At 34.8% G+C, this 72089-nt stretch overlaps 1 protein-coding gene across 1 annotated transcript; it reads right to left on the reverse strand.

Annotated features, from left to right (window-relative positions):
• Positions 1 to 6338: 6338 nt before the first annotated feature.
• On the reverse strand, positions 6339 to 45672 carry LOC110463640 (mucin-3A-like). The gene is made up of 15 exons (XM_021518423.1): positions 45507 to 45672; positions 31323 to 31543; positions 29857 to 30070; positions 24613 to 24630; positions 24200 to 24303; positions 23933 to 24006; positions 22507 to 22960; positions 21987 to 22281; positions 21195 to 21521; positions 19929 to 20261; positions 19482 to 19585; positions 19145 to 19212; positions 15414 to 15625; positions 13683 to 13700; positions 6339 to 6919 (listed from the first exon to the last, which is right to left on the reverse strand). Exons 1-15 carry the CDS (start codon positions 45529 to 45531, stop codon positions 6339 to 6341), a joined length of 3048 nt encoding a protein of 1015 aa, XP_021374098.1. The 5' UTR covers positions 45532 to 45672.
• Between the last annotated feature and the right edge of the window lie 26417 nt (positions 45673 to 72089).

The raw sequence follows: 72089 nt of genomic DNA on the forward strand, positions 1-72089 counted from the left end.
CTGGATTAAGCTATTAAATACTAAACAAACTGTTTTCTTAAAGCTGCTTTTGAGGAACTCATGGATATGACTAAACGGAATAGTGTTTTTAATGTGGTAACATTTGTGAAAGATAAACCTTTTTCACTCGGTTTTTGGTGAAATGTGGTTAAATCAAAACTAGCTAAATATATCTGTGGCCCTGCAACTTAGTAGGCAACGAGATTTTGGCACGACAAGAGATGTTTGAGTTATTAGAGAACTCCTCGAAATGTCATTTCAAGCGAAAAATAATTGCTTTGACTAGGATACATTTATCAACACATTCGCTGCATATTGAAACCGGACGTTATCGAAATGTTGTTAGAAATGAACATCTTTGCGGAGTTTGTGACTCTGAAGATACAGTATAGAAGATGAAAACCTTTTTTGTCAATTTGTCCTATTCATTAAGTCGAGACGTATACAAATGTACTACGGGAAAAACAGTAAGTTTTTTAAGTTGATCCAACTATTATACACAACTAACAAAAGAATTAACTATGTTAAATAAATATATATACGATATTAAGTAAATATATATACGATGTTAAGTAAATATATAAAGTATGTCAAGTAAATATATATGCGATGTTAAGTAAATATATATACGATGTTAAATGAATATGTATACGATGTTAAGTAAATATATATACGATGTTATAATAAATATATATACGATACTAAATAAATATATATACGATGTTAAGTAAATATATAAACGATGTTAAGTAAATATATATACAATGTTAAGTAAATATATATACGATGTTAAGTAAATATATATACGATGTTAAATAAATATATATATAATGTAAAGTAAATATATATACGATGTTAAGTAAATATATATACGATGTTAAATGTTAAATAAAGATATATACGATGTTAAGTAAATGGATATTCGATGTTAAATGAATATATTTACGATGTTAGGTAAATATATATACGATGTTAAGTAAATATATATACGATGTTAAGTAAATATATATTCGATGTTAAATGAATATACATACGATATATATACGGTGTTAAGTAAATGGATATTCGATATTAAATGAATATATTTACGATGTTAGGTAAATATATATACGATGTTAAGTAAAGATATATACGATGTTAAGAAAAGATATATAAGATGTTAAGTAAATATATATGCGATGTTAAGTAAATATATATTCGATGTTAAATGAATATATTTACGATGTTAAGTAAATACATATACGATGTTAAGTAAATATATATACGATGTTAAGTAAATATATATACGATGTTAAATGTTAAATAAATATATATACGATGTTAAGTACATATATATACGATGTTAAGTAAATATATATACGATGTTAAGTAAAGATATATACGATGTTAAGTAAAGATATATACGATGTTAAGTAAATATATATACGATGTTAAGTAAATATATATACGATGTTAAGTAAAGATATATACGATGTTAAGTAAAGATATATACGATGTTAAGTAAATATATATACGATGTTAAGTAAATATATATACGATGTTAAGTAAATATATATACGATGTTAAGTAAATATATATACGATGTTAAGTAAATATATATACGATGTTAAGTAAATATATATACGATGTTAAGTAAATATATATACGATGTTAAGTAAATATATATACGATGTTAAGTAAATATATATACGATGTTAAGTAAATATATATACGATGTTAAGTAAATATATATACGATGTTAAGTAAATATATATACGATGTTAAGTAAATATATATACGATGTTAAGTAAATATATATACGATGTTAAGTAAATATATATACGATGTTAAGTAAATATATATACGATGTTAAGTAAATATATATACGATGTTAAGTAAATATATATACGATGTTAAGTAAATATATATACGATGTTAAGTAAATATATATGCGATGTTAAGTAAATATATATTCGATGTTAAATGAATATACATACGATGTTAAGTAAACATATATACGATGTTAAGTAAATATATATACGATGTTAAGTAAATGGATATACGATGTTAAGTTAATGTTTATACGATGTTAAGTAAATATATATACGATGTTAAGTAAATATATATACGATGTTAAGTAAAGATATATACGATGTTAAGTAAATGGATATACGATGTTAAGTAAATATGTATACGATGTTAAGTAAATATATATACGATGTTAAGTTAATGTTTATACGATGTTAAGTAAATATATGTACGATGTTAAGTAAATAAATGTACGATGTTACAAACATAGAATTTACTTAACATCGTAACATATAACTTTATTCTGTTCATTCTGTATGAGACTATATTCTGTCCATTTGGTATGTAATATATTCTGTCCATTTTCTATGTAACTTTATTCTGTCTATTCTCTATTTAACTATATTATGTCCGTTCTCTATGTAACTTTATTCTGTCCATTCTCTGTGTAACTTTATTCTGTCCATTCTCTGTGTAACTTTATTTTGTTCATTTTCTATGTAACTTTATTCTGTCCATTCTCTATGTCACTTTATTCTGTCCATTCTCTATGCAACTTTATTCTGTCCATTCTCTTTGTACCTTTATATTGTCCATTCTCTATGTAACTTTATTCGCCCAATCTCTATTTAACTATATTCTGTCTATTCTCTATGTAACTTTATTCTGTCCATTCTCTGTGTAACTTTATTCTGTCCATTCTCTATGCAACTTTATTCTGTCCATTCTCTTTGTCCCTTTATATTGTCCATTCTCTATGTAACTTTATCCGCCCAATCTCTATTTAACTATATTCTGTCTATTCTCTATGTATCTTTATTCTGTCCATTCTCTATGTAACTTTCCATTCTCTATGTAACTTTATTCTGTCAATTCTCTATGTAACTTTATTCTGTCCGTTCTCTATGTAACTATATTCTGTCCATTATCTGTGTAACTATATTCTGTCCATTCTCTATGTAACTTTATTCTGTCTATTCTCTGTGTAACTTTATTCTGTCTATTATCTGTGTAACTTTATTCTGTCCATTATCTGTATTACTTTATTCTGTTCATTCTCTATGTAACTTTATTCTGTCCATTCTCTATGTCACTTTATTCTGTCCATTCTCTATTCAACTTTATTCTGTCCATTCTCTTTGTGCCTTTATATTGTCCATTCTCTATGTAACTTTATTCGTCCAATCTCTATTTAACTATATTCTGTCTATTCTCTATGTAACTTTATTCTGTCCATTCTCTATGTAACTTTATTCTGTCCATTCTCTATGTAACTTTATTCTGTCCATTCTCTATGTAACTTTATTCTGTCCGTTCTCTATGTAACTTTATTCTGTCCATTCTCTATGTAACTTTATTCTGTCCATTCTCTATGTAACTTTATTCTGTCCATTCTCTATGTAACTTTATTCTGTCCATTCTCTATGTAACTTTATTCTGTCCATTCTCTATGTAACTTTATTCTGTCCATTCTCTATGTAACTTTATTCTGTCCATTCTCTATGTAACTTTATTCTGTCCATTCTCTATGTAACTTTATTCTGTCCATTCTCTATGTAACTTTATTCTGTCCATTCTCTATGTAACTTTATTCTGTCCATTCTCTATGTAACTTTATTCTGTCCATTCTCTATGTAACTTTATTCTGTCCATTCTCTATGTAACTTTATTCTGTCCATTCTCTATGTAACTTTATTCTGTCCATTCTCTATGTAACTTTATTCTGTCCATTCTCTATGTAACTTTATTCTGTCCATTCTCTATGTAACTTTATTCTGTCCATTCTCTATGTAACTTTATTCTGTCCATTCTCTATGTAACTTTATTCTGTCCATTCTCTATGTAACTTTATTCTGTCCATTCTCTATGTAACTTTATTCTGTCCATTCTCTATGTAACTTTATTCTGTCCATTCTCTATGTAACTTTATTCTGTCCATTCTCTATGTAACTTTATTCTGTCCATTCTCTATGTAACTTTATTCTGTCCATTCTCTATGTAACTTTATTCTGTCCATTCTCTATGTAACTTTATTCTGTCCATTCTCTATGTAACTTTATTCTGTCCATTCTCTATGTAACTTTATTCTGTCCATTCTCTATGTAACTTTATTCTGTCCATTCTCTATGTAACTTTATTCTGTCCATTCTCTATGTAACTTTATTCTGTCCATTCTCTATGTAACTTTATTCTGTCCATTCTCTATGTAACTTTATTCTGTCCATTCTCTATGTAACTTTATTCTGTCCATTCTCTATGTAACTTTATTCTGTCCATTCTCTATGTAACTTTATTCTGTCCATTCTCTATGTAACTTTATTCTGTCCATTCTCTATGTAACTTTATTCTGTCCATTCTCTATGTAACTTTATTCTGTCCATTCTCTATGTAACTTTATTCTGTCCATTCTCTATGTAACTTTATTCTGTCCATTCTCTATGTAACTTTATTCTGTCCATTCTCTATGTAACTTTATTCTGTCCATTCTCTATGTAACTTTATTCTGTCCATTCTCTATGTAACTTTATTCTGTCCATTCTCTATGTAACTTTATTCTGTCCATTCTCTATGTAACTTTATTCTGTCCATTCTCTATGTAACTTTATTCTGTCCATTCTCTATGTAACTTTATTCTGTCCATTCTCTATGTAACTTTATTCTGTCCATTCTCTATGTAACTTTATTCTGTCCATTCTCTATGTAACTTTATTCTGTCCATTCTCTATGTAACTTTATTCTGTCCATTCTCTATGTAACTTTATTCTGTCCATTCTCTATGTAACTTTATTCTGTCCATTCTCTATGTAACTTTATTCTGTCCAATCTCTATGTAACTTTATTCTGTCCATTCTCTATGTAACTTTATTCTGTCCGTTCTCTTTGTATCTTTATTCTGTCCATTCTCTATGTAACTATATTCTGTCCATTATCTAAGTAACTATATTCTGTCCATTCTCTATGTAACTATATTCTGTCTATTCTCTATGTAACTATATTCTGTCCATTCTCGTTTTAACTTTATTCTGTCCATTATCTAAGTAACTTTATTCTGTCCATTCTCTATGTTACTTTATTCTGTCCATTCTCTATATAACTATATTCTGTCCATTCTCTTTGTAACTATATTCTGTCCATTCTCTATGTAACTTTATTCTGTCCATTCTCTATGTAACTTTATTCTGTCCATTCTCTCTGTCCGTTCTCTATGTAACTTTATTCTGTTCATTATGCATTGCATTATTGCAGTGTCTGCCACTGTATTTGTGTATTGTTTAAGGCTACTGGTGTTTAATAACATCATTATTATTATTATTGTTTTATTTTTATTGATGAACTGAAAAGCTTAAAGTCAATAAATGAAATAAATGAATTGAATAAGGTAATCAAACATTGACTGTTGATGTTTTGGTACGATATAGAGATACTGAGAAACATCGTTCTTCACTCATATATTTTATTATTTTGCAACTGCTTTACACATTCTACAACTAAATTATTACTGTTTTGTTTTGGCACTTTTGGTAAAGATGATCGTTGTTTGATTATAGCACTAAACTGAAATCCGCATCCTTTTTTTCTTAAATATTTAAATTTACTGAATATGTTAACAGATCCACCGGCCAATTTAAGTTGGCTTCACACTTTCGCAATAAACCAGCAAAATTCGTTGAACTTGCATATAATGGTTATGCAACTATGTAGAGCTAATCGGAGACGTCTCCTGGCGTGTTATATACAAGGTTGGGATAGGAAGTGGAGGTACAAACGAGGCGCCTCTAGATTCGATCTATTTCGCTCTGCCAATTAAACATGAGCATAGTCAAAACAACTCACGATATTGTACAAAATAAAAAGTAACACTGTACACATGCAGTGTGTTTTATGTTATGCAATATTATAGCGTATAAAATACGTCGGTAAAGGACAACATGGAAAAAGATAAATGTGTTATTGTGAAATAATAAAGTGTATTACAGTAATAAAATCTAACATTAAGCAGAATGGTAGCGTATTATATTTCCATGATAAGATATAAGTTACTACGATATAAGTCATAAAGTACTACACTGTACAATGAAATAGCAATCACTGCCTTTTGATTTAAATGTCGTTTAATTAAATCTTGAATGATTTTCGTAAACGTACAATGCCATATACAGTATCAAATTGAAAAACACCAACGTGATTGCCTTTCCCTTAAAATTTATACATCCTTTGTTGTTGACGTTCGTTGCACTTCTTACAGAAAACAGATATCAAATGTTTTTTCTCTCTGGGATTATGTGATCCTGATAATTCCAAATATTTATAAATGAACTCTGTTAGAATTATCAATCAAAATTGTTGTCAATAGTCCCACAGGCCGACCCCTTCACAGTATCTCTTATTTGCGTCGTCAACGTGATAAAATCATCAGCAATAAATACGTAGGAGGTGTTGTAAGCGATTTCATCTAACTGATCCTTATAAATCCCGCGTCCTATTCCTACAGAGATCACCAGGACGCCATCATTCCTGAGTGTGCTGGCGATTGTTGTGGAACTATCGGCGGACACTCCATCAGTCATCAGAATTATAATCTTTTCCGAGTCAGCTCTTGCTCCATTCGCAGCGGTAAGTGTATTATCCCTAACGAACTGCAAGGCTCTTGATATGTATGTCCCTCCACCGGTGTATACGATTGAATCTATAGCATCACGGAGATCATATACTCCATGATGTTCATTGAGCCAAAATTCATTATTAGGATATGTCGAAAATTTTGCAATACTGATTTGAATGCCGTTTGGATCTAACAGAATGTTTCCTGTAATGTTGAGTATGAAAACTTTCATTAATACGAAATTACTTCGTCCGACACTTCCAGAGGCGTCCAGGAGGATTACAATGTCAGTCTTCGTATTGCTGCATTCTGGAAAACAACATTCATATATAGAATACCTGCTTTACAATAAAGTTTTTAAATGAAAGTTAAAAAACAATACCTCTTATGTATATACCAGAACATCTATAACTATAGAGATGTAACTTGCTACAATTATTTATGAAGTAAACGAATACGAAAGGTAAATAAAAAGGAACACCGTACACCGAGTGTTGTTCTATGCGTGGTATTCATTATGAGGTATTATATCGGTATTATGTTCAGGAATTTACAAACATCTTTTGTTGTGATAGTTACCAGAACATATTTATACAGAAAAGACAATCATAGAACATGGTTAATAGCAGCTAATCAACTATGACATTCAGTTCAGAACAAATTTAATAACTACACCATTCAGCTTGTAAAAAACATAAATAATCACCAACTTGTGTAAGGTGTAATTATATTGTGCTTCCGTCAAAATGTTAATTGTCGTATATATAACCATGTAAAACACGCGCTGGTGCATTGAAATAAAAATGGGTAATGTTTGAAGCTTCCATGAAAAAAATAATTTCATATATGACTTTGCAATGTGGAGAACATTACCTAAATAGGTTATGCTGAAACAGCCATACTCAAGTTTTAGCTAACAGATAAGTGTGTAAAAGATATGTTACATGCTAGATCAATGATAATAAATACTATAACTGAAACTGAAAGTAGATTAGGTAATGTTTCTCATTTGCATTCATCACAAGTCGAATAATGGACAAGCTACAACTTACAATTTGATACGGTTGAAGATACTAGCGAATACTGTTTAAATATTTCCATTTGTGTTGCAGTGCCTCTAGGTAAAAGTACCAACTAAAAATGTTGTTATGATTCCATAAAAGCAAGTGTGTAGTAATATGAACAGTACTACCTGTATTGCTATATGACCTCTGACCTCACTATGTAACCTCCCCCACCAGAAAACACCCGAAATGTTTGTTTTATCTAGTTTAAAAATATATATATAAATAATATGTATGAACAACGCAGACGTAATCAAACGTGATGCTACGGAAGCTGAATTCATCAGACTTATTAGACCCCGCTTGAACAGTGCTGTTTGAATATATTTTATAATGTTCTTACTTCACATATCGTTTAAGGTAGAGAGTACTTCTGTATTTGAAAGGATGTGCAGACACGTTTTTTCTTTGTCTACAGATGAGTTATAGTTGTAAATTTGCATTTGTGTATTCGATTCAATGTAGAGACATCGGTAGTGTGTTGGATCAGTAATGTGATGGTCCCGAGTTCGCTCCGCACAGAGATAAAAAAAATCCTCTAAATAATAGTATTAATAGTAATTCTAATTCCTAACAAATAGTACTCTTTACCTTAAGACCATAATTATGTATTTCTATTGCTGTGATATCGCTATGGCGGGTGCGCATATAGCGAACAATTATGTGACGTCATAGTTTATGACGTCACAATATCTACTTCGAATAAACAGTCTGAAGAATCTCCTTGTCGAGATGAAAGTATTAAAGACTCGTTGTTGAGATTTTTTTCTTTTTATATTATATATATATATATATTTATTTAATCTGTGTTAACAGAACTGATCAATGACAACAAGAAATCACACTATTCAATTACTAGGGAACTGAAAAAGATTACACGGCAGGTGATGAATGAATGTGGTTTTGAATCAGGGCACATCATGTTTATGTCGGGCCACTATAGTGAGTCTGCTATAAGATTCTATAACAGGGCCTTTTCAACAGAACAGAAAAACCCACTGTCCTCTACACTAGCGTCCGTTGCAAACTTGGCGAAGCAGGTCAAACTATCCCGTCAAGTCGGCCAGTCCCCTCACTCCTCAGCGAAAGTAACACATGCTGAATGCTCCAACAATGGCTGAATAAGCTAGTCCCATTGGCGCAGTCGGTCGACACAATAATTCAGTCAACAGTGTCTTTTAAATCGTCATCTGGTTTCATAGGGTACTCCACATTTCACGGATGCACTTTCAATGTTCGTTCACCCATCTCGGTGGCATTCCAACCGCATCGCTTAGACGCTGCACAACCGTTGTTTATCGGTCAGCTACCATCGCAAACACGGACTGACTCCTTGTAACTAAAGTATCTCACAGGGTATTTTTGTTTCGAATTAAGATCAACCGTCAATTTTTAAGATAATCAATGCATGTCAAACATGCTGGTAGATAAATCAAATGATTTAAAATAAGCAAATTGGAACTATTTGTTTATTGCGCAACTGTGTATTTCGTCACCATTGACAACGCATCATCCTTCCTGCGAAAAAGGCTGTTCAATTAATGTTGTTTTCAGGACGGTGTTTTGTTTTTTTACGTGAAAAAAACACATCATTTCCTTAAATAATGAAAGTGAGTGTAACAGAACGTAAATATAAGGTTTGAAATGCATCTTTTTTTTTTACATTTATGAGGGTATGCAACACAGTTCCGTTCAAACATGTTCTCCAAGATGCGCTATGCGCACCATGGAATATGTTTAAATGTGACTGTGTTGCATACCATTATAACTGTTAAAAATGTGCATTTCAAACCTTTAATAATCTCTATACAGTGTATGTAGTTGGTCTTCATGTTTAAAACAGACAAAAAATGTTATCAAAACTGTACTCAAACATACAGCGAAATGCTTGTGTTCCTGCTAGACTCTTTTAAACATATCAAGTTGATTTACTATGACTTTGTTGATTTATTATGATTTTAATGATTTACTATGACTTTGCTGATGTACTATGACTTTGTTGATGTACTATGACTTTGTTGATTTACTATGACATTGTTGATGTTCTATGACATTGTTGATTTACTATGACTTTGTTGATATACTATGACTTTGTTGATTTACTATGATTTTGTTGATGTACTATGACTTTGTTGATGTTCTATGACTTTGTTGATGTACTATGACTTTGTTGATTTACTATGACATTGTTGATGTATTATGATTTTGTTGATGTACTATGACTTTGTTGATTTACTATGACTTTGTTGATTTACTATGACATTGTTGATGTACTATGATTTTGTTGATGTACTATGTCTTTGTTGATGTACTATGACATTGCTGATGTACTATGACATTGTTGATGTACTATGATGTATTATGACATTGTTGATGTTCTATGACTTTGCTGATGTTCATGACTTTGTTGATGTACTATGACTTTGTTGATATACTATGACTTTGTTGATGTACATGAATTTGTTGATGTTCTATGACTTTGTTGATGTACTATGATGTATTATGACATTGTTGATGTTCTATGACTTTGCTGATGTTCTATGACTTTGTTGATGTACTATGACTTTGTTGATTTACTATGCTTTGTTGATGTACTATGACTTTGTTGATGTTCTATGACTTTGTTGATGTACTATGACTTTGTTGATTTACTATGACTTTGTTGATGTACTATGACTGTGTTGATGTACTATGATTTTGTTGATGTACTATGATTTTGTTGATTTACTATGACTTTGTTGATGTACAGTTGTGTAACCGCACAACGCTCCAAAAATAGCGTGCGCACACCGTGCATACATCGTTCACACACCGTCCGCACATCGTCCACACATGGTGCGCACAACTGTACGATTTAACAATCGTTCGCCCCCTTGTGCGCTTCTCTCCGCACAACTGTGCGATTAGGTACAATTTGTTGATCAATATTACGAAATGAAATAAATACGGAAGGATGTACATGTACAGCTGTATATATTACTGTGATTTCTCATCACAATAATTAAGATTATGTACAAGTTTACAATGCGTGTTACACAATATTCCAATGACCGTTAGACTGTCAAGAATGGGTTTGGCTCCTAGATAACAGAACAGGTAAATGACATTCTGATGAGTGGACGGAGTTTTACCTGGCCTGTGCCTGACACCTATAGCTGATGTGTGATGAAGTATGACCGTTATGAAAACACAACTGGACAATTAGTATTTGTTAATTGCATTCGGTTTGGCTTAAAGATCCCCTTCACCTGGATTAACACCCCGGTGAGTTACGTGCATCGTGTAAGGTCCCGGGGCGGAGACAAGTACGGTCCAGGTTCATGTACAAAGTAGCTACATGGTATGTTTACCTGTATACGGGAACTGTGTTATAATTTTACATGTCGATTAAGGTCGTTCAAAAAACACCGAAAACACAATTTCTAAATTCAGGGAAGCATAGACATAAAATTTAAAGATAAGCTTATAGATGCAGCTTGTATATATAAACACACTTAAAAATCAAGTGTATATGTTTAAACACGAAACCGTATATATTGTTAAGGCGTTCCTCAATTTACACCAACCACGATTGTTATCGCCCAACGTTCGTCCATTGCGCGCACAAATGTGCGTATGCAATGATCGTCCAATTTTTCAACGTTCGCATATCGTGCACACATCGTTCATACACCGTGCACACACCGTGCGCTCTCCGCACATCGTGTAACGTTGTGCGATCCCACAACTGTACTATGACTTTGTTGATGTACTATGACTATGTTGATGTACTATGACATTGTTGATTTACTATGACTTTGTTGATGTACTATGACATTGTTGATTTACTATGACTTTGTTGATTTACTATGACATTGTTGATGTACTACATCATGTATAACTTTGTTGGTGTACTATGACTTTGTTGATGAACTATGACTTTGTTGATTTACTATGACTTTATTGATTTACAATATTTTTGTTGATTTTCTATGACTTTGTTGATGTACTATGACATTGTTGATGTACTATGACCTTGTTGATGTACTATGACATTGTTGATGTACTATGACATTGTTTATGTACTATGACTTTGTTGATGTACTATGACATTGTTGATGTACTATAACTTTGTTGGTGTACTATGACTTTGTTGATGTACTATGATTTTGTTGATGTACTATGACATTGTTGATGTACTATGACTTTGTTGATGTACTATGACATTGTTGATTTACTATAACTTTGTTGGTGTACTATGACTTTGTTGATGTACTATGATTTTGTTGATGTACTATGACATTGTTAATGTACTATGACTTTATTGATGTACTATGACTTTGTTGATTTACTATGACATTGTTTATGTACTATGACTTTGTTGATGCACTATGAAATTGTTGATGTACTATGACTTTGTTGATGTACTATGACATTGTTGATGTATTATGACTTTGTTGATGTACTATGACTTTGTTGATTTACTATGACTTTGTTGATGTACTATGACATTGTTGATGTATTATGACTTTGTTGATGTACTATGACTTTGTTGATGTACTATGACATTGTTGATTTACTATGACATTGTTTATGTACTATGACTTTGTTGATGTACTATGACATTGTTGATGTACTATAACTTTGTTGGTGTACTATGATTTTGTTGATGTACTATGATTTTGTTGATGTACTATGACATTGTTGATTTACTATAACTTTGTTGATGTACTATGATTTTGTCGATGTACTATGACATTGTTAATGTACTATGACTTTGTTGATGTACTATGACTTTGTTGATTTACTATGACTTGTTTATGTACTATGACTTTGTTGATGCACTATGAAATTGTTGATGTACTATGTCTTTGTTGATGTACTATGACTTTGTTGATGTACTATGACTTTGTTGGGATACTATGACATTGTTGATGTACTATGACTTTGTTGATGTACTATGACTTTGTTGATTTACTATGACTTTGTTGATGTACTATGACATTGTTGATGTACTATGACTTTGTTGATGTACTATGACTTTGTTGATGTACTATGACTTTGTTGTGATGTACTATGACTTTGTTGATGTACAATGACTTTGTTGATTTACTATGACTTTGTTAATGTACTATGACTTTGTTGATATACTATGACTTTCTGTGGAGAAATGGTTACTTAGCGCAATGAAAGCACAAGTTCAAGAAAAGGTCATAGCATTTCATCTTTTAACACAGTTTTAACCATTTGAAAACAAAAAATGCCACATACAAACGTATTATATCATAATTCAACTGCGTTATCAGACATTCAAGCTAAATCTTTAATGATAAAAGTATATAACCCTTAGCCTTTTTGTAATAGTCAACCACATGCAAAACATATGGTGCTGTTCAGCGATATTTAACAACTTAACGTGAATAGAACTTTTCTTGCAGTTGTTGAATACGAGTTTTTATGATAGTAATAAAATGCAACAGGAGAAATCCACCTGAATTAGATAGGCCATGCTTAGCTCTTTTACAATTAAATCCAGCACGAAATAAGGGGAACGTATGGAAGTATGAAAAACTACAATGGGAAATAGGTTTTATTACAAAATATTGGGTGACAGAAAAAAAAAAAAAAATTAAAATAATCGTTATTGTCCGTTTTTTAAATTTAAACACATATATCAAATTATTCCACAATGTAACATGTGCAATGCTAAGTTGTTTTCCGCAAATATAAATTAAGGGAGCCTTCGTTATTGTTTTCACAAAGCAAAAACGTCCTTGATAAATTTGTCTTCTACCTTCTTCATCACCCCAGTTATAGGTGCAAAGCAAATACTGTGTTTTAATATAAGCTTAAAGCAAAGCAGAACTTCATACAATAGATAATAAACATAATGTTTAAATTTGAATCAAGAAAACACTCAATCTAAGACGATATGACCTAAAACGCAAGACAAAATACTTGTATATGTATATATATACTTATTCATGTTTTTTTCTTTCTATTTTTCCAATTAAGATAGCATTACTTACCATACCCGTCGCCAGGATCTAAAGACAAAGAAAGAAACAGATTCGTTGAAAAACATATCGTTTGTGTTTGTTAAAAATGCTAAGCCTGAAAAAGAGCCTACTTTGTTTTAATCTGACACATAGGTTTATTTAGAGATTTACATTACAGATGATTGAAACTCAAAATATTAACTTTACATCAAAGATATTTTTGTTTTGGCTCTGTCATTTGTCTTTCAAACATAAGGTATACATTTAATGAGTATATACACTTTATAGCCAAAATTCATTTGAAATATTCTTTCATGAAAAGGGGTGAATTCATAAAGGGATATCCATGAGATATATCAAAAAATTATTTAAATAATAGAAAAGGGAAAAACTAAAATACTTTCAATGATATGGCAAATTAAATGAATGACGTTATATTATATCAAGGTTTTAGGTTTATCTCAATTTTTCCCAAAATGAAAAAGACTTAAGTGTGACTTATACTGTTAACTTACATGAACATTTTCTGTGTATGACTAGTCAAAAATCGGCACACGGCGTAAAAATGATATTAGTGCCGAAATATTTCCTGCTTTTTCCACAGCAGCACTATTTCAAGTTCCTCGGACCTTTCGATTTCAAAGGGCAACACATAGCACCGAGATAACCGTGCTTGTTTGTTTCCAACAGTAATTGCTAAGCTTGTTTTGAACACAGAATTCGTGTAATAGCTGCAACCTTAAATGCATCAGGGTAACTGCCTGGAACTTTCTTAAGAGAATACCAGAAAGACGTTGAATCCATGAAACAACAAGTCTACACTAGAAATACAAGGACTTTGGAGAGACAAAACAATAAATCAGCCAATATATACCAAGTACACATACAAAACTACTTCACGGACTGAAACACACTCTAAGACACGTGAAAGGATGATAACTTGAAAGGGAGATAAAAATGTAAGAATCCATCCAGGTTAGAAGGAAAGAAGAATCGAAGGACACAGACGAGGGGGCGGGGCACCAGCTGAAACATGTCATGTTAACAGGGGTGGAAGGGGTAAATGTGTTACTACAGTGCAATTGGGCAAAATGTCTTTATGATTTTTGACAGCTGATTTTACTGATTCGACACACTGTGGCTTAGTGAATTGTTTTCAGCTCGAGAGACCTGTCATTTGCACTCTTTGCTTACCAAAGGAAACAGACATTTCAAAAGCGCGCTAAAAAAGTTTTCAATTATGTTTGTGTTCAAAACAAACTTGACATTTATTATTCATATCAAAACGATGAATCTGATTTCGAATATTGTTACAACCTTGTATGTAGGTGTCACCATAAGATAGCCAAGGCGTCCATTAGCTTCTCTCTCATTAATGGATTAAACAAGTTTAAATATACAAAATTATCAGAAATGTCACCAATGTTTGTATTATTGTTTACTACAATGCAGTGGAATTGGTCATTTTTACTAATTTCGAAGCACTAAATGTGGCTATCATTTGATGGCAGTACATGAATCACTACTTTTATTTCTTTCAACCAGTGTAAATAAAAAGGCATTTTGAACTTTACAAATGTCAGCCATGCTCTTCAATTAAACAGAACAGAGACCGTCGTTAAATAAAAATATACTGGAAAATATTGGCACCGATACTTATAAATCAAAACCCTGTAATTGGTACGCACAACTAACCCAGTATTTGTTTATGATACGGCAGTGGTTGTTTGTTTTGTCGAATGATGTCTATATGTAACATACCAATAATAACATCTGTGACAATGTTGTTGGTGTCTAAGTCAATCAGGTCACTGCTGGTAAGATCATTGGCAACCGTAGGGAGCGTGTCGACAAATGCAGAAACGATGTCGGTCGGTGTCAGTTTTGTTGTGATGACATTGCCGGAGCTATCGGTGAGAACCACTTGGGTAACTATATGCATCACGAAAGTGACATAGACACCCTCCTTCTTCCTGAAAATAAATATAGATATAAACAATTAACATAAGTGTATTGATGTCTGTTTCCAACCATAAACACAAGCTATGACTATTTTATTCAACTTTATATTGAAAATAATAATAATAATTCTTTCCGTTTCTTTGACGGTGCCATTTATAACTCTCATGTTATCAAACGAAACAAGAAAATGCTGCAAAGCTCCAGGACACCAAACCTTTTTTTATGAAAGGAACGGATCATTCATGCTTGCATCTATTAACTTATAATTATATATTTACATTCTGTATGCTTAGACCCATTGACAAAAATTACATTCATAAATGCATAACACAGCTGTTCATAGAATCTCAGCACGTGGGAACTGATAGTAACCTGATCACACTGCGTAGTAGTACACTACAAAAACTACTCACTCGGAACGACCGAACTAGATGCTTAATTCTTACATCTTAAAATATTATTGAACTGTGCTTTGTGAAATATCCACGTATTCACGTGTCCTGTGCTACAAATAAACATTGAATATGGAACTACATTTTGTTGTGTTATTGTTGTTGACGGTTGCTAAGATCTCTCACGATAGTGTCACATTTCCCCGCGAAAAAACACTGTTCTCGCCACTGCGTTGCACCCGTGTATAAGCAGGAACAAACCCTGTTTATTTGTTTTATTCGTTGTTATATCGATCCACTGAAAGGATTCGTCAATGTAAATATAAGGAATGATATTTATTTTTTCAACATTTATGAGGTCATAACAACAATGGGTTTTTGGACATATTTTACATGAATCGCTAACGCGATTCATTCAATATGTCCATAAACCCATTGTTGTTATGACCTCATAAATGTTGAAAAAATAAAAATCATTCCTTAAATGAATTGCTATAGGCATTGATTTTGTCATTCAGAATATTCCGTTCATGCCCAATATCCTTACATTTTGCACTATTGCACTCAATAATTGTCCCACAGCACGCAGATGTACAGTTTTAACCACAGGGACCTAATCATTCGTTACAGCTATATATGGACCTAAACTAAGGTGTTCAGAGTAATTTTACATGTTTTAGGGGATTAGATCGACTTTCGGTAAAAATGACAGCCCCAATGATCTCCTAGATATGATTATTGGATGTGTCATTTTTAACTAACAAATTCATTTATTTTACAACTTGTGGTTTAAGTACATGTAAAATCCGGTTTTTGTGTAGATTTTATATTTATATTTCCAAACATTCCAATGTTATTTACAGATATTCTTTTGTATATTTTATTTACCAATTTATATCTTAAGTCTTCACAATGGCATGCTTTTAAGTTACCAAAAGCTACATTCACAGTACCAAGTGATATTGGAAAACATTTTCATAGACAGAGGCAGCACATTTGAGGTTTATAATATAATCATAAATGTAAAAATAAAATATCTGAATCACCTTTATTGTTTGTTGCACTTTCTTTTGTTAACTTGTTCTTTATATGAGAAGTCTTAACCGAGCTAAAATTAACTAAGGGTGCCATCAAGTTTGTAAAATGTTATTCTATTGTTTGTAAATTTTATTTGAAATCCCCCACTTCAATATTTTATGATAACGACTTAATTTGATGGTGCCCTTTAAAGCTGAAAGATGATGTAAATTGACAACGTAATATGTTTAGCCTTTCAGTATTTTCAGTACTTTGCTTAATTCTAAATGTACATGGGGGGATCATATTCATGATATTTTTAGTAAAGCTTGTATTAGACTAAACATATTGAGAATGCTTAAATATAAAATCGATAGAAAATCATTGGAAACGTTATATTGTTCTTATATAAGACATGTGCTTGAGTATGGTGATATTATCTGGAATAACTGTTTCATTGGAGAATCCAGTATGGTTAAATCTGTTCAAGTTGAAGCTATGAAAACTATATCGGGGTTAAGAAGTGGGACATCTCATCGAAAACTATATCTTGAGGTAAATATGGAAACTTTAAATTTAAAACGTCATAAACATAAATTAATTTTAATGTATAAGATAATAAACCGCTTAACACCTGACTATCCTTATATTGTACCTTTTATTAATAATGTTAATAACCCATATGGATTAAGAAATACTAGAACCTTTAATGGACCTGAAGCTAGAACTCATATCTACAACTCTAGTTTCTTTCCTGATACAATGAACGTATGGAACTTATTAGATTCTTCTATAGCATCTGCTTATTCCCTTACTTCGTTCAAATATAAACTAAAAAACTATTATAATAATCAAGTAGATAATGTTTCCCTGATATTTAAACAGTGCAATCCTAGGAATCTTAATATAATACTTTTTCAAATCAGGCACAAAGCAAGTGACTTAAACTTCGATAAATTTACTGACCACCTTATTCAAGATGGCAGTTGTTCTTGTGGAGCACCGCGTGAGGATGCTGATTATTTTTTCTTTTTCTGTCCAAATTATTCTGATTTCAGACGTGATTTTGATGAAATATATATGTAGTAGGATGTATTAGTCTTAAATTACTTACATCAGGAGATAATGAGCTATCACCAGAAATTAATACTTATATATTATCTAAAGTTGAGAAATTTATTCATTTAACTGATATAATCATTTAACTCGAATATGTTTAGTATATTTTTATTTAATACTTCCCGTTATATCAATCTGCTCCGAGTATGTGTGTCTGTGTGTGTGTGTGTGCGTGTAGGTATAGAAGTATGTATGTTGCCAGTGACGCAGTACTTGTACTATAACATGGAACGTGACATCTAGATATCTACGCCACTGGTAGAAGAGTGAGCCTTGGTATTAATGTGTGTAGTTCAACATTCAGCAATATTATTAATTCAAATACATATTTTCCATATGATTGTCCATCTATATCAATAATCTCAATAAGTAATAAATTATCGATAATTTTGTAAATATACCTTATTATTCTGTGTAAATGTACAGTCTGTATTTTAGTTTTACTAATTTACCAAATGAACACATCAGATACTATTACAAGAGAGTTAAAAGAAAACATGTTTATTAAAATTCTAAAACCGGGCTTGAACGCGGTAAATTTCGAACACCTCTTATAAATTTTAAATTTACAAATTCCGTGTGTTTAATATGTTCGGATGAACTAAGTATTGCGCTTTGAAATTCATTTTTACTATCAAATTATTTTAACTTTTACTATTGAACAATGTATTCATTTGAGCATTTATAATATGCTCCGTTTCTTTTTCCATCTTTTTCATTGACGCATTTAATGCAAGTACATTCATGTAATCTTTTTAAGACGTCGCAATTTCTAGACGTCCGCATTATGTGTACTTTGTTAATGACGTCATTATTTTTGACGTCTTAAGTATGTGTACTCAATTTATAACGTCACAAATAAATTCAAATCGCCTGAAGAGCGCCAAGATGAGCAAAAGCGCTAGCCAATTATACTAGTCTTCGTGTTTTGTTTTATTTATATATATACATGTATATACATGTGTATTCAAAGCGCCTGCAGATGCACATGAAAAAACTTACTCGAGTCCAATGACTTTGCTTTTCTTGTAGTTATCCTTGATATTGCTTCTCTCGTATACATAGTCAGTCTGCAAAGATACATAAATTTAACAGCATAAATGCCTTTCTACTATCACACCTAACACGCAGGACAAGAACCACATCAACAAGAACGATATTAAAAACAATTTAAAACTAAAATATCATTAACCAAATGAAGCAAATCAAAATGCTCCAAAAGAGACGGTTTGGTTAGCCACTTGTGGTATGTACCACTTTTTATCTCCCCTTGAATTCAATTTGAGTCTGTTAAGACAAATCATTTACGCAATAAATTAGTGTTACAGTATATACTTACGTCATTTTCTATTTTCTCTGCAAAGCTCTTGAATTCAGGACTGTTTTTGTCACCATAGGCAGGGATCCATGTAGTGTTTTGCAAATGAAGCTGAGTGTTGAAATCTAGTAGAAAGTGTAATTAGTTTGTTTGATAATGAATACACAGTATACTAGTTTGCTTTAGAGTATTATCTACTGATATATCAGTTTTTAATTTAATTATCGTGCGATTGATATCATTTAGGTATCGATGTGTATTTACTAGGCTAGTGACTCTTTCAGCATTACACTTCATGTTGAAAGTAGGAAATCGTACATGAATTAACGAAATAGTTTGAATAGTGTTTAAGTATTTAATAGAAGAATGTAATAAACATAATGACATTTTTTTCGAAACACATGATTACTCATTATTACTTTTAAGACTAACAAAAATAAAGAAATTGCATTTGTAAATGTATATTACCTGCAAAGTCCACTACCATATCGATGGAAGTGGTGCTTTGGTAGGATGTTAGTTTGACATTAGTGGCGACACAGGCGAATTCTGTTCCATTCTGGACCTTCTCAGCGATGAAACCGTAATTTTTGGTTATGGATTGGTAACACATGTCATTGAAATCACCAACGGTTACTATTGGGACTTCTGTGGTCCTGATAAAGTCCGAAGTATTACCGGATCGTACATGGAGGTGGAGTTCCCCGCCTTCTGTAGCTACTCTACCAGAACAGCTCATCTCGTACCTGTCACCCTCATTAACTGTGCCGTTACCTTCAAGTGTTAAGTTGCTAGCGATATCTATGAAAAATATGGATGTTTAACATATTTGCTCTCACTTTTCATATAGTTATCGGACATACTATATTTACAATGCAGAGTGGTTAGATGGTTGTTTATCCGGGTTTAACATCCAACAAATGCTTATGTCATTTAAGGGCGTGTCTGAATGTGTATTTTGTATGTGTGCAAGTGTGCCGGAGACAGAGTATGTTGGTGTAATTGCCTCTTTGTGATAGCGCAGATCTAATTCCGATTGTATAGTGCCATCTCACTGAAATATCATGCCAGTGGCATCCAGCACAGCATTCCGCCCGGTAACATTATACTGACGACGGATGAACCAGTTGTTGTCATTCCCCTAAATGCTATCCTAAATGCTAACGTTAAGCAGGAAACAAACTGCAATTGTAAGGACTTTGGTATGTCCCGGCATGGGTACAGCTATAACTGACTACCTCACCTAGGCGAACGTTCACTATTTCAGCAAAATATAAGGTATTGGCTAGCAATGCGCTAGGAAATAAAAATCAGTTTTGAAGATAGAAATATGAACATCCCATATATTGCAATGGATGCGGCAGATTCACTTTGGTAGCTTTAATTTCGTGTCCAAAAAGTAGAAGGCAAAAAATAAAAAATAAAAATATGCAGAAGGTTCCCACATTTGTCGCGGAATTATTGAGGGAATTATATGATAGCAATCGTATGTCTATAATGTTATATCAAACACAAATGACTGTTTTCAAAGTTTAGCTACATTAACCTACCTTAGGGTAACACTGCTCTCGATACGCTTCCCAAACAAAATATGAACAAAATAAATAATGTTTTCGGAATAAAATATAACACAAATCATGAACATATGCCAGGTTAATGTTAATATACTTGATGCATAACATATCCTACATTCGGTAACGTTTTGCAAGTATACAACAATCTTTGTGATCTTACCTGTAATTATAACTGTTGCTGTATTATTGATGACGATGATTCCGTTGTCGATCAATGTACACACGTAACTCCCTCTAGCGTAACAGTGTGTCGTGGTATTAAGAAATAGCACGCTAAGTATCATATCTGGACTACTTTGTTGAAGTCTAGCTGTATAAGAACTGTTGCCCTGTTGAAAAGTTCCGTTTGAAAAGGCTGTCACGTGGATGTCATCATTGTTCACTGATACTATACTGAAGTTATCCCATCCGGACGGAGCGTACCGTACGTTACAGCTAATAGTGATCTCTTCCTCAGGTCTTGTGATAGAATCATTCATTTCCATTTCTTAAATGAAAAAATATATATATAATCATTTATGAAAAAGTTGTAGAAATTACTTATATTGACAAATCTTAATAACAATACAAAGAAAGGGAAAAGTAACACAATTTTCCCAAAAATAGTTTTGAGCTATCATTTCTTGACATACTTGCTTTAAATTAAAATTGTTAATCTGACGTGTAGCATCACTGTTTCACTGATACGTAACTAACTTGCTCACAACACTCTCTTCAACGAATAGAGATAAAGACTTACATTCCTATTCAAGAATGAGGTATTAGTTACAAAAACCTATGTCTGCCTATATTTGAACATTTACATTTTTATTTTCCAGTAATTTCAGCACACAACCGTAACATATAGTAACATTATAGTAACGATTATAGTAACATGCAGGATACTAATTGAAATTGAGCATGCTCTAGTACCAAGAGGAACATTATAGCTGGAATATCGTAAGCTATTTACCAGGTGGGAAAATGGTAGTAGTTGTAGGTTCGGGAGTGGTTGTTGTTGTTGTTTGCTCTGGAGTGGTTGTCGTTGTTTGCTCTGGAGTGGTTGTCGTCGTTGTTTGCTCTGGAGTGGTTGTCGTCGTTGTTTGCTCTGGAGTGATGGTCGTTGTTGATGGCTCTGGAGTGGTTGTCGTTGTTGTTGGCTCTGGAGTGGTTGTCAATGTTGTTGGCTCTGGAGTGGTTGTCATTGTTGTTTGCGCTTGAGTGGTTGTCGTTGTTGTTTGCTCTGGAGTGGTTGTTGTTGTTGTTTGCTCTGGAGTGGTTGTTGTTGTTGTGTGCATTGGAGTGGTTGTCGTTGTTGTTGGCTCAGTTGTGGTTGTTGTTGTTGTTGTTGTTTGCTCTGGAGTGGTTGTCGTCGTTGTTTGCTCTAAAGTGGTTGTTGTTGTTGTTTGCTCTGGAGTAGTTGTCGTTGTTGTTTGCTCTGGAGTGGTTGTCGTTGTTGTTGTCTTTGGAGTGGTTGTCATTGTTGTTTGCGCTTGAGGGGTTGTCGTTGTTGTTTGCTCTGTAGTGGTTGTTGTTTGCTCTGGAGTGGTTGTTGTTGTTGTGTGCTCTGGAGTGGTTGTTGCTGTTGTTTGCTCTGGAGTGGTTGTTGTTGTTGTTTGCTCTGGAGTGGTTGTCGTTGTTGTTGGCTCTGGAGTGGTTGTCGTTGGATTCGGAGTGGTTGTCGTTGTTGTTAGTTCAGGAGTGGTAGTTGTTGACTCTGGAGTGAATGTTGTTGTCGTGGGCTCAGATGTGGTTGTTGTAATTTGGACGCCTTGCTGCGTATAGGAAGCTGATTTGACAACTATGGATTCACTTATTACTGTAAATGACCCCAGGGTCCTCGCTGCTCCTATGAATATTGTAACCGCTTGGACATATTGATCGTCGCCAGGTATAGTGTAACTGCCAATAACGATTATCACAAAAGTGACAATGATGCTGCCATTTCTAAAAAGATAACAAATTATGTCAATTTCCATACGCATTGTCCGAATTTTGCTGTATAATTAATGTAACTGACCCGTTTTGGGATAAAAACTAACGACTAAGCAAATGATACATGTGAACTCTATTACCTTGTTATTTCGTATATTTTTAACCAATTGATTCCTCAGGTGGTACCTTAAATTTCATATTATTATACCGCTATTGAAAATCCTGTAATCTGATTGGTCGAGGTATATTGTTCATTTCAAACTGTCACAATCGAGTTAACATTGAGTCAATGGAAGGGTGATTCCCAACGGTTCGGTAACCCCATCGTGAATTTCAACAATTCAATTATTATAACGGCCGTGATATTTCGCAGTGATAAACATTAACCTTATTGTTTAAGGTAGAATAATTCATTGTTAAATTTGTTGATGAAAATACAACTTACGTGTATTTGAAACTTTAAAAACTTTGTTAATTAAGGACTTTCGATATAATATAAATACCACACTCATCAGAGTGTGACAGTGCCTAGGGTCACGCCTCGAATACCACTGTCACCTAAGGCGAACGGTAATACACTCGGGGTGACCCTAGGCAATGTCACACTCTAATGAGTGTAGTATTTATATAATATTGAACAATACAACAAGCGCGAGTCGTTAACATCAGGCCCCAGTCGATCAAACGTTAGTTGATTTTAACCAGCAGTTAGTGAACAATTCAAATTGTTGTCATTAAGAAGCAAAGTCTTCCAAAGCAAAATAAACCCTCAAAACCTATCATTCTAATGTGTTTCAGTAAATATATAGTAATAAAATGAAATAGGATGCTCTTGATAATTTCCCTAACCAACCTTTGAGCAACCGGGACCACATAGCCGGTTCCTGCCTTTTTCTTACTGAATCGAAATTTTACAACCGTATGCGTTTTTATTGAAAGTGAAGAAGCTCATAACAACATTTTTATTATATTTATTATAATTACCTTAGTGATTTAAGATTACACACATATTTCGTGCCCTCTTGGAAGTTGACGTCTGTAATAAATGCCTGTTCTACCTATTAGGAGATAAACGTGCATCACAGATAGTAATGATAATGTATTCGCAAGATGTAAGAGTTATATTTAAACAAAAGAAACAAAACTGAGACAATGCAAATATTTCAACGATAGTTAAACTAATGACTTCAAAGTCCATCTGGTTCTGTTTTAAACAATCAACATGTAATGTAGCTTCCCTAATGATATTACCTCTGTACAAAGTTCCTGCTCCGTCGACTTGAACACGGTAGAAGTGGGATCCTCCATGCCTTTTTGAAACTGGTCAGATAATTTTAATTCCAAGTCTATTGTTCCTGTATTCATCAACCAAAATTATGAACATGAACTTTATAATTAAGTACAAAGCAACTTATTGCATGTTAAAATCAAAGTTTCTGTTCTAGTTTTCAAATACAATGATAAAATTCATAAAACGCTGTTAAATTAAGAGAAAAGTTTGCAGTTTGAACATCAGCAAAATGGACGATATATAATGTATATAATTACGGGTTTAAAAATTATTTTTGTAATATTTCTTCTGCAAAAATGATAACAGAATAATAATTTCTGTTTATGATTTCAACTTCGAATATGAGTACCTATCTTTAGGTATAGAAACTTACCTTCGATGATCGGGGATCCTAAAAAACAATTAAAGTTAACACTTAAATACTTTATTAAGCTTATCAGTAGAGAACCATCGGTGAGCTAGCAGTATTGTAATACAAAGATCTCCTCCAAGATATATTCGTACAATCACGGCACCAAAGATCAAACAGATCCAAAGTACCAAAATAAAACCAAAGTAGTAGATGCAGTGTTTATCATCATGAAATAGGGTGACTCCATCACTTAAATATAATAATATTATCAATGTTCAGCATTTGTATTCATAACTTCTTTTTTTCATCGTGCTATAGATTATCTCCCTTTAAATATGCATTAACAACTGTATATCTATCTGCTACACAACTGTCGTTCATGGATGACAGAGATAGGGACAAGAGTGTGAAATTCCCAAAACAGACAGGGGTAACTGTCATCATCATATGCTACACCTAATATTGTTGGTTTGGTAATGAAATATTAAATTAGCCGTTAGATTAAATTGCTGCGCGTGTCTCATCACTTATATACAAGTACAATGGGTGGTACGTGCTTAAGAATAGTTAATATTGTACAAGTTGTTAAAGGTACCAGGGGACATTTTATAAGGTGTTAAGAGTCGGTATTCGAGGGTCGGGAAAGTGAGCTCCTGGAGAGAGACGCCAGGGAAGGCCGTGGCCGGAGGAGCCAGGTATGACCCGGGTAGAGCACGTGCTATGCTTTAGCAAGCAATATGTGTTTGATGTTGTAACTCTGCATAATCTGTGCACATGTATATTTTCTGTCGTGTTCCAGATACTCTACTCTAAGTCCACTCAGTCCACAGTCGAATTCCAGAGATTGTCTTTATGCCTATCGTAAGTTTGTTTACACCAGAAACCTATTGATGTGTCCTAATGTTTACCACTCAATTGTCTTTGATAATGGATCAATATAAGAATATCGTAATTATATTTATTGGGACACATCTATATTGTGAGGATTATTACTATATCAACACATTGATCATCCGAGCATTTGCAGGTAAAATTACATACCCTAGCTACTACTTTACATATTGTTTACTTTTTGATGAACCACATTTTTTCAAACTTAAAAACATTGAATATCTTTTATGTACCATTGAAAATATATTACTTCTTTGCAATGATATTGAACTAAATCCAGGACCCCAATGCAACATAGAAATCTCACATCATAATGTTAGATCACTCAGAACCAAACTTGATATCATTGAAGCAGAATTACATGAAAGTGATATATTATGTCTTACTGAAACACACCTTTCTCCTAATATAACTGATGCTGAAATAACACTTAACTCCCATTCCCATAACATTCACAGGCTTGATAGAAAAACTGGACCTGGGGGAGGAGTAATTATTTATCACAAAGACACAGTACATACTGAAAGAAGAATTGATCTTGAGCATGAAGATATAGAAATGATATGGATTGAAGTATTATTCAATAAGCAAAAAATATTATTAGGATGTATTTATAGACCTGAATCAAATGTTGAATATTGGGATAAATTAGACCATGTTCTAGATAATGCATGTAACATATCACTTAACATAATAATACCTGTTGATATAAATGTAAATATGTTGAATATACCTACTAACCACCATTTAAATAGACTAATGGTAAAATATAACTTTACAAATCTAATTAATAAACCTACCAGGATAACACAAACTACTGCCACTGCTATTGATATTTTATTCACTAATAATGTTAATCTTATAAAACATAATACAGTGAATACACCAATATGCAGTGACCACTCTGTTATTAATTTTACCTGTTCATATTCTGTATTTAAGCTAAAATCCTACCATAAAACTATACTAAACTATGACAATGCAGATTTTGATGACATGAATAGAGCTCTAAATGAAATAAATTGAGAAATACTGATAAATACACTTGACTCGAATGAGTTTAATATTTTTTTAACAAATTCTATTAATATTTAAATAGAAGAATGTATACCATCCAAAATTATAACTGTTCGCCCTAATGATAAACCTTGGATGAGGAATATTATAGGGCAAAAAATTAGACAGAGAAATAGATTTTATAAAAAAAGCTGTAAATAACAATACAGTAAATTATCAGAAAGGCTAGAAAGGAAGTAGTAANAAAATAATAACTTAATACATCATCCATTTGAAAAAGCAGAATTTCTAAATAACTACTTCAGCTCAATATCAACTTCTTCTGAAAACTTGAACCCCTTACCCCCCATGAAAATACTTTTCCCTTCCTTCTAGACAATATCATGATATCTGAAGAGGACATTAAAGATCAACTGTGTTTACTTAATGATAAAAAACCTCCTGGCCTAGATGGTATGATACCCAAGATAATACAGAAATTAGCACCTTCTCTAATATGTCCTCTAACTTTACTTTGTAATAAGACTATTGAATCTGGTATTATACATCTTTCTTGGAAAACAACTAATATTAATGCAATATACAAAGGTAAGGGTGCTCAGAATGATGTCTCTAACTATAGGCCAATATCTATTACATCATGTTTTAGCAAAATTGTTGAAAAAGTTATTTTAAATATATGTTTAATATTATGAAAGAATGTGATATCATAACGAAACACCAATCAGGCTTCTTACCAAGAGACTCGACTGTAAACCAGTTATTATCTATATATGACACTATTGTAAATAACTTGGATCAAAATAATGAAATCAGATTTGTATTTTGTGATGTAAGTAAGGCGTTTGATAGAGTTTCGCATGAGGGTTTACTTTTTAAATTGGAATCGTATGGCATAAAAGGGAAAATATTACAATGGTTTAGTAATTATATTTCTGATAGAAAGCAGAGAGTATCAACAGAGGGGTTTTATTCAACTTTTAAGCATGTCAAAGCCGGTGTACCCCAAGGCTCGGTCCTTGGTCCATTTCTTTTCTTAACCTATATTAATGATATAACAGAATGTGTAACAAGTAAAATAAAAAATAAATTGCAGATGATACTTCTCTCTATGAAGTAATAGACAACAATCAAAATGAAATTGCAGTGAAATTAAATAATGATCTAGGTAATATTAATGCATGGGCAAAAAAATGGGATATCAAATTTAATTCACTAAAAACTGAATCTGTAATCTTCTCAAGGTAAAGGGAACTAAATCATCCAGATATCTTATTTGGTAATGAAACTGTAACTAACAAACAAACTCATAAGCATTTTGGTTTAACTGTTAGTAGTGATGGAAAATGGACATATCATATTGACAATATTTATGAGCTAGCTTATAAAAGAATGAATATATTGAGAATGTTAAAACACAAATTGGATAGAAAAAGTCTTATAACAATATATACCTCTTTTATTAGACCAATACTTGAATATGGGGATGTAGTATGGGATAACTGTAGTAACCAAAATAAAAAAAAAATCTTAAGTCAATCCAGCTAGAGGCATTAAGGATTATTACAGGATTGCGTAGAGGGACCTCTCATTGTAAGCTTTATGCAGAAACTGGACTTGAATCACTTTGTTGTAGACGAAAAAATCATAAATTAGCACTTATGTTCAAAATATTAAATAATGAATCGCCTAAGTACTTAAGACATCATTGAACCATACCTTCACAGCAATATAAATGTAAGATACACACTAAGAAATAGCCGTATTTTCAATCCTCCTTTCTGTAGAACTGAGAATTATTTCAATAGTTATTTTCCTTCAATGTGTAGATAATTTAACCTTCTATCTGCAGAAACTTTGAATGCTACTTCCCTTCAACAATTCAAAAAATTCATCAAGTCTGATAATATGAACAACACTGAAGAAATTGCTAGCACATTTAAATACTATGGGCCAATAAAATGCAATATCATAATTTGTCAGCTGAGAAATCATGCTAGCAACCTAAATAGTGACTTATATATGGATCATCTGAATGACACACCAGCATGTAGATGTGGACATGAAAATGAAAATGCATTTCATTTTATATTTGAATGCCCACTCTATAACAACTTAAGAATGCAATTAGTAAAAAAAAATATCTCAATTTGGTATAATTGGTAATCATGATCATTTTAATCTTAATTAAAATTAAAGGGATGCTTTATATGCAGCGCTGATATTAACATATCCATTTTACAAAGTATATCTGACTACATTTGTCAAACTAATAGGCTTGATATGTAATCTCACTCACAGCAAAACTTTACATTGAAAGTGATGCTATTGTTTATAGTGTCATGATCACTCTGCTAATAAGTATTGATACTGGTGTATATCTATCTTCACAACATCTCTGGTATTCGGCTGGACTGGATGGAATTTATGAGTGTACTATTCTATAATCTGTTCTAACTATTTCATAGTTACATGAATATTCTATAGTGCTTTGTTAAATAAATTTTAAGAGAATCAACTCCAATAATATATGATAATAACTATATTTTCCTATATCAATCCATATCATATTCTGAAATTTTACAAAATGTTTATTTCTTGGTAACTTATCCTATATATCCAGTGGGTGGATGGCCAATGTGTTTATACACAAGGACTTTTGGGCCTGTATCCCTTGGATTTTATGTAGGATGGGTTTTCAATAAATATACATGATTTATTTAATTATTAATATCTAAAATATAACCAGAAAATGATTAAACAAAAGTTGAAAATGTTCATTTCACAAGCTAAATTTGAGTTATCTCCCCTGCACTGTTTAATTGGATTGTTATGACAGAATATATGTAATGTTTGTAAATAAGTTTGGAAAGGACTTAAATAGGCCTAGCCCGATGTCCAATCAAATTGACATATATAAAGTCAATAAAATCTGATGAAATGAAAGTGTTCCAGATACTATGTTAAACAGGACATTGGTTTAAATATCAGAAAGATCTTGCGGAGAGAGCCTAGAGTATGGCCTCTGGCTGTCGCAAGAGAGCAGCCACAATGTGTTTCGTGTGTTATGCAACACATATTGGTTTGTCATCATATCTCATTACTGGTAGGGGACTCCAAATATAACTCTTTTTTTTTCATTGGGTGGTAGATCAGTAGTTCTGTCTGACGAGGAATATATTGATAAGCACTGGTACAATATGAGATTTTACATGTTATCACTTATATGATATGGAGATCTGTTGATAAGTCTATTTTTTCTGAACGATTTGTTGCAGTATATTGTACCATGCCCAGCATAGAAGACATTAAAATAAAAATAATCATGTATTTGATTCGGATGACAACGATAAATACCTTTCCTGAAGACGAAGATAATCAACAGTGGGATAGCTACAACCACCGCTACCATGAATACTGCCAGAGCTGAGTGTTTGATGTTTGTGTTTCCTCCTTTCTTGTCTCGTGGAGAAGGACGGGCAAAATCTTCTCGGCCATGGCGGCGCTTGGATCTATAATTGTGTTCGTCACGGCTCACATCATCTGATCGGCTGTTTGACTCCACATATTGCTGAAGAATAGCAACCAACAGTCAACTAGTAATTTTATAGGTTTGATTTGATTTTATATTAAAACATAGCTCATGCTAATTTGCTCAGATATAAATGCTATTGTTGTTTCCTTTAGATGTTTACCAGCAATGGAATTACACATTAATTAGTGTGCTAAAAAATACTTTCGTTATATAATTTGTATCTTATGCGTTCCGTATACCAACTTTTTGTCATTGGTTGAAAACTAGATTGCGCTAATACGAAACCTTATGGACACTCCACAGAAACCTAAACAATTTGTACAATTTTGTTGTTAAGTATTCACACAAACCCAACTTCAGGTTTGCGTCATATTTCAACCTTTCAGAAACTAAAGTGAGTTAGTCGTGATAAAGAAAGGGATTTAACTTTTAGAAAACATAATGTGCGGTTGTGTGTAGTTGTTTTGTTGGGTAGGGGTGTAAGTAGGTGTGCTATTGTGTAGCAGGGTAAAATGTCATGCTAAACAATCGAGTTGTGAAATTTGTTGAAAATCATGTGATGCATTCTGAACGTCTATTTATAAGTCTTGCAAGCAAAAAGAACATGCAAACATCTTATAGTTTAACAGTTGAATAGGGTGTATGCCGTAGTATTTCACCGTGTAACAAGTCCGGTGATGCCGTGATACATGTATGATAAGGACTTTATTTACATTGTTTTGTATATTAACTTACTACACTACCAATACGTTTAGGAACACATACTAAGTCGTAGTTATTATCTGTGGGTACCACATAACCATGAGATCTGTTCTATTTTTAACACATCAATCATTTGAAGAAACAACAATGCATTGATCATGTAGTTTGTCTGTATAAGTATTACTAAATAAGTAGTTAACGTACAAATATATAAACGTTGCACTCACATGCCCATAATTAAATAAATGTATATACCAGTATATGTTTAATTGTATAATGAATAAACATAGTCTTTGAAAACAAAAATAAAGAGACTTACATATGCTACAAATAAAGCTTATTTTCAAATTCTATTTTAAAAGTAATTTAACGATGATGTTATTGCGAAGAACACCTGTGTTCAGAATTCGAGTTTATTCCTTGGAGGTCTAAAATTCTATACATTCCAGATTCTACAATTTAAAACACTGGATTTCAGCGATGTTTCAGTTTCAGAAGCAACATTTTAATTTGGAAGCCAGAATTCTCGCTGCAAGATTCATGTAATATTGTCGTTGAACCATGACGTTACATATCCTGTACTCACCTCCGACCAGTTGGCCTTGAACCAGTGACGTTTTGAGTTGTATGCCATCGTGTTCCAGTGGGGATCCTCAACAGCATATTCATTAGATATGGCATAATTTCCGAACGCCATGCCACTCGATACACTTCTGTCCTCACCATTGTCACGGACGTACGGTATGGGTACATATAATTCATTGCTGTTCTTTCTATCAGTTGGTCTGATATAATCCACATTGGGATCTGAAAAAGTGCATAAAGTTAGATTCATTTAATTTATTTCACAAAGAATTCCATCGTAACATATATGCACTTTTACATTATACACAGGATACCAAATGAGTTAAATCAAATTAACGCGGCAGACAGGTGACTGAACTGTGGAGTTTAACCTACAAATATACATTCCCACAGTTATTAAGAATGGTCATTAAAAGAGTTGACCAAGAAAATGTTGAGTGATCAAATAGTCATGGACCTCGTGGTGTTTTTTTTTTACCTGCTGTCATATTCATATAGAATTACTTTCGGATCCAGGATGAAAATGAAACTAAAAACGCAGATATCAATTTTGTATATGGTCATTGAAATTGAAAACTGATTTTTATTATTCTGAAATCGGGTAAGTGTTAATAACCAACATTCTAATAGCCCAATGTGTCTTAGTCGGAAGTATGTATCCTATTTTAATAACCTTGATGTTTTAAGGGAATGAATCGTCGTTATTCCCCTCTTATTCAATCTATGGCACCACTGGGGCGTCATGATAGGGAGAAAAGGGCAAACTTAAATAGAGGGATTCAATAAAAGTATGATAAATATTGCATCATGAAAATTGGTTACACTGCAGAATCTCAATTTTATTTCAGTAAGAAAAAAATTACAATAACCTTAATTCTGACATCGAAATCCAGACAAACCAGGGTGACAGGGCAACTGGACAAGAACTCAAGTGAGGAAGTATTTAAGGAACCCCGAAAATGTCCTCGTTTTTCTTTAAAATGTTGTTGAAACCTCTGTTTGAGATAAACAGGTTTGCGACTGTGATCCACGATGGCATACAATGGATTTTTGTATTGACCCCAATGACGTGGGGCACAGCCAACAAGGTTTTAGTATTATAGTATATAACAGATACATGTAAGACCATATATGGCGTGCATCAATGAATATGATGTATTTGTGTGTTTTGTAATATGTATAGAATGAGGTAAGAAGGTGTGTTTGCCTCCTTAAGATGTTTCAGATCTGTTTTCGACTTAGTGCTGCTATCTCAATGAAAGTATGCAAAAAGCACCCTGCACATTGTTCCATCCTGTCTTAATTTACTGGTTAACAAGTTTGTTGCGATTTTCCTCATTTTATTGACTTTGGTATACCATAGTCTGTGGACAGGACCTTTGTCCCTCCCCATTTAGAGAACGATCAAAATTGCGGTGTTGCGAAAAGAAGCTAAAACCTTGTTATATAGGAGGTAGATATAAACACGGAGTCTCCAATGTTGCAATGAGTACAGCAGATTTACATTGGCCGCTTACTTGTCACCAGGTAGAAGGCACAATGCAAAATTCCGATCCTGCAGTGGGTTTCCACATTAGTTGCCTCTTACAACAGTGAGTAACGGAAGGTGTCTCATTTTCTCATTACACGATCTTCATCATTACACGATCTACATGGTGACATTAGTATTGTTTTATAGTGGTATTAAACGATCAACCGAGTGTTTACCTCATATACGTTTACTACCAAGATAAATACTAACAGAGATTCATCCTTAATCAATGTGCGAAACTCAAATATCAACATGTACCTGTCTAATTGACCACAAACCACCTCAGACAAAATACGATTGCTATCTGTACAAACTTTGAAAAATTAATAGCTTTAATTGTTTATCATGACAATGTCCATCGCGTAAAAGTGTTTCTTGTTCACAACCCTGGCTATGTAATTTACCATACACATGGTGCACTCATAAGGAGGTTGCTTATATAAAGCAACATTTGTTTTGTTAAAATATTGAGCATAGTCATAGGTAAGTGGTAGTTTTAGCCATTAATGTTGAAACTGGCTCAATGTGAATACAATATAAGGAAACGGCTGGGCACTACAATCTGGAGATTCAGTATTTGTTGTTTAACGCGATATTTAAAAGAATCGTGGTATGAATGGGCAAAACTGAGTTGCAGAGAGAAAATAATTTTAGAAAAAAAAGTGTATTCGATTCACCGAGACAAGTCTAAAATTTCGCGTATCACTTATAATACTCTATTGAAAATATGTTAAGGATTACAGATAGCATTTACCTCAGTTTATATATTTTTTATGAAAACAAACGAACATTTCTACAAGTAGGTTGGTTTTAATGTCATTGAAACTGTATAAATGTAAAAACATATGAAATGTAAATCGTAAGATACTTGCTTGTTTTAGAAGTAATATAAAATAAGATATCCAAAGTATGTTCTGGAGTTAATTTAACTTACGTAAAGTCGATATTTGATACATTGAATATGTTTTACATGTATGTAATCAGAATATGACGTCAAAACTCTGTATTATATATCATCTATTTATATACATGTAAATATATAAACGAACGTAGTGTCGCATTGTATGGGCGGTATACGTGAATAGTCTCGTCATATTAGGAGTCTATTACGTTACGACAGACATTTTTGTATATATAAACTTTATTTATTTTACAACAATTATGAAACAAGTTATTTCAACTTATATTAATCACTCTTGTTGGCCCGGTTGGGGGTCATATTGTGGGAGGAAACCGGAGTACCCGGAGAAAACCAACGTGGTCGGGCAGGTGACCCCAACCTTTTCACGTCCGATCAGGAAATCGAACCCCGGCCGCCTTGGTGAAAGGCAAATGCGCTATCCAATGCACCACCCGACCACCCATTTTTGTAATGCGAGATTGTATTACCTATTGCAGAAAACTGGTATCTTATGCACTATTCATTGTAACAGTTTCATAGAGACGCCTCTGATTGCGCACGATGTATTCATTATAAGCTCATTAATTTTAGAAAATAAAGAGACTTCCTACTTTATTTCTGCTTAAGGATCCCTGTCCCACTGTACTGTGGTTCTTCGTATATAGAATAAAGAGTAACTTCCCTTTAATTTCGGTTGGATAAAGTGCAGCTCAGTTAGGCCAGGACACTTTCGTTGACCGGGTAGCTCAATTGCTTAGAACAGTAGTATAACAATCGGAAATGCAGTGTTCGAATCCCGGTCTAACCTTGCTGATGTTTTCTACTCGAAAACTGTGTTGTTGATTATATTCATTTTTGTCATATTTATTATTTCTCTTGATATGATTGTCTTATCAGATAAGATTTATCCAAATTATAGCCATGCGGGCAAAACAGTTTTAACACTTAGTAACAATTTCCAGCAGTGGTATTCTGTCTGTTGTTAAAGTGTTACAAGTATATATCTCTTTGTTAAAACAATTTCAGTCCTCCTTGCCGAATAACTTTTTTGACCAAATTCTGTAAAAATCACTCCTATCAAACTGAATGAAAAGGAGTTTAAAGATTAAACTAGATTTTTACCTATTAGGGCACCGACCCTCTGGCCCAAAGGGGGCGACACCCTGCGATTAAAGAGAATTCAGCCCCCTTTACCCAAGGGATGCTCTCAACTAAGTTAACATTTCTCGAGTGGTACAGGAGAAGAAGGATTTAAAAAAATCGACCTCAAATTCCCCTATTTGGCCCAGCCGCTTTTCACCCAGAGGGCGATACCCTCTGTTTAACCAAAATATAGTCCCTTTTGCCCAAGGATACTCCAGGCCGAATTGTGATAAATCCCTCCAATAGCACATTTTTTTTTAAAGATTTAAACCTCGATTTCCCCTATTGGGCCCCGTCCCACTGTACCCAGACAGGTCACACCCTCCGTTTATACAAAAACGTGTTTAAGGGTCATGCTAATAGGTAATAGTTAAAATCTCGTAATCTGATTGGTTAAGAAAGATGTGAACATTTTCAATGTTACTTGCTCGTTTTACAAAGATAAAAAGACAGGGTGTTATTCCAAAAAATATCAAACGCGCCAAACGTATGCGTGCACGGTTCGTCCAAGTGCCAGGGTGTTATTCCAAAAATTGTTACATGCGCCAAACGTATGCGTGCACGGTTCGTTTTCATTTCAAATATATTTTATTGATTAAACAAAAGGATTGAGCAACTGGCTTTGCCTATATAAGCTCTCTCCATGGCTTCCAGCATACTTTTGATATTTGAAGACATTGAATACAATATTTACATNAAAAAAAAAAAAAAAATCCTTGGAGAAAAAAAATACAAACTTTGCGATATTAATATTTAATATAGTTGTAAAATTTGTGTCAAGAAGAATTAAATATACTGTTATAAATATACACAGTATTCAAATCGAATTAAATATATGGATATACGTCTTGAACTTGAGCAACTTAAATTTGCTATGGCAACATGAAATAAAGCAAAACTGATACATGCATGTATTCTGATAAAGAAATGTAACAGGACTTATTTGAAGTATACATGTCTTGAGATGAGTTGGAAAATCAAATAGAAAATTAACTAAAAGAAAACAGAAATATATATATATAAAAAAAAAAAAAAAAAAAAAAAAAAAAAAAAAAAAAATTGAAAACCCCAAAAGACATAAATAATTATATAAGGACACAAATTAATCTCAATCACTCACTCATACACTCTAGCACCTAATTTGTATCTACAGGCATGGGTTTGTTGGTTTATTTAATGTAGTTTGTACATATTTGTTTTAGATGAATGTGCACGGTTCGTCCCAGTGCCAGGGTGTTATCAAATCACATTCATGGTTGGTTCATTCGACAACTGTTGAGATGAAGTCTTGGTTTATGTCAAATCAACACAAGGACCTTTAAAAATGGTGAAGTGGTGAAACACCTAAACATGACACTCGGTATAATAAAATAAAAATCACATTCATGAGAGGGCGAGTTTGCATATTTTCACCCCTCGGAAAGCATTGGAAATCTTGGGAGATTGGCCTAGAAAGATCGCCAGGAGGAGTGTTTTATTCTAAGGTCCACCATACGTTTCTGTGCCGATGGACTTCCATTTACCGCGAAGGAATATCTTACTCAAGCTAGTAATATACCTTGATGTATAAAGCATAACATATTGCATCAATATCCCACAATCTTTTCAATCCAGATTTAGAATTTATCGAATATAATACTTTTGTGTACTTTGAGACATAACTAGAAATAAAATTGTAGAAAGTGGGTTTATATTTTGGAGCATAGTTTTCCTTTGTTGACCGGAAGTGTTGTTCGGTCTATTGTTCCGAGTGTTTACAAAAACATTCATTGCTAGAAACAAAACGTTAAAATAATGGATCATGTGTTTTTATAGGCAGAGAGGACCTTTGGGGAATAACGATACATTATCCTCTATTCTGGTGATCCGATCGTCAGTCTAAACAGAGACGGGTGGATTTTCTGGTAAGAATTGACACTACAAATTTGCGTTACGTCAACAGATGTCGTACTTGTATGAAAATATATGTTTTATGCAATATTATTCCTTTTTACCCAATTTTATAGATGATTTAAGTATAGGTTTTTTTATTATTGTGTTTATTTGACCTACAATTATCATACGCGGATGTTGTAAATATGTAAACATATAACGACAAGAACGTGGCAAGTACAGCAACCAATAGGCAACAGGAACACGACGTTGACGTATCCTTAGTAAGATAATTACCACAAAACCCCTTTAAAATGGCCATATACCGTGGAAAAGGATACAGGCACTTTGGAATGGCAGGAGAGAAGCATTCAACTATGAGAAAAAGGACGTATCAGCATAAATACATGTATAAATGCAAAATGAACATGAAAACAGACAACTTGAATCTGAAATTGAACATTGCGCGAAGTTCAATTATGAACAGGTACAAAATTAGAACAAAACGAAGGGCAGGTATGAACAGGTTATTGTTTCGGAAACATAAACAGTTTTACAGTGTAAAGAGAGTGTCAGTTGATAAGCCATTTCAGTTTGTTATAAGCCGTGTGTCATCAAAATCCTATGACGGGTATAGGCTTATGAATCTGAATTTATTACAACAGCATATGACTAATATTACGTTGCATGTTGTCAAATGTGAACACTTGAAGCAGATTGTTACTAAAGACCAGACGCCCATTAAAATTTTAACTGAAATTAAGACGCTTGGTCTTGCAAGTGTACTGTAGGCAGAGTGTCAGGGGTGTTAGCAGAAATTCAGGTTGGATACTAGCCCTCAAATTTCTAATGGACGCACAAACCATTACGATGTGAATATAAGAGCGGTATGGGGAAGTATGGTAACAGGTGGTGGAGTGGCTCACCTGAATGAGACCTTGGCTACGTTAAATTCACCAGGATTATCCCAGCAAACCTGTTCAACAATAGAACAGGAAATTGGTACCTAGCAATCCAAGATGATCTGTTGGCTGCAGGTGCAGAAGAGAGACGGATTGCCATGGAGAAGGGTCACTACCATGAAGGGGTTCCTTGCATAACTGTTATGTGCGATGGTGGATGGAGTAAAAGGTCCCATAAGCATTCATATAATGCATTTGGGGTAGTGGCTGTCATCGTTGGCGCTGAAACGGGTAAGCTGCTACACATCGGTGTGAGAAACAAGCATTGCTACATTTGTAATCACGCAGAGGTAGAAGGTACACAGGTCAGGCCACACAGATGCTTTAAGAACTGGACTGACAGCTCACAGGCTATGGAATCGGACATAATTTTGGAAGGTTTCCAGCAGGCAGTGAAAATCCATGAGCTAAGATATAGTAAAGTTATCGCTGATGGGGATTCATCAGTATTTGCCACGATCCAGGAAAATGTTGTAGGTTGGGGTAAAGATGTACAGAAATTAGAGTGTGACAACTATGTATGTAAATGTTTGCGAAGCAGTTTGGAAAAACTCGTTGACACTGTTCCAATGTACAAAGGCAAAAACGGCCTCACAGAGTTAGACTCACAAGTGCAGTAAGGTGTGCGATTCGTTTGCGATCAAAGGAACCAGATAAGAAGTCTGCATTGAAGCAGCTTGATCATGATATCAGAAACTCTATTTTTCATATTTTGGGCAATCATGAGAAGTGTTCAGATTCCTGCAGGGCTAAAAACATCTACCAAATCCAATTGAGCTACATGTACCTCAACACCAAGAACAGATAAAGAGACGGCAGGCAACAGTGAGGATTCTTTTGCTGATTCTATACCAGGTATCATAGAGGCAATTTTAACAGTAGGGGCAGATTGCACATCTTTTGACGCACAGGAGGAATCAAGAGAAGAATCAGACACCATTGTGTGTGACATTAACTATATGCTGCTGAGAGATGTTAACATCCTTCTGGATCATGTTGCTATGAAAAGTAACCGCCTGTTAGGAAATTCCACAACAAATTTAGCTGAATCATGGATGGCTATTAGAGCCAAATTTGACGGTGGCAAATTATGCAACCGCTGCAATAGAGGGTCATGGCATTCAATATGTTTTGGTGGGTGTTTACGGAAAAACCTTGGCCCATTATGGTCTCCACTTATTTGGAAGAAGTGTACTTCAACAGAACCTGGATATTTTTTTTCGTAAACTATATGAAAAGAGGGATTGTACCTTGATGTCCAGTAAAACTTCTAAAGAAAAACCGGAATCAATGGCCCGCAGATGGAAAAGAAAATATCAGGTGAGAAAGCAGGCAAATGGAAAAAAGGCTAGGTTAGAATATGGACCACAGGCATTGGGCAGCAGACCTGATCTTCCCGTAGGTGAGCTGGAGGGGGAAAAACACCTTCTTGAACAGACACATCAATTTGACTCCTGAGACATTAAAATCCATTGAGCAGCTGACAAAACAACAGTCCTATTCTGCACTGTGGTTGGACGAGAGGAAGAAGAGGATTACAGCATCAAATTTTTCATCCATTGCCAAACGGAACCCGTCACTACCAGTGAAGAAATTAGTGCAGTCTGTCCTTTATTCCTCTTTCAAAGGAAATGTCTTCACCAGAAGAGGACTTAATGAAGAAGCAATGACTGTGAAAGAGTACACCGCCAAGAAAGCAGAACTCCAGGAAGATGTCAGTGTAGAGCGATGTGGTTTAATGATATCCAAAGAGCATAAGTTTCTTGCTGCCAGTACAGATGGGAAAGTAGTTATGAAAGATGGGCAAGTTGGTCTGTTGGAAATAAAGAATTTGCTTCAATCCAAGCCAATAAATCTACATGAAGCTGTAAAACTGAAACAAGTGAAAAACATTGAAAGGATTTCACAGAACAAAGAATTTTGGAACAATTCCATGCTACCCAAATTGAAATCATTTTTATTTCAACGCACTGTTGCCTGAGCTAGCATCACCAAGAAACGATACAATAACTGGAATTAGAGAACCTGGAACATGGGTAAGGTTATGAAGAAAATGTTGATAAGTTTGTTTAGTGGGGTTTAAAGCCTCTTTATATTATTAAGTAACTGATTTTAAAATGTATGTCATATAAAGATGGTGTCTGCTTGTGACAGTGCACACTGAAACCAATTTTGTATTGCTGACTCACTGAAATATCATGCCGCATACACATTGACATGATAATTCATTCAGACACATTATCCGGACAACAAGCCAACCAATCCCTCTTCAATCAAGAAATGTTAAGTGCTTAATTAGCATTGAGTGAGAAGACTGCCTAATTTTAACATCTTGGGGTCTGACACGAACAGGATTCGAACCCCAACCTGGGATTGTAACACCAGTCGATCATTACGAAATGTTGATAAGACTTAAATGTGAACATTTAAATCCTATAACCTTGTATACATATATATTATAAAAGAAGAAAAATTATCCTTTCGTATACGGACGAAGAAATAATGTAAAAAGAAAAATTCTTAACAACGAGTCTTAAGTACTTTCATCATATATACATGTGTATATATACATGTTGAAAAAATAAGATTAACGACCGACTGAAAAACTAGCTGCTTTCACCCTTCACAGGGCTCTTCAGGTTTCTGTGAAGGGTGAAAGCAGCTAGTTTTTTAGGCGGTTGTTAATCTTTTTTTTTTCTATATTTACTTCCTTCACATGGACATTAATCCTTTTTTATTAGATAAACATGTATATATATATATTATTTACTGTGTATAATGTACCTGTGTGTAACTTTTGGTAAAATAAAATATGTCGATCATGTCGGATTACATGTAGAATGAATATCAGAAAAGTCAGTGTTCAGATTTATAATAGACACATTTCACAATTACTTTGAAATTTGGTGATGCAACATCTAACTTTCACTTCATTTGTATCTTTTCAGTTTTTGAAGGAAAAAGAGGTCAGAACACGGAAAACACCCACTATTACGCCGGAAAATACCCCTGCTGTTCATGTTGTAACACCGGAAACTCCTTCATCTCAGTCCCATCAGAAGAAAGCCCTGCAAGCCTCTACCTCGACACATACATGCACCCAGTCATCAGACTCAGTAGACAGAATCCCTGCTGTGCCTACTTCCACAAGGTATTAATGTTGTTAATCTTAATTTTATTTGTATAGTCAAATGCATATGATTTTGACTTTAGGGACATTGTCTGAAGGATCAAGTTTAAGCTTATGCCATGGTGTGTTGTCGATTGTCTGTGTGTCCACGTTTTCCTCAAATGACTTCTACGTTTTACTAGGTACATTTTGATATGCTCACATATATTTGTTGCATATTATTGTATGACACTGTCCACAATATCTATGCACTCCTTGCTTGGATTCTTATTATACTTCACAGAATTGTTTCCCATGACCAAGGATGTGTCACAACCTAACACAGGGTCATATCTCGAAGGTCGTGAATCAGTGACATCTACAAAGTGTGTCTGGGCCATAGCATATTGTTATCATAGTGTCATGGCCATGATCCTAGGATATATCACACATTTGTATGATACAGGTGTGGTATGTACCTGTTCAATGGTGTCTATTGTTCTGAACTTGGTACACATATTCATGTCATGGCCCTGCCTATGTGTTGATCATATTTCCGGGTTTTCATGTGTGCTGTTCAGGCCCATTAGACCTTTTGTTATATAACAATACATTCACATTTAGTAAGTTGTGTATTTTGAAAAACAAATACATTTATATTTATTTGTAAATAATTGTTTTTGTAGATCAAGTAGATCCCAGCGAAATCAAAGGATATAATTTGTTGGGAGGCGGATTTCACATGAGTGGATAGACGGCCAAAAGAAAGTATGGTACAATGGAACTGTGACATGTACTTTGTCTGGGAAAGATGGTGATTCTGCGGCAGTTTAAGAAGTCATGTATGAGGAAGATGATGAACCATGCCAAGTAGATCATCTTCTGGAAGACTACAGATCTTCTTCTGTGAAATTCATTGATTTATAGCTGGTAAATGCTTCATAAAATATTGTATATAGCTATACTGAACCAGTACTTATCTTCCTTTTCCAAATGGTTTGTAGTGTTGATATGGTTTAAATCATATATATGTAACAGATTTATTAGATGGGTAGGAGATATCAGCACTTCATTAACACTTTTTAAAAGAGGCGTTTCACTTTAAAGGGTATCATGGCATGCTTTTTGCTGTAATACTACATATTCATGTATGTCCACATCACAATGACAGCAAAACTGGGGTTTTACAAAATGTAGCATGTCACAGAGTACAACTCTCTTTGAAGAAAAGACTCAGAAGAAGAGCAAGCAGTATTATTTGACAATATTTGTTATTTGTAAGTAGTTAAAAAGAAACTTTGGTATTCAGTAGGCTTATACTAAATACTGTGATAAATCTGTGATTATTATGCAATTGAAATCTGTGATCATATGTGATATTTGTACCTGTATCTTGCTTTTACCGAATAAATATTATTAAAATATTATTATTTATTTATATATCTTAAAAATGTGGAAAATAAATATTATTATTATTATTATTATTTATGATTTGAATAACTGTACTGCATTGTATCGGGTGCCTCGGTAGCCGTGATCGTTAACGCGCACAGTCGTTGTACTACTGTGTGCTATCAAGCGTGAGCTTCAGACCAATCACTCTCCCAAGAATTTCGGTTCGATCCCCAGCGGTGGTGGAAAAAAGCGAGTGATGTCTAATTGGGTTAGAAATTGAAATTTTTTCCTGTATTTTACTGAAAATATGTACAGTCAGAAATGAGGTAATGATATTTTTTTTCTGTTATAGTCAGTTGCTATTTCTTTTTCTTACAGAGTGCATGTATATGTGCAAGAAAAGGGGGAAAGTCACATGCAAGGATCTGATTACTCTCTATGTTTATGGTAAGTACATGTTACTGGTGCTTGTGTATTCCATATATATTTAGATAAATGCATTTGGTTATGTTTATTTACACACAAAATTTATAAATAGAAACTTCCACAAACCCGAACTGTCATATTGGTCATAGTCATCATGACCTTTTAATACTGCAATACATATATATTTATTTTCTTTTGGTTTCCAGAATATTTATACTCAGAAGAACCCTTTCTTCTCTTGTGATGGTTTGGCTGATGAATATGGTGCACTTATTTTTGAGAGTATGATATATAAGGTACACTTTATATATTAAATCTAGTACTAGTAATATTGTATATATGCATGTATTTATTAAATAATTCTTCATTTATTGAAGCATTATAATTGTTTTCAAAAAGTTTCATTAAATAAAAGGAATGTTCTTGATATTTACTGCAAATAAAAAAAAAATGACCTTAAACATTTGTATAAAAGTAGTTCCAAAATAAATGTAAGTGTTATTTCCCTTAGATAGGGTCAAACATGGCCTCATCTGACATGATATACCCAATTTCTCTAACCTCTAAAAACTAATATAATAATTCCATAGACTTAATTATTTGCTGCAATTGTATAACAGATGATTCAGGGTTTGTGTTTCTTTCATGAATTTTCACATTTAAGAATGGAAATTAAAGAAAATTTGCATAACCTTCCAAAGGTAATCTTAGAAGCGTTCGAAATTTGCCTCTGAACTATTGAAAATAAGCCACATTTATCGTAATCAAGTGGCTTCATCTTTAATATCATTGCATATTTGCTGAATTATTTCATAACAGACACTTATTACAATTTATTAAGATGGGTCCATACTTATCAAATTAAGCAGCAATGGGCAGAACGTTTCGCATTTTGACTACATTTCAGAACGATTTACGGTTATCTAACAACGTTTGCATTTTAAAGTGTCATTAACAATATTTTTTGTCACATCTTGCACATCATTAAGAAGAAAGCAATCGACCTCAATACTTCACTTTTTTCCCAATCATAAAAACATAATTCTTTGGTATTACCGGTGCCTTAACAATGCATTGGTTGTGTCTGTATTACTGGTCACCCGTCATACACCTACTAGTTCTAGATTGTCTGAGTAAGTTGTTATATGTAAATACTTCTGTGTGTAGTTCAGTATTTCTTTAAATTATTGTTAAAACTAATACGAGAAAGTCGATTTACTCTTGATAATATTGTAACACCATATATGAGAGTAGAAATACTTTTTTTTATATTATCGTCATGACAAATGTGGAAGTAGAGATACTTTGCCAACTTTGTTGGTTTTTCATTTGCCGTTGAACTGAACTAGAAAATAAAAGCAAACCAAGTTGACATAACGAGTCTGTTAATACATGTAAGTCAGTATTATAATTCAATATTGTATAACCTGTTTGCGAGTCTGTGTGCTCATTTTGCGTTTTGTTCTTAGGTAAGTTTTCGTGCGAGGAGACAGAACCTGGGTGTACAAGATATATTTATTATTACTTTCTGAAATGTGACTTAATTTGGATATTATGTTCTTAAAGTAAAATTATTTTTATTTTGTTAGGTAAGCAACACTATCCAATCCCTTTTTTTTAATGAATTGCGTTGGCGATCGACGAATTGAAAACATATTTATGCTTGTCATAATTGTTTGATTTGTTTAATCGTGAGAGTGCAAGATATGATAACGGCTAAGTTTGTTTTGAAAGTTATACTACACACTTTTAAGATATGTTACGAATTATACCGTGATAGCGTTTATTTTTATATTTGTTTAACATGTATTAAGAATATATGCTGCCTTTCTGTGACATTTTCTTCCCAATCATGTCCATAAACCCCCCACTTGTTTACATATATACAGACTCTTTTACTTCCACTGATGTATTGTAACAAATTATGTATCATTAACCGTAATAAACAACACATTGAAAAACTCCTTAATGTAGCATTTTGTCATTATCTAGCTTTGAAAATTGTCACTTTTTTATTTATATTTTATTTACTTCAGTCAATTTTCCGTAATAACTTTCCCGATCTGCGAAAACTATTTCACGACAGGAAAATGTCACGCCACAACAGCATTGTAATTATTGTAATTTTCAGAAACAACACGTTTTGGTCATGTCTATTTCAAAGCAGCAATGTTCAAGGCAAACCGCCCCCAATGTTATAGATTTATGTGATAATGTCCGTGAATCGACGTTTAGTACATTGCAGTCTTGAAAGAAAGGTATGTACGAAGAAAGTATTTATTTCAAGAGATAGTGAATTTTGGAAAAGTTTGCTTCGAGTAACATTGTAAATATTAGTAAATTATATATACTTATCAATGGCTTGAAAATCAAATTACATCTTGACAAATTGTCCCCTGATTCAAAATCACCCAGTTTACAACGAATGCACAATAAACACGTTTTCCAATCAATTTTTCCCGATACGTATCACTCTTGTTGGTCGATTTGGAAGCGCGGTGGTCTTAATGTATGAGGTTACTGGAGTACAAATGTACTAGGAGAAATTCCACGCGACAGGTTACTGACTCCTGACCTTTCCCCGTCCGATTGGGTAATTGAACCCCGTCCGCCTTATTGAAAGCCGATTGTGCTATTATACATTATCAACCGACTACGCATATACAATTTTCGTTGGATAATTTTAAAATCGATTGGAAAGTTAAGCAAGATTAGAATAACCAAGCATCATCAAACAGTTCGATACAATAAAATAAATAAACAGTAACTGTAGGAATATTGACCCCCCCCCCCCCGCCCCTTAAAGTATATTCACCATTCATTCACAGTAACAACAGTTTGCTTACCTTTGTACGATTTTCTTCTGTCCATGTTATGCTAGGTCCAGTGCGAAACCCGTAGGATGTCAAATCCAGTCCTGTCCCCTAACCATACGAATGTGTCTTGTATTTAAGAAAAAGGTTGATACCTTTCTGGGTGTGTCTATTTTTAGTGTTAATAGGTATCCTTTGAAGCATATGATGTAGTTCCCAGTCACTTGTTCTCTCAAATAGCGATAGTCATGCTCTATTCAGGGGCGTTTCTAGGATATTTGAAAGAGGGGGCGTAGACTCAAATCTTTCGGCGAGCGAAGCGAGGCGAAAAATCTTTTGGACCTTTTTTTTTGCTAAAATATCCTTTGCGTAGTTTTAGAGTTTAAGATTTACCTATTTAGAAACGTGAACATAATTGAAACTGAAGCAGTTTTGTATACATTTTATTTTAGATCAACAAATACTTTGACTTTACGAGTATATAATCTATACACCTCAAACTGTACATTTTCGACTCAAAGAAAACTTGGAATAAGCATTGATTTTGATAGTATCATATGTCTTGCCTATTCATTGCACGACTGTAACAAGATACAGTATCATGTAAAAGACAATGTTAACACAAACTATATAAGTTTTACTTGAGATAGCGTTTCTCATGACGTATTTGTATTTTCAAACCAAACCTCACTGCATTAGCATGTATAACAGGGTACATATTAGTTACTGTACATTACTCTATGCTATATCCACAGATTCAGCCTTATTGATTTGGTACAACGTGGTGGACTCTGCTTGTGGATTGTTTTAGTCGCCGAGGTGGGCTGTAACCTTGATAACCACATCTGTCTTTTCGCACAGTGAAACAGTTCATAATATACACTCTTTACATATTATTTATTTTTAAAATAACAAGTACCCATTTAAAGTTTTATATTAGTTAATTAAGGGGTATAGGCACGTGCACCTTTGTTTCAACAGAAGTTAAGACAATTTGGATTGCCCACTTTTTGTACCACACCATCGCCGATGAGTCATAGACAGACTCAAAAGTCGTATTACGCAGCTCAGTATAATTTTTTTGGCATACTGTATCTATGACTAAATATTCAAGGCACAATCACATGTGTGTGTGTGTGTTACATTAATCATAGCAAACATAGGCTGTTGAGTGTTCGGTCAGATGCATTTTTGCTGAGGGGTACGCTGGTATCACTTCATTCATCTCGGCTTTTTACGTTATGGATGTTAACACAGGTAAATATACACAAATCTCCATTTACAAGTCATGAGACAAGATCATGCTTCATTATTTACTCGTTGAGACAAGTCGCTCAATAACATCGTGAATCCAGAAAGAGTGACATATTTAATAAATATGTTCGTTCTCTAACACTACACAGTCAATACTGCCTTTACTGTATAATTGTCAGACCTGAGCGGAACAGTAGTTTACACTATAGTAAAAACACAATATACCAAAGCTCCAACGGACAAGGTTTCAATATACCTCACCGTCAACACACAAGGACAAAACACACCATATTGTAAACAGACAAAAGTACGATCAACTTCACCGTCAACATACAAGGACAATATACACCATAACATCAATGGACAAAGATACAATATATCTTACCGTCAAAACACAAGGACGAACTATACCATGACATCAACGGCCAAAGATACAATATATCTTACCCTCAAAACGCAAGGACGAACTATACATGACACCAACGGACAAAGATACAATATATATTTTACAGTCAGTGGTGGGTACGTAATATATAACACGGTATATGTACATTAGTCAGTGGTGGGTATATATTATATAACACGGTATAAGTACATTAGTCAGTGGTGGGTATATATTATATAACACGGTATATGTACATTAGTCAGTGGTGGGTATATATTATATAACACGGTATGAGTACATTAGTCAGTGGTGGGTATATATTATATAACACGGTATAAGTACATTAGTCAGTGGTGGGTATATATTATATAACACGGTATATGTACATTAGTCAGTGGTGGGTATATATTATATAACACGTATACGTACATTAGTCAGTGGTTGGTATATATAATATAACACGGTATACGTATATTAGTCATTGGTCGTTATGTATTATATAACATGGTATACGTACATTAGTCATTGGTCGTTATGTATTATATAACACGGTATACGTACATTAGTCAGTGGTTGGTATATTTTATATAGCATGGTATACGTACATTAGTCATTGGTCGCTCTGTATTATATAACACGGTATACATACATTAGTCAGTGGTGGGTATGTATTATATAACACGGTATACGTACATTAGTCAGTGGTTGGTATATTTTATATAGCATGGTATACGTACATTAGTCATTGGTCGCTCTGTATTATATAACACGGTATACATACATTAGTCAGTGGTGGGTATGTATTATATAACACGGTATACGTACATTAGTCAGTGGTCGGTGTGTATTATATAACACGGTATACGTACATAAGTCAGTGGTCGGTATGTATTATATAACACGGTATACGTACATTAGTCAGTGGTTGGTATATCTGATATAACACGGTATACGTACATTAGTCAGTGGTTGGTATATATTATATATAACACGGTATACGTACATTAGTCATTGGTCGTTATGTATTATATACCACGGTATACGTACATTAGTCATTGGTCGTTATGTATTATATAACACGGCATACGTACATTAGTCAGTGGTTGGTATATTTAATATAACATGGTATACGTACATTAGTCATTGGTCGGTATGTATTATATAACACGGTAAAGGTACACTAGTCAGTGGTCGGTATATATTATATAACACAGTATACGTACATTAGTTAGTGGTTGGTATATATTATATAACATGGTATACGTTCAATAGTCAGTGGTTGGTATATATTATATAACACGGTACACGTACATTAGTCATTGGTCGGTATGTATTATATAACACGGTAAAGGTACATTAGTCAGTGGGTGGTATATATTATATAACACGGTATACGTACATTAGTCAGGGTGGTCGGTATATATTATATAACATGGTATACGTACATTAGTCAGTGGTCGGTATGTATTATATAACACGGTATACGTACTTCAGTCAGTGGTTGGTATATATGATATAGCACGGTATACGTACAGTAGTCATTGATGGGTATGTATTATATAACACGGTATACGTACATTAGTCAGTGGTCGGTTTATATTATATACCACGTTATACGTACATTAGTCAGTGGTGGGTATGTATTATATAACATGGTATACGTACATTAGTCATTGGTCGGTATGTTTTATATAACACGGTATACGTACATTAGTAATTGGTTGGTATATATTATATACCACGTTATACGTACATTAGTCAGTGGTGGGTATGTATTTTATAACACAGTATACGTACATTAGTCAGTGGTTGGTATATATTATATAACACGGTTTACGTACATTAGTCATTGGTCGGTATGTATTATATAACACGGTATACGTACAATAGTCAGTGGTTGGTATATATTATATAACACGGTTTACGTACATAAGTCATTGGTGGGTATGTATTATGAAACACGGTATACGTACCTGACAACAGACAATTTGAATCTGAAATTGAACATTGCGCGGAGTTCAATTCTGAGCAGGTACAAAATTAGAACAAAACGAAGGGCAGGTGCGAACAGGTTATTGTTTCTTAAACAAAAACAGTTGTACAGTGTAAAGCGAGTGTCAGTTGATAAGCCATTTCAGTTTGTTATAAGCCGTGTGTCATCAACATCATATGACGGGTATAAGCTTATGAATCTGAATTTATTACAACAGCATATGACTAATATTACGTTGCATGTTGCCAAATGTGAACACTTGAAGCAGATTGTTGCTAAAGACCAGACACCCATTACAATTTTAACTGAAATTAAGACGCTTGGTCTTGCTAGTGTACTGGAGGCAGAGTGTCAGGGGTGTTAGCAGAAATTCAGGTTGGATACTAGCCCTAAAATTTCTAATGGACGCACAAACCATTACGATGTGAATATAAGAGCGATATGGGGAAGTATGGTAACAGGTGGTGGAGTGGCTCACCTGAATGAGACCTTGGCTACGTTAAGTTCACCAGGATTATCCCAGCAAACCTGTTCAACAATAGAACAGGAAATTGGTAACTAGCAATCCAAGATGATTTGTTGGCTGCAGGTGCAGAAGAGAGACGGATTGCCATGGAGAAGGGTCACTACCATGAAAGGGTTCCTTGCATAACTGTTATATGCGATGGTGGATGGAGTAAAAGGTCCCATAAGCATTCATATAATGCATTTGGGGGAGTGGCTGTCATCATTGGCGCTGACACGGGTAAGCTGCTACACATCGGTGTGAGAAACAAGCATTGCTACATTTGGAGTCACGCAGAGGTAGAAGGTACACAGGCCAGGCCACACAGATGCTTTAAGAACTGGACTGACAGCTCACAGGCTATGGAATCGGACATAATTTTGGAAGGTTTCCAGCAGGCAGTGAAAATCCATGAGCTAAGATATAGTAAAGTTATCGCTGATGGGGATTCATCAGTATTTGCCACGATCCAGGAAAATGTTGTAGGTTGGGGTAAAGATGTACAGAAATTAGAGTGTGACAACTATGTATGTAAATGTTTGCGAAGCAGTTTGGAAAAACTCGTTGACACTGTTCCAATGTACAAAGGCAAAAACGGCCTCACAGAGTTAGACTCACAAGTGCAGTAAGGTGTGCGATTCGTTTGCGATCAAAGGAACCAGATAAGAAGTCTGCATTGAAGCAGCTTGATCATGATATCAGAAACTCTATTTTTCATATTTTGGGCAATCATGAGAAGTGTTCAGATTCCTGCAGGGCTAAAAACATCTACCAAATCCAATTGAGCTACATGTACCTCAACACCAAGAACAGATAAAGAGACGGCAGGCAACAGTGAGGATTCTTTTGCTGATTCTATACCAGGTATCATAGAGGCAATTTTAACAGTAGGGGCAGATTGCCCATCTTTTGACGCATAGGAGGAATCAAGAGAAGAATCAGACACCATTGTGTGTGACATTAACTATATGCTGCTGAGAGATGTTAACATCCTTCTGGATCATGTTGCTATGAAAAGTAACCGCCTGTTAGGAAATTCCACAACAAATTTAGCTGAATCATGGATGGCTATTAGAGCCAAATTTGACGGTGGCAAATTATGCAACCGCTGCAATAGAGGGTCATGGCATTCAAGATGTTTTGGTGGGTGTTTACGGAAAAACCTTGGCCCATTATGGTCTCCACTTATTTGGAAGAAGTGTACTTCAACAGAACCTGGATAATTTTTTTCGTAAACTATATGAGAAGAGGGATAGAAAAACCGGAATCAATGGCCCGCAGATGGAAAAGAAAATATCAGGTGGGAAAGCAGGCAAATGGAAAAAAGGCTAGGTTAGAATATGGACCACAGGCATTGGGCAGCAGACCTGATCTTCCCGTAGGTGAGCTAGAGGGGAAAAAACACCTTCTTGAACAGACACATCAATTTGACTCATGAGACATTAAAATCCATTGACCAGCTGACAAAACAACAGTCCTATTCTGCACTGTGGTTGGACGAGAGGACGAAGAGGATTACAGCATCAAATTTTTCATCCATTGCCAAACGGAACCCGTCACTACCAGTGAAGAAATTAGTGCAGTCTCTCCTTTATTCCTCTTTCAAAGGAAATGTCTTCACCAGAAGAGGACTTAATGAAGAAGCAATGACTGTGAAAGAGTACACCGCCAAGAAAGCAGAACTCCAGGAAGATGTCAGTGTAGAGCGATGTGGTTTAATGATATCCAAAAAGCATAAGTTTCTTGCTGCCAGTACAGATGGGAAAGTAGTTATGAAAGATGGGCAAGTTGGTCTGTTGGAAATAAAGAATTTGCTCCAATCCAAGCCAATAAATCTACATGAAGCTGTAAAACTGAAACAAGTGAAAAACTTTTGTTTAGAACATTTTGGACCCTTAACCCATCTACGTCTTAAACAAAGCCATCCATTCTACTATCAAGTTCAAGGGCAATTAAATGTCGCTGATTTGCCATGGGCAGACTTCATTGTCCGTACTACAAATCCTTATCAGCTTCAGATTGAAAGGATTTCATAGAACAAAGAATTTTGGAACAATTCCATGCTACCCAAATTGAAATCTTTTTATTTCAACGCACTGTTGCCTGAGCTAGCATCACCAAGGAACGATACAATAACTGGAATTAGAGAACCTGGAACATGGGTAAGGTTATGAAGAAAATGTTGATAAGTTTGTTTAGTGGGGTTTAAAGCCTCTTTATATTATTAAGTAACTGATTTTAAAATGTATGTCATATAAAGATGGTGTCTGCTTGTGACAGTGCACACTTGAACCATTTTTTTATTGCTGACTCACTGAAATATCACGCCGCATACACATTGACATGATAATTCATTCAGACACATTATCCGGACAACAAGCCAACCAATCCCTCTTCAATCAAGAAATGTTAAGTGCTTAATTAGCATTGAGTGAGAAGACTGCCTAATTTTAACATCTTGGGGTCTGACACGAACAGGATTCGAACCCCAACCTGGGATTGTAACACCAGTCCACCATTACGAAATGTTGATAAGACTTAAATGTGAACATTTAAATCCTATAACCTTGTAAACATATATATTATAAAAGCAGAAAAATGATCCTTTCGTATACGGACGAAGAAATAATGTAAAAAGAAAAATTCTTAACAACGAGTCTTAAGTACTTTCATCTCTTTTACTGTGAAGAATCTCCTAGAAGAGATGAAAGTATTAAAGACTCGTTGTTGAGAATATTTCTTTTTACATTTTATATATATATATATATATATACATGTAGAAAAAATAAGATTAACGACCGACTGAAAAACTAGCTGCTTTCACCCTTCACAGGGCTCTCCAGGTTTCTGTGAAGGGTGAAAGCAGCTAGTTTTTTAGGCGGTCGTTAATCTTTTTTTCTCGATATTTACCTCCTTCACATGGACATTTAATCCTTTTTATTAGATAAACATGTATATATATATTATTTACTGTGTATAATGTACCTGTGTGTAACCTTTGGTAAAATAAGATATGTCGATCATGACGGATTACATGTAGAATGAATATCAGAAAAGTCAGTGTTCAGATTTATAGTAGACACATTTCACAATTACTTTGAAATTTGGTGATGCAACATCTAACTTTCACTTCATTTGTATCTTTTCAGTTTTTGAAGGAAAAAGAGGTCAGAACACGGAAAACACCCACCATTACGCCGGAAAATACCCCTGCTGTTCATGTTGTAACACCGGAAACTCCTTCATCTCAGCCCCATCAGAAGAAAGCCCTGCAAGCCTCTACCTCGACACATACATGCACCCAGTCATCAGACTCAGTAGACAGAATCCCTGATGTGCCTACTTCCACAAGGTATTTATGTTGTTAATCTTAATTTTATTTGTATAGTCAAATGCATATGATTTGACTTTAGGGATATTGTCTGAAGGATCAAGTTTAAGCTTATGCCATGGTGTGGTGTCGATTGTCTGTGTGTCAACGTTTTCCTCAAATGACTTTACTAGGTACATTTTGATATGCTCACATATATTTGTTGCATATTATTGTATGACACTGTCCACAATATCTATGCACTCCTTGCTTGGATTCTTATTATGCTTCACAGAATTGTTTCCCATGACCAAGGGTGTGTCACAACCTTACCACAGGGTCATATCTCAAAGATCGTGAATCAGTGACATCTACAAAGTGTGTCTGGGCCATAGCATATTGTTATCATAGTGTCATGGCCATGATCCTAGGATATATCACACATTTGTATGATACAGGTGTGGTATGTACCTGTTCAATGGTGCATATTGTTCTGAACTTGGTACACATATTCATGTCATGGCCCTGCCTATGTGTTTATCATATTTCCGGGTTTTCATGTGTGCTGTTCAGGCCCATTAGACCTTTTGTTATATAACAATACATTCACATTTAGTAAGTCATTATTTTGAAAAACAAATACATTTATATTTATTTGTAAATAATTGCTTTTGTAGATCAAGTAGATCCCAGCGAAATCAAAGGATATAATTTGTTGGGAGGCGGATTTCACATGAGTGGATAGACGGCCAAAAGAAAGTATGGTACAATGGAACTGTGACATGTACTTTGTCTGGGAAAGATGGCGATCCTGCGGCAGTTTATGACGTCATGTATGATGAAGATGATGAACAATGCCAAGTAGATCATCTTCTGGAAGACTACAGATCTTCTTCTGTGAAATTCATTGATTTATAGCTGGTAAATGCTTCATAAAATATTGTATATAGCTATACTGAACCAGTACTTATCTTCCTTTTCCAAATGGTTTGTAGTGTTGATATGATTTAAATCATATATATGTAACAGATTTATTAGATGGGTAGGAGATATCAGCACTTCATTAACACTTTTTAAAAGAGGCGTTTCACTTTAAAGGGTATCATGGCATGCTTTTTGCTGTAATACTACATATTCATGTATGTCCACATCACAATGACAGCAAAACTGGGGTTTTACAAAATGTAGCATGTCACAGAGTACAACTCTCTTTGAAGAAAAGACTCAGAAGAAGAGCGAGCAGTATTATTTGATAATATTTGTTATTTGTAAGTAGTTAAAAAGAAACTTTGGTATTCAGTAGGCTTATTTATATATCTGAAAAATGTGGAAAATAAATATTATTATTATTATTACAAGCTAACCGGTAATAAGATTTATATATATATTTTTAATGCCGCCGTGACTATTATCCATAATTATGTTTATTGAAGATTTAAAAGAAACTGTGGTTAGGTATACAAGTAGCAAACACTAGTGAAAGCAAGTTTTTTTTATATAAAAGCAATGGATAAAGTCTTGAGTGTAATCAGCCCAACAGAACTCAAAATATAAGTAGTGCATTTTATAAACTGATTCTCTATTCATATAGTAACAGTCATAGAGACCTAACACCTGGGCCTGGAAAGTTGTCCCAAGCAGGCACTTTCTTTGAAGAAGCACTGTATAAAGTCAAGAGTGTAATCAGTCCANAATCAGTCCAACAGAATTTGAAATACAGTGCACAAACTGATGTTCTATTTATAGTAAGTGACCTTGACCTCTGATATCAAAGGCTGAAAAGCTATCCAAAAGGTTAAGCAAACATGTTATTACATTGCATAAAGTCCATGCTATGTATGCACACACACAAGGTTCTACACTTAAAGTTGATAAGTTGGTTTTAATATTCATATGTTTTTTCTGTATGTTATTACTATCTCCATAACATATTGGATGAAGTTGCTAAGTGTTTAAATTGAGTCAGTTGATGATTATCTATGTATAAAGTTTGACCAAAATCCGTGAAAGAATGAAGCTGCTAAGTGTTTACATTGAATAGAGACGGGACAGGATGATTTTCTATATATAGCAAATGTGACCTTGGCCTTGACCTTGGATCCCTGAAATACAAAGATGTCCGAAGTATAACCAAACTTGACCTTTGTATAAAGTTTGACCAAAATCGGTTAATGAATGAAGTTGCTAAGTGTTTACATTGAATAGAGACGGGACACGACAAATTGTGTAATTGAATTGTGGACCCCACTACTCCCCATAGGGAGCCAGAGTATTATGAGAGAGACTCGAGCTCTCTGTTAAACGGCATTCAGTCTTCTTAACCAAGTAATGCTCTAGACCATTGGTTTGAAAACATCATCAAGCCATACAGAAGGACTTCAAATGATGTACTGTATCAGGTGATTTATGTCCTCGAACAGCCAGGGCCATATGAGGACGGGTGTCACCTATAGAAGAAAGCTGCAATTCGAAGGAAGTGCATGTGTTGACGGAACAGATACAGTTACTTATAAGAATTTCCTATGTGCAAAGGGCTATAACTCCAGAAAACATAGAACATGGACACTGGATTCTAACTCAAACTGTAATCCATTTTACATGTATACTAAGTTGCAAATGATATGGAAAACAGTTAATTATGAGAATTTCCTATGTGCAAAAGGGCCATAACTCCAGTCAAAAACTGAATTTTAATACATGGTTCAAACTCTGTAATCTATTATGGTAAAGCTACAAACAAAGTTTCAAATTGATATGGCAAGCGGTAGCGAAATAAGTCCACACAAAAGTTTATTTTGATAATTTCTTATGTGCGAAGGGCCATAACTCCAGCAAAAAAAGGAATGTTTACATGGGATTTGAACTCAAACTGTAATCCATTATGACAAAGCCACATATTAGGTAACAAATTGATGTTGCAAGTGGTAGCGAAAAAAAAGACTGGGAAAACATTAATTATGAGATTTCTTATGTGCGAAGGGCCATATCTTCAGCAACAAATGAAATATTGACACAGGGTTTGGACTCTAACTGTAATCCATTATGATTAATCCGCATACTAAGTGGCAAGTGGTAACGAACAAAGTATGGCAACCAGTTAATTATGAGAACTTCCAATGTGTGAAGGGCCATACATGTACCTCCAGCAAAAAAAAATAATATTAGCATGTGATTCAAACTTAATCTAATCTGTAATCTATTATGAATAAGCCACATACAAAGTTACAAATTGATATGGTAAATGGTGGCCAAACAAAGTCTGGGAAACTTAAATGTGACTGCCGCCGCCAATGACAATGTGTGATGACGGACAGACTGATCCTTAAGTTTTCGCCGTGCTTCTCAGGCGGCACAACCAAGGAAAGACAGAACAGTGAAGAAAGAAAGGAAAGATTTAAGATCCCAAGTGTGTCGCAATGGGGGCAGAAGATCTATTTTGGTCGGTTCAATGTCCCCCAAGTAGTAGACATGAAAATAAATCCTCGATTCTTAAGGGGGCGAACTTTTAGCCCCTCCCCCATATACATTGTATGTAAATTATGTTTTGATATATTTGATGACTCGAGTAGAAAATTGTTTGATTCATGTAATCTTGAAAAAGAAAGTAAAGGGACATAACTCTTTATGTAGACTCCAATTTAAGTAATTTGATCTGACAGATCTGTCAATTCAAGATCTATCTGTACACCAAATTCAAGAAGAATTACACATTATTATATGTTTCGCATGTCTGAAATTGTCTGACATTGTCAGTATGGTAAGTTTTAAGCAAAACTTCAAAACTTTCTAAAATTTCTGGATGTTTTTATCCAAAAACAGCAGGAAGAAAATCTATATTTTAAAGAAAGTGGTAGCTATGGGAGCACCCTATATATGTTATAAACAAAAAAAATATTGGTACCTTGCAAAACAAAAAGCAAATTTCGCAAAACCACCAATTCTCAAAAATCACCTAAACATGACATATTTTATTTAAAAGGAAACTTGGAACTTACAGAAGCAACAAACTATATCCGATATATAACAGAAAAAAATGTGAGGAAATCATGTGAGGGACACAACTCACAGAAATATTAACCAAAGGAAGACAATCAATCATAACCGCACAAATACAAGTGTTCCTAGTTTAAAACAGAGAGTATGAGTATTACTTGAAACAAACTTTAAAATTATATAAGAAATAATTCTCAGGGACACCATCTAAATGAAAATTATTTGATTAATATAACAGTCGAGATGCATTAAAAATCCTCCCCACACAGAAAGTAAAACAAACAATACAGTAAAATGTTCAAACCCGACGTGCATGGTGTCAAGTTTCACCTTTTGGCCTTTTGTAACTTTCAGCTTTCTTGGCGAATTTTGTGAATTTTTAAATATCTCTCATTCTCATCAGATGTATGTGAAGTGCATAACAAACGGAAAAATAAAAATATGAATGATAAACTGGCAGAACAAGATGTATAGGAAAGCAAACAAAGGGGCACAACTCTTCAAGTTCATGAAAATCCAGCCCTTACTTTCTTCTATTTTTAGGATGATTCCATACCAAAGTCAAATAACTTTGCCTACTGCAACTTCTGACAGGTCAATGACCCTTGATGAGACTTATTTAGCTGTCAAAAATCAGACCAAAAAATACTGCAGTACAATTTTATGTCAACTTATGTATTATTGGATTTTAACACCACTGTAAATATGAATGTTGAACAGAAATATTTTAACATTTAAGCGAACACATTTTTTTTACAATACTTTCAATAACAGATTTAGGGAATGAAGGGTTTAAATGCTGTTTGTTGATGTTTAGTGGATCGAAGAGATACATGTATAACATTTTTTTTAAACAAAGATTTCTAAAAGATATGATTAAGGTTTCAGACTCTTTTTGGTTACCAGTATCTTGTGAGGAAACTCCATGTATTGTAGAGAGTGATGTCTAATTGGGTTAGAAATTGAAATGTTTCCTGTATTTTACTGAAAATATGTACAGTCAGAAATGAGGTAATGATATTTATTTTCTGTTATAGTCAGTTGCTATTTCTTTTTCTTACAGGGTGCCTGTATATGTGCAAGAAAAGGGGGAAAGTCACATGCAAGGATCTGATTACTCTCTATGTTTATGGTAAGTACATGTTACTGGTGCTTGTGTATTCCATATATATTTAGATAAATGCATTTGGTTATGTTTATTTACACACAAAATTTATAAATAGAAACTTCCACAAACCCGAACTGTCATATTGGTCATAGTCATCATGACCTTTTAATACTGCAATACATATATATTTATTTTCTTTTGGTTTCCAGAATATTTATACTCAGAAGAACCCTTTCTTCTCTTGTGATGGTTTGGCTGATGAATATGGTGCACTTATTTTTGAGAGTGTAATATATAAGGTACACTTTATATATTAAATCTAGTACTAGTAATATTGTATATATGCATGTATTTATTAAATAATTCTTAATTTATTGAAGCATTATAATTGTTTTCCAAAAGTTTCATTAAATAAAAGGAATGTTATTGATATTTACTGCAAATAAAAAAAATTGACCTTAAACTGTATTATAAAGATCTTCCGGGTCATGGGAAATGATCATGGTTCATGTTCCTATCGTTATGCAAACCACTTCTCGTCATGATGATCGATGTTCTAACAACAATGTCTATGTAAACAGTAGCGTAGTTAACGTCGCAGTCAGTAGAATGCGGAAGATGTCTCACCTTTACTAAACTTCATCGTCACAACTATTTAGTTTAACTTGCATGTCAAACATTAATCGACATATTATAAGTGACTCCTATTGAAAGTAACCAAAGGACCTGAAACGCGTTTATGAATGGTATCACAAACTGAAACTGAATGATGCCTTTAAGCTTAGACTTGATTATGATCAATAAACGTAATGTAACATGAAATGAAATGTAAGTGATGCAGTGAGTAACAACTACATGGCTTTAAAGACAACGAAACAGAAAAACAAAACAGTTAATGCACATGTACATGTATGTTTTGATTTGAAATCTCAATAGCGAATCTTGAGACAACAAGAGGTCCATGGGCCTTAACGGTCACCTGAGTTATGTAAAAACTGATGTTATCGATGTTGTAACAAAGGTAACTTAAACTTCATGTAATGCAAATGTAGTGTGAAAGATCTGGGTAGTATATGTACTATGTACAAATATAGGTTCTGTCAGTCAGCTGAACTTTGGTAAAGCACCTTAAAACCCTTCCATCTATGAAGAGTATTTGATTCTACCATATCTTGGTCTTGAGAAGAAGATTTTTGAAATTTCAGTCAATTGAACCCTTTTTTGCCCCACCCATCAGCCCCTGAGGGTTAGTCAGGGTTGATATGTGCATACCATCAAACTTCTATCAAATACTGAGAATGCTAACCAAGTCTAAAATAATTCCCATGGAAATTAAACAAATGCTGGTCCAAAATGAGATTTCCCTATATAAACTATAATAAAGTTTACCCCCTTCCCAGGGGGAAACGTGAAACCCCATAGTCATGAAATTCACAATTTTGGTAAAGCACCTTAAGACCCTTTCATCTATGAAGAGTATTTGATTCTACCATATCTTGGTCTTAAAAGAAGATTTTTGAAATTTCAGTCAATTCGACCATTTTTGGCCCCACCCATCAGACCCTTGGGGTCAGTCAGGGCTGATTTGTGCATATCATTAAACTGCTATCCAATACTGATAATGCTAACCAAGTTTGAATTAATTCCAATGGAAATTAAACAAATGCACGTCAAAAATGTGATTTCCCTATATAAACTATAGTAAAGTTTACCCCCTTCCCAGGGGCGAAACGTAGGACCCCAGGGTCATGAAATTCACTATTTTGGTAAAGCACTTAAGACCTTTCCATCTATGAAGAGTATTCGATTCTACCATATCTGGATCTTGAGAAGAAAGTTTTTTGAAATTTTAGTCAATTTATGGAATCAGCTGAAAAGCAATATGTCACGTCACCCTATACTTAGACAATTACCTTCTCAGGTGACATGCTTTCCATTGTAAAACAAGGCACCTTGTATAGCACTACCGACAACGCAATTTTGTATATAGATAAAGACATATTTAGAAAACATTTAGACCAGGAATGTAAATAACTTGGCAGCTTGTTGGCCTGAAATGGAGTGAAAGAAAATCAAGATAAATTATTGGTAAATTTCATTTGTTAAACGGACCTTGACAGTATGGAGTCAATTACTATTTCTCAAATTTTGAAATAAACTGTGTGAAGCTGATAGGATAAGAAATAAGTCTCATTCTGGCCTGATGTACACCTTTGGTGCTTTTGTATGAAAACATATAATTGAGTATCCTCAAAAGAACAAAACACTTTACCCCCTACCCCTTTCCCACCCAACAACCAATGGAAATTAAAAAAATGTGCATAACCTTCCAAAGGTAATCTTAGAAGCGTTTGAAATTTGCCTCTGAACTATTGAAAATAAGCCACATTTATCGTAATCAAATGGTTTCATCTTTAATATCATTGCATATTTGCTGAATTATTTCATAACGGACACCTATTACAATTTATTAAGATGGGTCCATACTTATCAAATTAAGCAGCAATGGGCAGAATGTTTCGCATTTTGTTTAAATTTCAGAACGATTTACGGTTATCCAACAACGTTTGCATTTTAAAGTGTCATTAACAATAATTTTTGTCACATCTTGCACATCATTAAGAAGAAAGCAATCGACCTCAATACTTCACTTTTTTCCCAATCATAAAAACATAATTCTTTGGTATTACCGGTGCCTTAACAATGCATTGGTTGTGTCTGTATTACTGGTCACACGTTTTACACCTACTAGTTCTAGATTGCCTGAGTAAGTTGTTATATGTAAATACTTCTGTGTGTAGTTCAGTATTTCTTTAAATTATTGTTACAACATATACGAGAAAGTAGATTTACTCTTGATAATATTGTAACACCACATTTATGAGAGTAGAAATACTTTTTATATTATCGTCATGACAAATGTGGAAGTAGAGATACTTTGCCAACTTTGTTGGTTTTTCATTTGCCGTTGAACTGAACTAGAAAATAAAAGCAAACCAAGTTGACATGACGAGTCTGTTACTACATGTAAGTCAGTATTAGAATTCAATATTGTATAACCTGTTTGCGAGTCTGTGTGCTCATTTTGCGTTTTATTCTTAGGTAAGTTTTCGTGCGAGGAGACAGAACCTGGGTGTACAAGATATATTTATTATTACTTCCTGAAATGTGACTTAATTTGGCTATTACGTTCTTAAAGTAAAATTATTTTTATTTTGTTAGGTAAGCAACACTAACCAATCCTTTTTTTTAATGAATTGCGTTGGCGATCGACGAATTGAAAACATATTTATGCTTTTCATAATTGTTTAATTTGTTTAATCGTGAGAGTGCAAGATATGATAACGGCTAAGTTTGTTTTGAAAGTTATAACTACACACTTTTAAGATATGTTACGAATTATACCGTGATAGCGTTTATTTTTATATTTGTTTAACATGTATGAAGAATATATGCTGCCTTTCTGTGACATTTTCTTCCCAATCATGTCCATAAATCCCCCACTTGTTTACATATATATAGACTCTGCTACTTCCACTGATGTATTGTTACAAATTATGTATCATTAACCGTAATAAACAACACATTGCAAAACTCCTTAATGTAGCATTTTATCATTATCTAGCTTTGAAAATTGTCACTTTTTTATTTATATTTTATTTACTTTCAGTCAATTTTACCCGATCTGCGAAAACTATTTCACGACAGGAAAATGTCACGCCACAACAGCATTGTAATTATTGTAATTTTCAGAAACAACACGTTTTGGTCATGTCTATTTCAAAGCAGCAATATTCAAGGCAAACCGCCCCCAATGTTATAGGTTTGTGTGATAATGTCCGTGAATCGAAGTTTAGTACATAGCAGTCTTGAAAGAAAGGTATGTACGAAGAAAGTATTTATTTCAAGAGATAGTGAAACATTGGAAAAGTTTGCTTCGAGTAACATTGTAAATATTAGTAAACTGTATATACTTATCAATGGCTTGAAAATCAAATTACATCTTGATAAATTGTCCCCTGATTCAAAATCACCCAATTTACAACGAATGCACAAGAAACACGTTTTCCAATCTATATTTCCCGATACGTATCACTCTTGTTGGCCGATTTGGAAGCGCGGTGGTCTTAATGTATGAGGTTACTGGAGTACAAATGTACTAGGAGAAATTCCACGTGACAGGTTGCTGACTCCTGACCTTTCCCCGTCCGATTGGGTAATTGAACCCCGTCCGCCTTATTGAAAGCCGATTGTGCAGTTATACATTATCAACCGACTACGCATATACAATTTTCGTTGGACAATTTTAAAATCGATTAGAAAGTTAAGCAAGATTAAAATAACCAAGCATCATCAAACAGTTCGATACAATAAAATAAATAAACAGTAACTGTAAGAATATTGACAACCCCCCCCCCCCCCCCCCCAAAAAAAGTATATTCACCATTCATTCACAGTAACAACTCTAAATCAAAATCAAAACAGTTTGCTTACCTTTGTACGATTTTCTTTTGTCCATGTTATGTTAGGTCCAGTACGAACCTCGTAGGATGTCAAATCTAGTCCTGTCCCCTAACCTTACGAATGTATCTTGTATTTAAGAAAAAGGTTGATACCTTTCTGGTTGTGTCTATTTTTAGTGTTAATAGGTATCCTTTGAAGCATATAATGTAGTTCCCAGTCACTTGTTCTCTCAAATAGCGATAGTCATGCTCTATTCAGGGGCGTTTCTAGGATATTTGAAAGAGGGGGCGTAGACTCAAATCTTTCGGCGAGCGAAGCGAGGCGAAAAATCTTTTGGACCTTTTTTTTACTAAAAAACATAAAATAATTGTGAAATGCACCAATGTAACGGTTTCTGACTTGGAGCATGTATATTTTATAGTTAAAGTGTCAGGGTGTTTATGTGTTTAATTAATGAATATGATAAATTGCCATATTCAATACAATATTTATTTATTTTTTTGAAAAGGGGGTGGGGGGAGGGGGGGGCGTACGCCCATTACGCCCTCACCTGGACCCGCCCCTGCTATTTATTTCGTGAATGAGGAAGATGTCTCGTTTCAAAAAAGAAATGTATTGTTCTTTTGCACTTATCATTACTGTATGTTAACAACTTTATTTACTAGTCATTTCATTTGTGTGTTAATTCATGTCTCATAACTACTCCATTTTTATATTTTAAGCAATGTTATTGTCTAGTAATCTATGTGTGGGTTGAAGGGTTTTGGATGGGAGGGGAAGGTGAGTCTGTACATCTCCTATCTCCCTTAACATCTGAACGCAGGCTATGCAATATCGATAGGTCACAAACTAATGACAGGGCACGCTGCTGCACACCACCTAGACCTGGGACATACAAATGATGGGACGTTCCCATAAAAGACAGTAATGGTCTATTGTTTAAGAATGGTGCTTTAAAAAAAATAAACATGTCACATTCGTTTCACAGAACAAGACTGTTTTTATAAATAAGAAAAAAAAACATTGTGATGAAAGGGGCCAAAATGATGAGGTTTAGAAAAACTGAGATAAAAGCCAAACAAACAAAGTTTAATTCAAAATATCCTTTGCGTTGTTTTACAGTTTGTAATTTATCTAACTAGAAACGTGAACATAATTGAAACTGAAGCAGTTTTGTATACATTTTATTTAAGATCAACAAATACTTTGATTTTACGAGTATATAATCTATACACCTCAAACTGTACATTTTCGAAACAAAGAAAACTTGGAATAAGCATTGATTTTGATAGTATCATATGTCTTGCCTATTCATTGCACGACTGTAACAAGATAAAGTATCATGTAAAAGACAATGCTAACACAAACTATATAAGTTTTACTTGAGATAGCGTTTCTCATGACATATTTGTATTTTCAAATCAAACCACACTTCATTAGCATGTATAACAGGTGAGATATTAGTAAAGGTACACTTAGATCACGGGACATAAACACAGATTTATCAATGATATATCCACAGATTCAGCCTTATTGATTTGGTACAACGTGGTGGACTCTGCTTGTGGATTGTTTTAGTCGCCGAGGTGGGCTGTAACCTTGATAACCACATCTGTCTTTTCGCACAGTGAAACAGTTCATAATATACACTCTTTACATATTATTTATTTTTAAAATAACAAGTACTCATTTAAAGTGTTACGGTAGTTAATTAAGGGGTATAGGCACGTGCACCTTTGTTTCCACAGAAGTTAAGACAATTTGGATTGCCCACTTTTTGTACCACACCATCGCCGATGAGTCATAGACAGACTCAATAGTCGTATTACGCAGCGCAGCATAATTTTTTGGCATATTGTATCTATGACTAAATATTCAAGGCACAACCACCTGTGTGTGTGTTACATTATTCATAGCAAACATAGGCTGCTGAGTGTTCGGTCAGATGCATTTTTCTGAAGGGTACGCTGGTATCACTTCATTCATCTCGGCTTTTTACGTTATCGATGTTAACACAGGTAAATATACACAAATCTCCATTTACAAGCCATGAGACAAGATCATGCTTCATTATTTATTCGTTGAGACAAGTCGCTCAATAACATCGTGAATCCAGAAAGTGTGACATATTTAATAAATATGTTCGTTCTCTAACACTACACAGTCATTACTGCCTTTACTGTATAATTGTCAGACCTGAGCGGAACAGTAGATTACAATATAGTAAAAACACAATATACCAAAGCTCCAACGGACAAGGTTTCAATATACCTCACCGTCAACACACAAGGACAAAATACACCATATTGTAAACAGACAAAAGTACGATCAACTTCACCGTCAACATACAAGGACAATATACACCATAACATCAATGGACAAAGATACAATATATCTTACCGTCAAAACACAAGGACGAACTATACCATGACATCAACGGACAAAGATACAATGTATCTTACCCTCAAAACGCAAGGACGAACTATACATGACACCATCGGACAAAGATACAATATATATTTTACAGTCAGTGGTGGGTACGTATTATATAACACGGTATATGTACATTAGTCAGTGATGGGTATATATTATATAGCACGGTATAAGTACATTAGTCAGTGGTGTGTATGTATTATATAACACGGTATACGTACATTAGTCATTGGTCGTTATGTATTATATAACACGGTTTACGTACATTAGTCATTGGTCGTTATGTATTATATAACACGGTAAAGGTACATTAGTAAGTGGTTGGTATATATTATATAACACGGTATACGTACATTAATCATTGGTCGCTATGTATTATATAGCATGGTATACGTACATTAGTCAGTGGCTTGTATATATTATATAACACGGTATACGTACATTAGTCATTGGTTGGTATATATTATATAATACGGTATACGTACATTAGTCAGTGGTTGGTATATATTTTATTGCACGTTACATGTATATTAATCATTGGTTGGTATATATTATATAGCACGATATACGTACATTAGTCAGTGGTTGGTATATATTGTATTGCACGGTACATGTATATTAATCATTGGTTGGTATATATTATATAACACGGTATACGTACATTAGTCAGTGGTTGGTATATATTGTATTGCACGGTACATGTATATTAATCATTGGTTGGTATATATTATATAACTCGGTATACGTACATTAGTCAGTGGTGGGTATGTATTATATAACATGGTATACGTACATTAGTCAGTGGTTGGGATATATATGATTTATCACGGTATACGGACATTAGTCAGTGGTTGGTATATATGATATAGCACGGTATACGTACATTAGTCATTGGATGGTACGTATTATATAACACAGTATACGTACATTAGTCAGTGGTTGGTATATATGATATAGCACGGTATACGTACATTAGTCATTGGTCGGTATGTATTATATAACACAGTATACGTACATTAGTCAGTGGTTGGTATATATTTTATAACACGGTATACGTACATTAGTCAGTGGTTGTTATGTATTATATAGTACGGTATACGTACATTAGTCATTGGTCGGTATGTATTATACAACACAGTATACGTACATTAGTCAGTGGCTTGTATATATTATATAACAAAGTATACGTACATAAGTCAGTGGTAGGTATATATTATATAACACGGTATACGTACATTAGTCAGTGGTTGGTATGTATTATATAACACGGGACAGGTGCATTAGTCAGTGGCTTGTATATATTATATATCAAAGTATGCGTACATAAGTCAGTGGTAGGGATATATTATATAACACGGCATACGTACATTAGTCAGTGGCTTTGATATATTATATAGCATGGGATACGTACATTAGTTATTGGTCGGTATGTATTATACAACACAGTATACGTACATTAGTCATTGGTCGGTATGTATTATATAACACGGTAAAGGTGCATTAGTCAGTGGCTTGTATATATTATATAGCATGGTAAAGGTACATTAGTCAGTGGCTTGTACATATTATATAACACGGTATACATACATTAGTCATTGGTCGGTATGTATTATATAGCATGGTATACGTACATTAGTCAGTGGTGGGTATGTATTATAAAACACGGTATACGTACATTAGTCATTGGTCGGTATGTGTTATATAACACGGTATACGTACATTAGTCAGTGGTTGGTATATATTATAAAACACGGTATACGTACATTAGTCAGTGGTGGGTATGTATTATATAACACGGTATACGTACATTAGGCATTGGTCGGTATATATTATATAACATGGTATACGTACATTAGTCAGTGATCGGTATATATTATATAACACGGTATACGTACATTAGGCATTGGTCGGTATATATTAAATAACACGGTATACGTACATTAGTCAGTGGTAAGTATATATTATATACCAAGTTATACGTACATTAGTCAGTGTTTGGTACATATTATATACCACGGTATACGTACATTAGTCAGTGGTTGATATATATTATATAACATGGTATGGGTCAAAGAAGTAATGTAGACGGTATTATAATATATAGCATGGTATACGTACATTAGTCATTGGCTGGTATATATTTTATAACACGGTATACGTACATTAATCATTGGTTGGTATATATTAATCCGTACATTAGTTAGTGGTCAGTATTGTCAGTTGATGTTGAGGTGTTGTCAGGAGTAAGGGACCTGTGATGTTGAGGTGCTGTCAGGTGATGTTGAGGTGTTGTCAGGAGTAAGGAATAGGTGATGTTGAGGTGTTGTCAGGTGGAAGTTGAGGTGTTGTCAGGTGATGTTGAGATGTTGTCAGGTGAGGCTGAGGTGTTGTCAGGAGTAAGGGTCAAGAGCTGTTAAGGTGTTTTCGGGTTATGTTGAGGTGTTGTCAGGTGTTGTTGAGGTGTTGTCAGGTGATGTTGAGGTGTTGTCAGGTGATGTTGGGGTTTTGTCAGGTGAGGCTGAGGTGTTGTCAGGAGTAAGGGACAGGTGATGTTGAGGTGTTTTCAGAAGTAAGGAACAGGTGATGTTTAGGTGTTCTCAGGTGAATGTTGAGGTGTTGTCAGGAGTAAGGGACAGGTGATGTTGAGGTGTTGTCAGGTGATGTTGAGGTGTTGTTAGGAATAATGGACAGGTGATGTTGAGGTGATGTTAAGGTGATGTTGAGGTGTTGTTAGGTGATGTTGAGGTGTTGTCAGGTAATGTTGAGGTGTTGTCAGAAGTAAGGGACAGGTCATATTGAGGTGTAGTCAGGTGATGTTGAGGTGATGTCAGGAGTAAGGGACAGGTGATGTTGAGGTGTTTTCAGGTATTGTTGAGGTGTTGTCAGGTGATGCTAAGGTGTTGTCAGGACTAAGGGACAGGTGATGTTAAGGTGATGTTGAGGTGTTGTTAGGTGATGTTGAGGTGTTGTTAGGTGATGTTGAGGTGTTGTCAGGTAATGTTGAGGTGTTGTCAGGAGTAAGGGACAGGTCATATTGATGTTGAGGTGATATTGAGGTGATAACAGGAGTTAGGGACAGGTGATGTTGAGGTGTTGTCAGGTAATGTTGAGGTGTTGTCAGGTGATGCTAAGGTGTTGTCAGGACTAAGGGACAGGTGATGTTAAGGTGTTGTCAGGTGATGCTGGGTTGTTGTCAGGAGCAAGGGACAGGTCATATTGATGTCAAGGTGATATTGAGGTGATAACAGGAGTTAGGGACAGGTGATGTTGAGGTGTTGTCAGGTAATGTTGAGGTGTTGTCAGGTGATGCTAAGGTGTTGTCAGGACTAAGGGACAGGTGATGTTAAGGTGTTGTCAGGTGATGCTGAGTTGTTGTCAGGAGCAAGGGACAGGTCATATTGAGATGTTGTCAGGTGATGGTGAGGTGTTGTCAGGAGTAAGGGACAGGTGATGTTGAGGTGTTGTTAGAAGTAAGGGACAGGTGATTTTGAACTGTTGTCAGGTGATGTTGAGGTGATGTCAGGTGATGTTGAGGTATTTTCAGGTGATGTTAAGTTGTTGTCAGGAGTAAGGGACAGGTCATATTGATGTTGAGGTGATATTGAGGTGATAACAGGAGTTAGGGACAGGGGATGTTGAGGTGTTGTCAGAAGTAAGGGACAGGGCATATTGAGGGGTAGTCAGGAGGTGTTGAGGTGATGTCAGGAGTAAGGGACGGGTGATAATGAGGTGTTGTCAGGTGGTGTTGAGGTGTTGTCAGGTGATATTGAGGTGTTGTCAGGTAATGTTGTGGTGTTGTCAGGTGATGTTGAGGAGTTGTCATGAGTAAGGGAAATGTGATGTTGAGGTGCTGTTAGAAAAAAGGGACAGGTGATGTTGAGGGTTGAAGTGTTGTCAGGTGATGTTGAAGTGTTGGCAGGTGATGTTAAGTTGTTGTCAGGGGTCAGGTACAGGTGTTGTTGAGGTGTTGCCAGGTGAAGTTGAGGTGTTGCCAGATGATGTTGAAGTATTGTCAGGTGATGTTGAAGTGTTGGCAGGTGATGTTAAGTTGGTGTCAGGTGTAAGGTACAGGTGTTGTGGAAGTGTTGTCAGGGGAAGTTGAGGTGTTGCCAGATGATGTTGAAGTGTTGTCTTGTGACGTTGAAGCGTTGTCAGGAGTAGGGATAGGGGATGACGAGGTGTTGTCAGGTGATGTATGTTGAGGTGTTGTCAGGTGATATTGAGACGTTGTCAGGGGTTATGGACATGTTAAGGTGTTGTCAGGTGATGTTGGGGTTGTGTCAGGAGTAGGGGACTTGAGGTGTTGTCAGGGGGGAGTTGAGGTGTTGTCAGGTGATGTTGCGTTGTTATCAGGTGATGTTGAGGTGGTGTCAGGTGTTAGGTACATGTGATGTTCAGTTGTTGTCAGGTGATTTTGAGGTGTTGTTAGGAGTAAAGGACAGGTGATGTTGAGGTGTTGTCAGATGATGTTGAAGTGTTGTCTTGTGACGTTGAAGGGTTGTCAGGAGTAGGGATAGGTGATGAAGGTGATATTGAGGTGTTGTCAGGAGTAAGGAATAGGGGATGTTGAGGTGTTGTCAGAAGTAAGGGACAGGGCATATTGAGGGGTAGTCAGGAGGTGTTGAGGTGATGTCAGGAGTAAGGAGGTGTTGTCAGGAGTAAGGGACCTGTGAAGTTGAGGTGCTGTCAGGTGATGTTGAGGTGTGGTCAGGGGAGTTTGAGGCGTTGTCAGGTGATGTTGAGTTGTTATAAGGTGATGTTGAGGTGTTGTCAGGTGTTGTTGAGGTGTTGTCTGGTGGTGTTGAGGTGTTGTCAGGTAATGTTGTGGTATTGTCAGGTGATGTTGAGGTGTTATCAGGTGATGTTGAGGTGTGTCAGGAGTAGGGATAGGTGATGACGAGGTGTTGTCAGGTGATGTTGGGGTGTTTTCAGAAGTAAGGAACAGGTGATGTTGAGGTGTTATCAGGTGATGTTGAGGTGTTGTCATGAGTAAGGGACATTTGATGTTGAGGTGCTGTTAGGAAAAAGGGACAGGTGATGATGAGGTGATGTTGAGGTGTGGTCAGTTGAGGTGTTGTCAGGTAATGTTGAGGTGTTGTCAGGTGATTGCTGTTAGGAAAAAGGGACAGGTGATGTTTAGGTGATGTTGAGGTGTGGTCAGGTGAGTTTGAGGGGTTGTCAGGTGATGTTGAGGGGTTTTCAGAAGTAAGGAACAGGTGATGTTGAGGTGTTATCAGGTGATGTTGAGGTGTTGTTAAGTGATGTTGAAGTGTTGTTGTTAGGTGATGTTGAGGTGTTGTTAGGGGATGTTGAGGTGTTGTTAGGTGGTGTTGAGGTGTTGTCAGGTGATATTGAGACGTTGTCAGGGGTTATGGACATGTTAAGGTGTTGTCAGGTGATGTTGGGGTTTTGTCAGGAGTAGGGGACAGGTGAAGTTGAGGGGTTGTTATGTGATGTTGAAGTGTTGTTAGGCGATGTTGAGGTGTTGCCAGGAGTTAGAGATAGGTGATGTTGAAGTATTGTCAGGTGATGTTGAAGTGTTGGCAGGTGATGTTAAGTTGTTGTCAGGGGTAAGGTACAGGTGTTGTTGAGGTGTTGCCAGGTGAAGTTGAGGTGTTGCCAGATGATGTTGAAGTTTTGTGAGGTGATGTTGCAGTGTTGTCAGGAGTAGGGATAGGAGATGACGAGTTGTTGTCAGGTGATGTTGAGGGGTTTTCAGAAGTAAGGAACAGGTGATGTTGAGGTGTTATCAGGTGATGTTGAGGTGTGTCAGGAGTAGGGATAGGTGATGAAGGTGATATTGAGGTGTTGTCAGAGTTAAGGGACATGTGATGTTGGGGTGTTGTCAGGAGTAAGGAACATGTGATGTTCAGTTGTTGTCAGGTGATTTTGAGGTGTTGTTAGGAGTAAGGGACAGGTGATGTTGAGGTGTTGTCAGGCGATGTTGAGTTGTTATAAGGTGATGTTGAGGTGTTGTCAGAAGTAAGGGACAGGGCATATTGAGGGGTAGTCAGGAGGTGTTGAGGTGATGTCAGGAGTAAGGAACAGGTGATAATGAGGTGTTGTCAGGTGATGTTGGGGTTGTGTCAGGAGTAGGGGACAGGGGAAGTTGAGGGGTTGTTAGGTGATGTTGAAGTGTTGTTAGGTGATGTTGAGGCGTTGTCAGGTGATGGTGAGGTGTTTTCAGGAGGAAGGGACAGGTGACATTTAGGTGTTGTCAGGTGATGGTGAGGTGATGTCTGGAGTAAGGGACAGGTGATAATGAGGTGTTGTCAGGTGATGTTAAGGTGTTATCAGGTGATGTACAGGTGTTGTCAGGTGATGTTGAGTTGTTATCAGGTGATGTTGAGGTGGTGTCAGGTGATGTTGAAGGGTTGTCAGGTGATGTTGAGGTGTTCCCGGTGATATTGAGGTGTTGTCAGAGTTAAGGGACATGTGATGTTGGGGTGTTGTCAGGAGTAAGGAACATGTGATGTTCAGAGGTGTTGTTAGAAGTAAGGGACAGGTGATTTTGAACTGTTGTCAGGTGATGTTGAGGTGCTGTCAGGAGAGGTGTTGTTAGGTGATGTTGAAATGTTGTGGTAATGTTGTGGTATTGTCAGGTGATGTTGAGGTGTTTTCAGGGGTTATGGACAGATGATTTTGAGGGGTTATCATGTGATGTTAAGGTGTTGCCAGGAGTAAGGGACAGGTGTTGTTGAGGTGTTGTCAGGGGAGGTTGAGGTGTTGTCGGGAGTTAGGGACATGTGATATTGAGGTGTTGTCAGTAATAAAGGACAGGTGATGTTGAGGTGTTGTCATGAGTAAGGGAAATGTGATGTTGAGGTGCTGTTAGGAAAAAGGGACAGGTGATGTTGAGGCGATGTTGAGGTGTGGGTAAGTGAGTTTGAGGTGTTGTCAGGTGATGTCGAGTTGTTATCAGGTGATGTTGAGGTGTTGTCAGATGATGTTGAAGTGTTGTCTTGTGACGTTGAAGGGTTGTCAGGAGTAGGGATAGGTGATGAAGGTGATATTGAGGTGTTGTCAGAGTTAAGGGACATGTGATGTTGAGGTGCTGTTAGAAAAAAGGGACAGGTGATGTTGAGGTGATGTTGAGGTGTGGTCAGGTGAGTTTGAGGTGTTGTCAGGTGATGTTGAGTTGTTATCAGGTGATGTTGAGGTGTTGTCAGGT

The sequence above is a fragment of the Mizuhopecten yessoensis genome, unplaced genomic scaffold (assembly GCF_002113885.1).
Source record: "Mizuhopecten yessoensis strain PY_sf001 unplaced genomic scaffold, ASM211388v2 scaffold10919, whole genome shotgun sequence".
Taxonomy (NCBI): Eukaryota; Metazoa; Mollusca; class Bivalvia; order Pectinida; family Pectinidae; genus Mizuhopecten; species Mizuhopecten yessoensis.

Bases quoted from the DNA above. Each gene is read 5' to 3' on its own strand.
- LOC110463640 (XM_021518423.1), bottom strand. From the start codon at position 45,531: ATGGACAGAAGAAAATCGTACAAAG. The intron at 24,007-24,199 runs GTAATATCATTA...ATCTCCTAATAG, and splicing joins AGCAGGAACTTTGTACAGAG to GTAGAACAGGCATTTATTAC. The intron at 19,586-19,928 runs GTAATATACATT...ACTTTCTACTAG, and splicing joins TATGGTAGTGGACTTTGCAG to ATTTCAACACTCAGCTTCAT.